General features: G+C 42.6%; 9 protein-coding genes across 9 annotated transcripts in view; all 9 read right to left on the bottom strand.

The window, feature by feature from the left end:
• The window catches only part of LOC310812550 (uncharacterized protein), a gene marked incomplete at both ends in the record, with an annotated part of 12,074 nt that extends 1,739 nt beyond the window's left edge, over window positions 1-10,335 (bottom strand). Inside the window, 10 exons of the mRNA XM_083681171.1 lie at window positions 1-88; window positions 810-1,619; window positions 3,443-3,731; window positions 5,124-5,386; window positions 6,467-7,359; window positions 7,892-8,015; window positions 8,252-8,476; window positions 8,720-9,544; window positions 9,803-10,091; window positions 10,247-10,335. The exon at window positions 1-88 is cut by the window's left edge and continues 187 nt beyond it. Coding sequence (XP_083537297.1) covers window positions 1-88; window positions 810-1,619; window positions 3,443-3,731; window positions 5,124-5,386; window positions 6,467-7,359; window positions 7,892-8,015; window positions 8,252-8,476; window positions 8,720-9,544; window positions 9,803-10,091; window positions 10,247-10,335 — 3,895 coding nt within the window. The remainder of the gene's footprint in view (window positions 89-809; window positions 1,620-3,442; window positions 3,732-5,123; window positions 5,387-6,466; window positions 7,360-7,891; window positions 8,016-8,251; window positions 8,477-8,719; window positions 9,545-9,802; window positions 10,092-10,246) is intronic.
• A 2,098-nt stretch (window positions 10,336-12,433) lies between these two features.
• LOC310812549 (extracellular calcium-sensing receptor-like) lies at window positions 12,434-21,625 on the bottom strand (the record flags this gene model as incomplete). The annotated part of the gene is made up of 8 exons (XM_083681170.1): window positions 12,434-13,347; window positions 13,714-13,837; window positions 14,172-14,402; window positions 14,610-15,422; window positions 15,622-15,901; window positions 20,187-20,344; window positions 20,448-20,664; window positions 21,594-21,625. The coding sequence occupies 8 exons, from the start codon at window positions 21,623-21,625 to the stop codon at window positions 12,434-12,436; spliced, it is 2,769 nt and encodes a 922-aa protein (XP_083537296.1).
• Window positions 21,626-25,089: 3,464 nt separating this feature from the next.
• On the bottom strand, window positions 25,090-28,701 carry LOC310812201 (extracellular calcium-sensing receptor-like; the record flags this gene model as incomplete). The annotated part of the gene is made up of 6 exons (XM_083680618.1): window positions 28,571-28,701; window positions 28,137-28,425; window positions 27,129-27,950; window positions 26,644-26,871; window positions 26,248-26,371; window positions 25,090-26,006 (listed from the first exon to the last, which is right to left on the bottom strand). The coding sequence occupies exons 1-6, from the start codon at window positions 28,573-28,575 to the stop codon at window positions 25,090-25,092; spliced, it is 2,385 nt and encodes a 794-aa protein (XP_083536744.1). The 5' UTR covers window positions 28,576-28,701.
• Window positions 28,702-30,142: 1,441 nt separating this feature from the next.
• LOC310812548 (uncharacterized protein) lies at window positions 30,143-38,076 on the bottom strand (the record flags this gene model as incomplete). The annotated part of the gene is made up of 13 exons (XM_083681169.1): window positions 30,143-31,059; window positions 31,258-31,381; window positions 31,531-31,725; window positions 31,863-32,684; window positions 32,941-33,229; window positions 33,372-33,699; window positions 34,136-35,038; window positions 35,301-35,424; window positions 35,567-35,794; window positions 35,978-36,600; window positions 36,765-36,936; window positions 37,159-37,456; window positions 37,841-38,076. The coding sequence occupies 13 exons, from the start codon at window positions 38,074-38,076 to the stop codon at window positions 30,143-30,145; spliced, it is 5,259 nt and encodes a 1,752-aa protein (XP_083537295.1).
• Window positions 38,077-39,178: 1,102 nt separating this feature from the next.
• On the bottom strand, window positions 39,179-42,671 carry LOC310812547 (extracellular calcium-sensing receptor-like; the record flags this gene model as incomplete). Its single annotated transcript, XM_083681168.1, has 6 exons — window positions 39,179-40,092; window positions 40,222-40,345; window positions 40,625-40,849; window positions 40,943-41,740; window positions 41,900-42,185; window positions 42,451-42,671. 6 exons carry the CDS (start codon window positions 42,669-42,671, stop codon window positions 39,179-39,181), a joined length of 2,568 nt encoding a protein of 855 aa, XP_083537294.1.
• Window positions 42,672-44,216: 1,545 nt separating this feature from the next.
• Window positions 44,217-47,995, bottom strand: LOC310812546 (extracellular calcium-sensing receptor-like; the record flags this gene model as incomplete). Its single annotated transcript, XM_083681167.1, is given in 8 exon segments — window positions 44,217-45,112; window positions 45,375-45,498; window positions 45,869-46,491; window positions 46,656-46,827; window positions 47,050-47,347; window positions 47,732-47,871; window positions 47,875-47,877; window positions 47,879-47,995. Coding segments are annotated over 8 exon segments (2,373 nt in total).
• Window positions 47,996-49,073: 1,078 nt separating this feature from the next.
• Window positions 49,074-52,554, bottom strand: LOC310812545 (extracellular calcium-sensing receptor-like; the record flags this gene model as incomplete). The annotated part of the gene is made up of 6 exons (XM_083681166.1): window positions 49,074-49,987; window positions 50,117-50,240; window positions 50,522-50,746; window positions 50,840-51,637; window positions 51,783-52,068; window positions 52,334-52,554. 6 exons carry the CDS (start codon window positions 52,552-52,554, stop codon window positions 49,074-49,076), a joined length of 2,568 nt encoding a protein of 855 aa, XP_083537292.1.
• Window positions 52,555-54,100: 1,546 nt separating this feature from the next.
• On the bottom strand, window positions 54,101-62,913 carry LOC310812544 (uncharacterized protein; the record flags this gene model as incomplete). The annotated part of the gene is made up of 11 exons (XM_083681165.1): window positions 54,101-55,252; window positions 55,571-55,801; window positions 55,886-56,698; window positions 57,044-57,329; window positions 57,516-57,678; window positions 59,407-60,306; window positions 60,460-60,583; window positions 60,819-61,046; window positions 61,222-62,040; window positions 62,303-62,591; window positions 62,777-62,913. 11 exons carry the CDS (start codon window positions 62,911-62,913, stop codon window positions 54,101-54,103), a joined length of 5,142 nt encoding a protein of 1,713 aa, XP_083537291.1.
• Window positions 62,914-65,577: 2,664 nt separating this feature from the next.
• LOC310812196 (extracellular calcium-sensing receptor-like) lies at window positions 65,578-68,958 on the bottom strand (the record flags this gene model as incomplete). Its single annotated transcript, XM_083680613.1, has 6 exons — window positions 65,578-66,479; window positions 66,653-66,776; window positions 67,020-67,247; window positions 67,323-68,078; window positions 68,295-68,583; window positions 68,750-68,958. 6 exons carry the CDS (start codon window positions 68,956-68,958, stop codon window positions 65,578-65,580), a joined length of 2,508 nt encoding a protein of 835 aa, XP_083536739.1.
• Between the last annotated feature and the right edge of the window lie 2,397 nt (window positions 68,959-71,355).

The following is a 71,355-nucleotide window of genomic DNA, read 5'->3' as shown; positions in this document are numbered from 1 at the left end:
CATACGACGGGATGGCGTCTCCTTTCTGGTCAAAATTCACCTCTTCTCCAGATACAGTAAAGGACACATCCTGAAGGTACTGCTGGACCTATTTTCACATGAAATGTATGCTAGTTAGGGTTTTAAATGGCGGTGGATATGCAATATGAAAATTACTTATTTTAAATGTCATTTAAGCTGGATCTCTCTCTCTCTCTCTTTATATATATATATATATATATATATATATATATACACTCACTGATCACTTTATTAGGAACGCTATACTAATACTGGATAGAGCCTCCCAATTCCACAATATGTTGGAAACATACCTTTGAGATTCTGGTCTATGATGGCTAGATTGCATCACACAATTCCTGCAGATTTTTCAGGTGCACTTTCAAGCTGTGAATCTCCCGTTCTACCACATCCCAAAGGTGTTCTATTGGATTCAGATCTGGTGACTGGGAAGGCCACTGAAGAACACTGAACTCATTGTCATGTTCATGAAACCAGTTTGAGACGACTTTTGCTTTGTGACATGGTGCATTATCATGTTGGAAGTAGCCATTAGAAGATGGGTAAATTGTGGCCATTAAGGGATGCACATGGTCAGCAACAATACTCAAATAGGCTGTGGCATTCAAGCGATGATTGATTGATATTAATGGAAAACATTCCCCACACCATTACACCACCTCCACCATGAGAAGGTGTACAGATTTTCCTAATAAAGTGCTTGTTGAGTGTATATCATATTCAGTGTATCAGACTGGAAAGTACTGTACAAAATGTTGTCATTCTCATGATTTACTCTCATGATTTACCTGCCAGGGGTGAATGTTGGTGCTGTGAGCACAGGAGTTGTTGTGGAAGGGCCCTCTCCCTGGCTGGCATTGGAGGAGGTTGTGTAGGGAGTGTGCTATGGCGTATACAGCCTTATATGCATTGTAACTAATTCTGGGGCTGGAGGTGTTCATATAGGATGAGTGCTGCTCCAGTAGAGTCTCCTGTCCTGAACAGGGGGGCAGTGAAGGGTTGGAGGGGGACGAGGAGGGAGAACAGCCATACAGGGCCCCCCACAGCTCCTGCACCAGGGGGTTAGAGGGGTACCTACCGGGGTCCACCGTTCGCAGGTAGCCCCCGAGCCCCGGAACCTTCCCTTTACGGATGGCAAACCCAATAGTCCCGTCCAGGAATGGGTAGCTCTCTGCCAGTACTGCCGCAGTCACCCAAGCCTCGCTGGCCACCCACTGGATGCCAGTGATGTTCTGCTTGCCAAACTCCTTGAGGAAGGGAAATAACTCTCCATCTCCAGAGAATACCACCACTATATGGGCTTTGGATGTCCGCATCACATCCAGGATCTGCAGCACTCGCTGGCGGCTGTAGTCTTTGGGGATCATTTCGTCGTAGGCCAGGCACACATCTGTGTTCTGGATCTCCCTCTTCAGGCCCTGCAGGGCGAAGTGCCCATAGTCGTGGTCCTCCCTTACCACGCCGATCCACTTCCAGCCGTAATGCTGCAGGAGCCGGGCGATGGCCTTGACCTGGTAGTCGTCATTTGGTACCACACGGAAAAATGTGGGAAATTCCCTCCGGTTGCTCAGGCATGAGCAGGTGGAGAAATAGCTGATCTGTAAGAAAAATGTTGCCTATTGAAATGTATTTCTTGCAAACATCTTTATTTGAATCAGTGTGTATCAATTCACGTAAGTATGACAAAGGGATGTTTGAAAAAGTTGAGCAAAAATTTAAATTGAAAATAGAATGACGTAAATTCAATAAATATAAATGTAAATGTCATCATGCTGTAAACAAGATAATAAAATAGAATTAGAAAAGGACTTTTTTTTTTATTGGTAGTGGATGAAGTTTAGTGACAGTTCTATCTTTGAGATATCTTCCAGTAAGAAAAATAGGATTTGGTGACCATTGAAACCCAGGTTAAGTTGTACAATATGAACAGTATCAAAATGATTTATTCAGCTTTCTTAATTGAGAGTTTTGTGAACATCATGCATTTGGTTTGGTGTTCCTAGCTTCAACAGTGTGGTTCTAAGAATTGCAAAGAGCCTGCGGGTAGTTCAGTGGAGTGAGACACTCGAGTCTTCAAACTATAAGTAACTACTAAGTAACAATAACTCAGCATTTAGTCACTCTTCTTCCTGTACCAGTCTAAATAGTGTTGGTGATTCATTTCAGTTGAAGTAACAAGTTTTATGACTCATGGTTCTTATTATAAAACAGCCAATTTTGCAACATACAGTGCCTTCGGAAAGTATTCAGACCCCTTCACTTTTTCCACATTTTGTTGTGTTATAGACTCAATTTAAAATGGATTAAATTAAAAGAATTTGCCATCAATCCACACACAATACCCCAGAATGACAAAGTGAAAACAGGTTTTTAGAAATTTCAGTAAATTTATTAAAATTGAAATACACAAATACCTCATGTACATACAGTAAGTAGTCAGACCCTTTGCTATGACACTCTTAAAATTAGCTAAAATGCAAAAATGTCATCAACAAATCACTCAATAAGTTGAATTGAGTCCATCTTAATGCAAGGATAATAGTTCATGTAATTTTGGAAGTAATATATTTGTTTTTATAGGTTCTCTGATTTGCATAGGAATGATTTACACAGTGTGTGGATCAGGTTGTCATTCCAAACTGAGCAAATGGAGAGGAACAAAACTGCTCAGGAATGCGACCCTGAGTCCTGGGGAGACTTACAAAAATCTAGAAAGTTGAATGGTGTAGAGGAAAAAGCACAGTCGATGGGACAATCGATCATCAATCATCTCAGTCACTCTACAAAATTGGTTTATAACCAAGTGGCCAAAAAAATTCCTTAATGGAAAATAATCTCATATCCATAATTGTGTTTGCAGCAATGAATTCAGGTGATACAGCAAAGAAAGTGGCTAGAAATGTGTTTATTTGGTTTTACTACAAAGCATTAAGTTTAGTGCAAATCCAGCACATGCAATGCAGTTTCCACACCATCTCTCGTGTGAAGAATAGTGGTAACTGCATCAAGTTATGGTTATGTTTGTCACTGGCAGGGACTGGGTAATTTGTCAGGATCAAGAGAAAATTATGAAATTTGGTAGTGACATCCTAATCTACACAGTGTGTAATTGATTCCTATGCAAATCAGAGACCCTATAAAAACAAAGATATTAATTCCAAAATTACATGAACTATTATCTTTGCATTAAGATGGACTCAATTCAACTTATTGAATGATTTGTTGATGACATTTTTGCATTTGTTAATTTACTGAAAAACCTGTTTTTGCTTTTTTCTGGGGTATTGTGTATGGATTGATGGCAAATTATTTTAATTTAATCCATAATATCATAAATTGAGTCTATAACACAACAAAATGTGGAAAAAGTGAAGAATACTTTCTGAAGGCACTGTACACAGCTCCACTTACAATCACTCACCATGGGGATTCTGAAGGGCTGCAGAGTTCTGGATACAACAATTGACTGGGATGACCCAGACTCCCCTACCACCGCGAGCAACGGGCCGGCACCAGAACACATAGGCCTTTGCTCCTCAGCCTGCCCATTCAGCATGGCCAGAACCGCTCTTTGGGCTGTGATGGGCGTGGCACACGAGTCGTAGATCTTGTAGCCCAGGGTGTGGTTGGGCAGCAGATGATGACTGTGGTTGATCTCCTCCACCGCCAGCCTCAACGTCTGAGCCCAACGGAAAGCCCGGGGGTCGAACCTATACACACACACACACACACACACACACACACACACACACACACACACACACACACACACACACACACACAGTTAGAGAACATATACAGTGCCCTGTGTAAGTAATGGGACAGTGAAGCATGTTTCTATTGCTATGGTATAGGTTTTTATTTAAGTGTTTAAGGGTACATATATTTTTGTACATCGAAATTACAACACTTTTTCACTTTTTATACATAGTCCCCCTATTTCAGGGCACCAAAAGTAATGGGACAGATTCATATAATGTCCAAATTAAGCACTGATCCTTTGCATGCAATTACTGCCTGAAGACTGTGACCCACTGACCCCACCAGACGCTGGGTATCTTCTCTGATGATGCTCTGCCAGGCCTTTTTTTTAGGTCATGAGGAAATTAAATGCATGTTCAATTAGATTTTCAATTACACAATCTGAAGATTGACTTGCAAACACTCTGATACATATTCATATTAATAATATTATAATATATAATATTTGTCTTATCTGTCCACAATACTTTTTTCCAGACCTCTGCAGGCTTTTTTTCTTTTCAGTGATGTTCCAAACTGTTGATTTTCGCAAGTATAAGATGTTTCATCCTAATAATGGCTTCCTTGACTTTAGTTGACACCTCTTTGGCCCTCATGTTGACAGACATCAATAGCACACTCCAAAAGCAAATGAAAAGCCTAAAATCAATACTTGACATTGACAGCTATGTTGTGCCTGCACCAATGATGTACAGAAACACATCTGACTAACCAGAAACTGTCCAATTACTTTTGATGCCCTGAAATATCTCTACTTTAACCTCATAGAGAGAGAGGAAAGGAGAGGGGAGATGGGAGGATAACATAGAGTAGACGAAAAAAAGAACAAAGAAGAAGAAGTAGTTGAGGAGAGTATAACAATAAGACCTGTCTACACCTGGTGGCAAAAATATAATAATAATACAAATAATCAAAATATTCATCCGATCATGAATTTTGCATCCACATGCCCATTTTGTTCAGCGATACATCCTGTCATCATCATATTTCCTAACATTATTAGCGGTCAATGTTTGGACACTTGGCCCCAGTACAGGTACAACGTGTCCTCATCCACCCAAGGAGGTGTGAAAGCATCTACAGCGAGTTTACACTGTAGAGAGTCTACACTTGTCACCTTCGGTCACCCAATGTGACCCCAATCTGATCCCGATCACACCATGCATTTGAATACAAGCCAAAGACAGATTTAAAAAAATAAAACACAGGGGGGAGAAAAAAAGGAGAAAACCAGACTTGATATAAAGTCTGTGCCCACAAGTGGTATTTATCCAGTAAGACGCACTGAATGTAATGCTGTGGCTCCAGACACACACTACAGCAATACAAGCTGAGCTCACCCACGACACAGTGCTGCCAGGGGCTGGGTAGTGTAGTCTGTGGCAGGCAGCAGCACCCTGTAGTGAAGGGGAAAAATCCCCCCGATCATAAAGTCACCGTCTGCGGTAAACCCAGGCAGCTCAAACCCCCCCTGAGGAGAGCAGGTGGTCTGGACTGAAGAAGTCGGGGTTGAAGAGGCGTCTGTCCGAGGGTAGGCAGAGACAAGGTAGAGCAGGGAGCACCACAGCATCTTCAGAGGCATCTTGGACACAGACTGGTCCAACTAGGAGACAGACTAGGAGCAGGTCGGAGAGCACTGTTTTATACCCTCCACTATCGTCATTACCTCTCATTACGTTTGGTATCTCCCAGGATTTTGCATCAATAATAGGCATCACATGACCTCATCCCTCCCTTCCCCGACCTCCCCCAAACATGCTGCGTTTGATTTGGAGTACAGCAAGTGTGTTTAATTAAAAATGATATTGTCATTATTATTTTATTCACTGTAGTGTTAACATGGTGTCGTAGGAGGGTTATTCCATAAATTAGGGGGCCAATGACAGTGGAGTTTTGTGGATGGAAAACTTGTGAGAGCTGTTCCAATGACATTTATATTTAACATGCAATTTATTTTTTCTTTGTGATTGCATCGAAATATAGTGCGACATAGATGCATATGTGACATAGATGTTACATACATATGCTATAAAAGGCTGACACACCACTTCTGAAGGTGTTATGAAGTGTTAATGTAAGATGTTATGAATGCCCCTTTCATACAAAGAGTTTTGTAAACAGTATGTTTTGGGTAATTGTCTTCCTGTCTTCATGTAAATTGGAGGCATTTGCTTGTACTCGAGCAAACAAGATGTTTCTGTATACTACATGTGTACATTATTCCTCTGCCATCAGCAGTTACACCATCAATTAAGGCAAGTTAACCAATTCTAGGACACAGTTCTCTTGGACACATAAACCCTCATCATTAAATACATTCCAGCAAAGTTGAAAATTCATCGATGTTCATGTATGTTTCTTATTCTGAAATCAAATTAAACAATGATAATGGATTAAATGTTGATTTATTATCATGCACTCCAAGAACACATTTGAGTAAAGCAAATAGGAGGCGAATAAGAATGCTTTCAATGTATGAGCATGCAGCACAACTTTTCATGTGTATGTTTTGCGCTGTTAGTCAAGTTCATGCAATTTGAAGATATTTTGTGAGAAATAACACTGTCACATGAAATCAAACTCTAAAACAGATACAATATTTAATGCAGAGGTTCAGATATGACATATTCATACCATAAATTACTTTGACTTGCTGTATAAATCACTGTCGTTTGTTCATAGCTTTCAGCATGACATGTTTCTTGGTGTTTTTCTCTGGTTTGATAAATATTATATAACATTTTGGGGCAAAAATGCAAATCAATAACCCAAAGGCGGAAGACAAAATGGCAAATATCTCCACAGCTACAGTGAGCTTCCCAGGAGAGCTGACATAAGCTGGGATAAAGGTGATCCAGACTGCACAGAATATGAGCATGCTGAAGGTGATGAATTTGGCTTCATTGAAGTTATCTGGCAGTTTCCGAGCCAGGAACGCCAGAACCAAGCATATCCCTGCCAGAATCCCAATGTACCCTAACACAGCATAGAACGCAGCCTCAGATCCTGCATTACACTCTAGAACAATCTTCCTATTGCTGTACTTGAACACCCTCTCAGGGAAAGGTGGGCTCAGATTAAGCCAGAGCACGCAGATGAAGATCTGAACCACCGTGCACGAGCACACTATGATCCTCTGCTGGGCAGGCCCGAACCTCCCCGCCATTTTGTTACCGGGCAAGGTGGCCGTGAAAGCTGTCACCACCACTATCGTCTTGCCCAGGACACAGGATATGCAAAGGGCAAAGGTCACGCCGAAGGTAGTGTGGCGCAGCATGCAGGTCCAGACAGTGGGCCTCCCGATGAAGGTGAGGGGGCAGAGAAAACAAAGGAAGAGAGAGATCAACAACAGGGAGCTGAGCTCGGAATTACTGGCCTTAATCACGGGCGTTTCCCTGTGGTGGATGAAGACTGACATGGTGGCCAGTGATAGACAGGCTCCCAGCAGGGACACCACAGTAAGAGCAATTCCCATTGGTTCGTGATAAGACAGAAACTCAACTGTTTTCAGAATGCAACTGTCTCTCCTCTCATTTGACCAGTACTCCTGTGGACACGGGGTGCAGTCTGCTGCTCCTGGGTGACACACAAATGAAACATCAGATCTTACTACTCTTGTGATATTTACAGCAGAGTTACATACATGAGAATGGAGTATGTATTTGTTCATGATGCATGTGTGCATGTCTGATAATGTTTTCAGTACTATACAGTGCCCTGTGTAAGTAAGGGGACAGTGAAGCATGTTTTCTTCTTTTGGTTCTACACTCCAAATCAAACAATTACTGTGAGGCTAAAGTGGAGATTCTCAGCTTTGATTTGATTGCATTTGCATACCACATTGGTCTCACCATTCAGATGGTATTTGCATACACATAGGTTTCACCATTCACTTTTTAATGCATTGTTCCCCTATTTCAGGCCTGTCAAGTCTATTGTCCCATCACTTTCAGATACCTGGACTATGCATAAAAAAGTCATTTCTGAATGGTGAAACTAATATGTACACAAATACCATCAAAGCTGAGAATTACCCTTACCCTAACCCTAATCAGTATTAGGTTACTATACATTTTCTACCCAACCCTGGATATGTGTCATACTGCACCTGTTGAGTTGGCGATTGCCCCATCAGCACAGGGGATGCAATCAAAGCAGCAGATAGGTTTTCCTTTGATTTGGGCTTTTCTAGTTCCGGCTGGGCAGACGTTAGAACACACTGCTTTTGGAATCTGACAAGAAAAACTAAACATGACATATAACCATTCCAAAACCAAGATTATGTATGTTATTATGGAGTATAAAATTGACTAAATGTTTTGTGGTGGTATTAAGTGGTATTTTGTGGTGGTATTAAGTGGTATTTTGTGGTGGTATTGAGATGTTATAACTATGAAAATCATATTTCTGTGTATGAAACTAACTAGGTTATAAGATAATTTGCTCTGAAAGAGACTGACTGCTGTACCATTTTCCCTGTCCTCCAGACAATGTCCTCTTCCTGGATGCTGAGCTCATAGTCCTCATTAGCAGATCCAGAGCCAAAGTGTCCCACAGTAACATGCTGCACCTGCCCATCCCTCATCTGCCAGTTGATGATGTCATAGGAGGCAGGGGGGTCCCCCTTCTCATCGAAGAATACAGCCTCCCCAAACTGGTTTATGAATCGCACCGTCTGTAGGTGATCACTGACCTGAACAATGAGAGGAGAGATTTAAGGTAGAATGGATAAGAGTGGGACATGGGAAAAGATAGCTGTGTTGTACTGTTAGTCAATATCTAGAGCATATTCATTTAGGAGACATATATTTAACTTAATCCATGTCAAAGTGAACTCAAAACATAGGCTAATAAGAAATTACATTACATGTCCCCTCTCAATTCACCTAAAAATACAGCACCAGTATATTTGTTTATCAATGATTTTATTATTCACCTCTTTGGGCTGAATCTGTGATATATTCACACATGGTCTCACTGGGGTTCCCCCCTCTCTTTGGCAAAATATTAAACTATGCAGGGCGTGTGCAATAGCATAAACTGCCTTATAGACATTATAGGACACCCTCAGCTGTGTGACATTGAAGAAGACATCCTGTGAATCCACGAGTGACTCTGCTCCGGTGCACATTTTACCGCCCTCCTGAGTGCCTGGGGGGTCACCAGGCAAATGCGTCTGACAGCCTACCATCTTCTCCCAGAAATCCCTTACAAAGGCAGCCTCTGGGTCAGTGAAAGGACTGATGCTCAGTAGGAAGGGTCGTAGTTTTGGGATGGCCATCTTGCGCACCACAAATCCAATGGCACCACCAAAGGAGCGGTATATCTCAGGTGTGGAGGGTCGGGCAGCAGTGATCCAGGCTTCACTTGCGATCCACTGAATGCCTGTGATGTTTTGTCTCACAACCTCCTTCATCAGAGGGTAAAGATCCCCCTCCGGCACAAACGCCAGGATGACTTTCACTGTTGATTGCTTGATCATATCCACAACATCCAATATTTTATCCCTGGAGTACGTCCGCAAAACTGTCCCTACGAACGCGATGCAAACCCCCAGCTTCTTAACCTCCTCAGTGAAGGCTAGGACCCCATTTCGACCGTAATCGTTATCTGACTGTATTGCCCCAATCCAGCTCCAGTCAAAACGTTTGACCAGGGCTGCTAAAGCCTTGGCCTGGTAGTAGTCACTGGGGATAGTGCGGAAAAATGTGGGGTATTTAGTCCTGTCACTCAGGCACGCACATGTGGAGAAGTAACTGACCTGATGAATGGAAATGCAAAATGCAGAGAAATGAATGGGTAATAATGTAAACAAAATATCATGAAACAAAACTTAAAACTCAAAACTTAAAACAAAAATTGTATTGAGAACTCATTGTAAATCTTTGTATCATTTTGAGCACTTCACTTTGTAATTATACTGTGAGAACAAACTCAGCAAATAAACATTTGATTTAATATCATATTGCTTTTTCTCTTTTTCTTGTGAGACTCACATTACAAATCGAGGAGACCTTACCATTGGCACTCTGAATGGTCCGAGGGTTCCAGCCACAGCTAAGGATTGAGATGACCCGGATTCTGCTATGAGGGCAGATATAGGAGGGGGACATGGGGAAGCAGTAGCCTCTATCTCCTCTGGACTGCTAACCAGCGTTAATGCAGCACGTAAAGTATTGGTGGGAGATGCACATGAGTTAAGGATCCTGTAGCCCAGGGATATATTGGGCAGTAGATTATCATCGTTGTTGATCTCTTCAATCGCAAACATCATTACTTGTGTCCAGCGAAAAGCGCGCAGGTCAAATCTGAAACAAGGTTTTGAAGAGTAGAAAAGGCTATGGCAATACAAGAAAAGGAGTTAAACAACAGAATGAACAGGGGATGAGAGAGAGAGAGAGAGAGAGAGAGAGAGACATACACAACCTTTATCTTATGATCCGGACATGTTTGGCACACTTACCCAGCACACTTCACCTCAGGTGGCTCGTTCACAAAAGACGTCTTGCTGTGCACCTGTTTGTGGAAAACTGGAAAAATGCCCCCTATCATGATATCTCCCGACCTAAACAAACTAGGCATGTCAAACCTGCCCAACAATTCACAGGCAAGGGCTGTGTGAAGGCAGAGCAATGGCAGGTAGTAGAGTATGCCCCTCTCTAGTCCACACATGATCGCTCAGCATTTTTTGAGGAGGATCAGGGCAACGTCTTGGTCTTATATACAACCCTACTCCTTTTGGTGATATGCCTCTAGACTGCGGAGGGAGGAGTACATGCTGGAAACCCGGCTTGGCACAGCTCCCTTAGGGCACAACAATCTTAGATTGACACTACTTGGAAAAGACCAAGGGTACTGATATTATTCCACACACACACTTTATCAATGCATGTTTGTGTCAACATCTTTACCTTGCTTTTGCATGTTTCACTGAATATTCAGTAGGCCCACACAATAGTCTCTGCTTTCAGACATTAACACTGTATCAGTTCGGTTTTGACATTTTGGATTATTTAAGTTGTTTTCTTTCTTTCTTGTATGCCTTTTTTGTTGTTGAGCAGCAGAGAGCAGCTGTAGTTCACATAACTGCATGCCAGATGATTTATTTAGTCATGCCACCATGTGGTTAGAAGTGGAGTACTGTATGTCAGTAATTTCTTTAAAAATTAAGGAGAAGAGAGAGAGAGAGAGAGAGAGAGAGAGAGAGAGAGAGAGAGAGAGAAAGAGAGAGCAAGCTATATTTCATTGTATTTTCTTTCTTTCTTTCTTTTTTACATTTTTTACATTTACTTATCACTTGTAACGTTTTGTCCGGTTTCTTAGTTTATGTTTGTCTTTGTTTCATGTGATTCATTTTTTTCATTGTTTCATGTGATTGACTTTTTGCCTACCCCTTTTCGGATTATTTGCTTAACAAATAACTTACTTAGCTAATGCAGCAAATGTAGCCTACTGGACAACCTGACTCAAACAGAGAGGAGTCAAATGTCCAGATTATGCACTCATGTTTAGTATTTGGTTGACAATCCTTTGCATGCAATAACTGCCTGAAGTCTGTGACCCATTGATCCCAAGAGACACTGGGTATGTTCTCTGATTATGCTCTGTCAGGCCTGTACTGCAGCCATCTTCAGTTGTTTGTTTTGAGGTCTTTTTGCCTAAAATCCTATCAGGAAATGAAATGCATGTTCAACTCAATTTAAATCTGAAGACTGACTTGGCCAGTCATGACTGTAACCCCGAAAAACTCCCTAGTTGCTATGGCAGTATGTTTGGGGTGATTGTCTTACTTTTTGATTTGGAGGCATTTGCTTGCATCGAGCAGACAATATGTTTCTGTACACTTCAGAATACATTCTGCTGCTGCTGTCAGCAGTTACAATCATCAATTAAGAAAAGTTAGCAAGTTCTAGTGGCAGCTAGTGGCAGCTACGTGCCCAAACATAACACCCCCTGTTTCACAGATGAGGTGGTACACTATAAATCTTGGACAGATCCTTTTTTCTCCAAACATTTCCTCTTGCAATCTGTGTGAAGTGAATGTGTAAGTGAAGGGCAATATATTTGATTAATATTGCTCTGTTTTCATGGTGTGACGTCATATTCCATAGTCTACCTTTAAGTCACAAAACATCACAAAACATATAGCCATTGCATAGCTAAAATTAAAATTCTCTCAGTGTCAAATAACTATTATAATATATTTTTTCAATTGTAGAGGTTCAACGAAATCTTGTATGTTTGCTGCACTGCTGGCTAGAAGTCAATGTGGTATGCTAAGTAAGGTTTTCTTGCTGAAGAGAGCATATGCCAAGTAAAGTAACAGGAGCAACAAAAAGGACAACTGTTGCTAGCTTCTGATTTAGCAGACAAATTAAAGGTTTCAGAAGTATAGTTTTTTTCAAGAGTAAACATATAAATCAATGGAGTGAAGATGAAGAGAAACAAAGCAGCCAAGTAGATGATTAACATACATATTTATTCAACATTGAGCACATAACAGCACAATTGTTTAGTATATTCATATTACAGATGTTCAATGAATGATTAATGGAAGAAATTAATGCCAGCTGTTTGCTAGATGCTGCATATGAATAACAAAACAATTAGCTACCTTGAAGATATTAAAGTAAACTATCGGTTAGGCTTACTAAAGGGATTTGGATTGCATCTTCCCCATCATATGCTTCTTAGAATTCAATTCAGGCTTGAAAATGATGATATAACACTTTGGTACAAATATACATGCCAACAAACCAAAACTGGATGCTAGAATGGCAAATATCTCCACAGCTACAGTGAACTTCCCAGGAGAGCTGACATAAGCTGGGATAAAGGTGATCCAGACTGCACAGAATATGAGCATGCTGAAGGTGATGAATTTGGCTTCATTGAAGTTATCAGGCAGCTTCCGAGCCAGAAAAGCCAGCACAAAACACAAGAGAGCCAGGAGTCCTATATACCCCAACACAGCCCAGAACCCTACAGCTGAGCCCACATCACATTCTAGAATTATCCTCTCCCTATAGTGATTCATATTCTTGTAGGGGAAAGGAGGGGAGATTGTTAACCAAAGCACACAAATCAGGACCTGTATGAGAGTGAAAGCCAGAACACTGAGTCTCTGCTGTAGAGGCCCAAACCATTTCATGACATTACTGCCTGGAAGTGTAGCCCTGAAGGCCATTAACACCACTATTGTTTTCCCCAGAACACAAGAGATGCAGAGGACGAAGATGATCCCAAATGCTGTGTGGCGCAACATACAGGACCACTCAGAGGGCCGGCCAATGAAGGTAAGAGAACACAGAAAACAGAGTTTCAAGGAGAAGAGCAGCAGAAAGCTCAGCTCTGAGTTGTTGGCCCTGACAATGGGGGTCTCTTTGTAAACCAAGAAGATGATTGATATAAGCAGTGACAAAAATACACCAAGACAAGAAAACACTGTTAACAGAGTCCCCATTATTTCTTTAAAAGAGAGGAATTCCACGGGTTTTAAAATACACATGTCTTTATTTTCATTCGACCAGAACTCGGAAGGACACCTCAAACAGTCTGGTGAGTCTGTCAAAGAAAGAAACACACACACATGCACACACACACACGCACACACACACACACACACACACACACACACACACACACACACACACATACACACACACACACACACACACACACACACACACACACACACACACACACACACACACACACACACATACACACACACACACACACACACACACACACACACACACACACACACACACACACACACACACACACACACATACATACATGAGTGCAAGGCACATTCAAAGGCTGTCAAGAATTGATGTTGTCTTTCAATTAACTCGCATAATTACATTGATAAACCAATTAGTGTAGGTATATTGTCTCTAATGAAAGGATATAATTCACAGCCACCTGTTTGGTTGCTTATTTTTCCATCTGCACATTCAATGCAGTCAAAGCAGCAAATCAGCCTCCGTTTGTTGATGGCCCTGCGACTCCCTGGTGGGCAGGACTCTGTGCATACAGACCTCGGCACCTTTCAGAGACAACATTTACAGTCTGAGACCACTGTATAATTTGGAGCTGCAGATGACACACACACGCGCACACACACACACACACACACACACACACACACACACACACACACACACACACACACACACACACACACATACTCTCTCTCAGGCACTCACTCACACACATTGGCCTATCCTCTTTTCGTTCAGTGTCCAAAATGTTAACTTCAAACTTCTACAGAAGTAGGACTATAGACAAAGGGATTAGCATTAGCTTGTATCTCATTAGGCTTATACTTAACATTTCTGTTTGCATCAGTCAAAAGTCTTGTTCATGCATATTTTTATTACCTCACTGTGGTTTCCACCCCAAACTATTTTGATATTCTCCTTTATCTTAAATCTTTGTCCGTCTGGATAGGATGCATCATATCGACCGATATTGACAATTCTGACAGAGCCATCTTCTCTCATCTGCCAGTTCACTAAGTCATACTCAGCCACTGAGTCTCCATTTTCATCAAAGGAAATCTTGTCCCCAGATGACATAGTGAAGTTCACTAACCTCAGGTGTTCTAGCACCTGCAGAAATACAGTTTGCATTATTACAACACATACTAAAACAACGACCAATTATCATTATCATAGCCAAAACATTAACACATGAACCATTTACTGTATATTTCCATGTCATCAATAACAGCGTGTGACTTCTTAGAATAGTATCATGCAAAATCTAAAGTAAGAAATAAAGATGGGCCTAGATTAAAGAATTCCCCCAAATCTCACCTGCCTCGGCTGAACATCAGTCTTGTCAATGCAGCCCTTTCCCGTCGTGGGATTTGAGCCATTTTCACACTGAAGAAGAGCATGAAGGGCATGTGCTACTGAATACGTAGACTTGTACACAGTGTTAACTGTCCTGGACTCTGTCATGTCCGTGTAATCATTGGACACAGTCTTCAGATCCTCTGTGCCATCACACAGTTTAGAGTGGCTAGATGTATTTGACGGAGAGAGGCTGCAGTCAAAGACATCCTCCCAGAACTTCTTAATGTGGACACTCTCTGGTATGTCTGAGGGCCTCAGCCTCAGTAAGAACTCAGCCAGTCCTGGGATAGGCGACCCTGGGATGGCAAACCCCATCGCCCCTTGTAAGATACTCTGTCTCTGAGTAGTTGCCAAGTCAGCTGTCGTGATCCAGGACTCGCTGCCAATCCAATGCTTGCCAGTTATATTCCTCTGCTCCATTGCCTCTAGAAATGCTCTGGCATAGGATGCGGACAAGAACATCAGTACTACTTTAGAGGTGGAGCTTTTTATAGTCTCAGCTATTGTATCTAGCTCAGTAGTATATTTCTTGAGGAAACAGGCATCATATTCAACACAGATTCCAACTTTCTTGCCTTGTTTGATGAAATCCCTGGTTGCCTGTCTTGAGTATGAACCTATACTATGAACAACGCCCACCCAGCGCCAGTCGTAGTGTTCCATGAGCTGAACCAGTGCAATGACCTGGAAGTAGTCACTGGGAACTGTTCTAAAGAACGTGGGATATCGTGTTGTGTCACTCAAACATGCACAAGTGGAAAGGTGGCTGATCTGTAAAAAAAAACAACACAGAAATTACAGGTTTGAAATATTCTTCTTGTAATGCCAAAAATCATAACATTTTTTAAAGTGATACAGTAAGGCATGGACACAGTGCTAACAAGCAGGTGTCTAGGCTACAATCAATTCCCAGGGAGATCTCAATAAATCGGGCAGATTTTATAGAGCTACTATCCACTATCTATTTTACCTGCGCAATGTGTAAGGGACTCAGGACTTTGTTTATGCTTTTGCTGACTCCAGAGGCGGAGTGTCCCAGCAATGCTTGTACTCTGGTGCTGCTGCAGCCCCGCTCTGTCTGCTCCCTTCCATTCACAGCCTCCAAGGCTGCTCTCATGATGTTGTTGCTCCCACAACCCTTGTAGATCCTGTAGCCCAGAGTCACACCTGGAAGAAGCTCAGGGTTTCTGTTGATCTCCTCCACAGTGAAAATCATAGTCCGGGCAAACTTTAACTCCCTGTCATTTCTCCTGAAGCAGAGGCAAAGGCAGTCAGGACAGATGTGGAATTATAGGATTCAATTAATGTTTGTGAATTCAGTTGAGATATAAAATATAAATTGTTAAGCCGGTTGTCAATTGTTGTCAAAAGATTGTTTCACTTACCTCACAAAGTACAAGTGTGTACTGTACAGTTAATCAGACAATCATACATGTAGTATTCATTTACATGCAATCAAAGTACAATTGTTGTGACTTACTTTATGCAGTATTCATATGGCTTTGCCTTGTAGCCAAAATCGTCCCTCTGACATGTTTTTATAAGTGAGAAAACAGCTCCTATGATAAGGTCACCATCTTTAGAAAACTCAGTGAACCCTGTGTCACCTATCAGTTTGCATTCTAGGCTGTCTGATTGTGACTTTGCCAAAAGAGCAAAGAGGATAACTGCAATGAAACTCATGTCAGAATCGGCTCCCTCCTAAGTCACAATTCTGAAAAGGGAGCTGACATTTATAGTTTTTTTTGCAGAGGACACAGTATTGATTATGTTACCAGCCAATGAGAATCAATTACCTGTTCTCCAAGGCATGTGATTTGTTGTTTATGCTTGGTAGTGCTTAGCCAGGAACCTGTCTACAGGTGAAAGCTTTGACTAGCTCAGGTAAGTTGATAATTGTTTTCTTCTTGAAATATTGCTAGATCAAGTGTTAATGCTTCAATTAACTATATCAGTTCTATATTTGGCACAAACCATTTAAACAAATATCAGGTATAAAAACAAGCAAGAATTGGTTTTGTCATATGACAGTGTTTTTGTATGGTATGGGGGCTTGGAAGTGCCTTGGGTGAGGCATGGACATTAGGGATCTAAGACCTTTTGCGCTCTCAGGCCCGACCTGGGCCAAAATGCTAACCCTAACCCTAACCCTAACCCCTAACCCTAACCCTAACCCCTAACCCTAACCCAAGACTTTATTAGTAGCACTACGTATACATGCTTTATGTAGGCAGGGATGAATACATGGGTGCGATGGGGGAAGGGGAGTGGGGGGCTGTGTGTGATCATCACATCTGTGTTGGGAGTACAGTGCCAAAACGTGGCCTGCATTAATCCTGTCTATTGCACATAGGGCCACATTTTGATCACGCAATTTCCATCATTGAGTTTATTACTGATATAAAAGCTATCCATAAGTATCTGTAAAATCATAGTTTACTTTCTATAAACTAATTGTAAATGCTTTGCAAACCCTTTGTAAAGTACACGTGGTATAGTGTTACAGAAATTACTTTACTACCGGAAATACAGTGCAGCGCCCTACCTTTTACAGTACGTGATCTCAAAATATAGTTTTTAATAAGATATGTTTGTGAATGCAATATACAAAATAAAATAGCAATATAACCATTAGTCACATAGGGCCTTGGCCATGTCAGTGGTAAAGATTCTCCAGTATGGGGCGACAAAAGAGCAGTGGAGGATATTTTCAGGCAGGGAGAGATGAGCAGCCAGGAACATAATGAGATCTCTAGGGTAATACCTGTTTTCTATACTCTGTAATGGGTATTGGTCACCCTGTTAAACAAGGATACGTTTGCTTGTTGCTTTAAGGACACATTCCATATCCCTCATGGATTTCTGTCACGTCTGTCCGGTCACATTTAAAGTCAAAATCATAGATTTACATTGGTCACTTGTGGATATGTTTCTCCTGCGTGACATTTTCTAACCATCCCTACCTTTTTGCAGGTGTATTTAGTGTATTTCTGTTATTATTTCAAATGTACCACACCCAAAATATGTCATTTATTGTCCCAATTTCTCTTGGTTGTGCCTATCACACCTCTGTTTCAGTTCAGATTTCCGAATCAACTTCCAAGATTTCAGACCTGACTAGAAAATATTCTTTGTTTATTATTCTTTCAAATTCTTTACAGTGGTGTGCTTGATGGAGATTGCCTGGAGAATGCTGGGTAGGTGGCATTTGTATACAGGATAAAAGTTACTCTTCTATTGTTTCCATTATGATGGACAAGCTAAATGAAGCACACCAGAACAATTTGAAAGAGAGCAAATGTTGTTTTGGCCCAGACATACAAGGTTATGAGATTACCTCATCCATTCAGTGTGTTGCAAAAATGTGTAGGCCTACCAGTGTGTGGTGATTGGGTGTATGAGTCCACGATGGAGTGTATTATCATGTCACATGCCCTCCACAATCATGGACTCGGCTCAAAACAAATGGGAATCAGCGCTATTAGAAATCAGTGCTATTATGAATCACTGCTACTAGGTTGTATGAGGCTTATAACAGTTTAACTGTGTTAATACATTTAATTTCGATATCAATGCCTCATTCATGTTTGTAAGTAAGTGTGTTACTGTATGTTTCATAGCAAATATATTAGGATAGTGTGGATGGTGTACTGAAATGAGTAAGACAGTCACATAGAGAATAGTTTATTATTGCACTCTGATATGTTTACATTTGTTGTCGTTCACAAAAAGAAATGATAGTATTATGTTGAATGTATCTCAATAATCAGAGTATACTTTGTTGGTGCTCTGGAGGTCCAGATCCATGCCACTAATTGCACATGTATGAGAACACTAAACAAAAGGAGCTTACCCTGAATATTAGGTAGCTTATTGGCCAGAGAGACCAGCACAAAGCACAAGAGAGCCAGGAGTCCTATATACCCCAACACAGCCCAGAAGCCTACAGCTACCGAGCCCAGACTACACTCGAGAATCACATTGTCATTGAAGTGCTTCATATTCTTGTAGGGAAAAGGGGGCGAGATTGTTAACCAAAGCACACAAATCAGGACCTGTATGAGAGTGAAAGCCAGAACACTGAGTCTCTGCTGTAGAGGCCCAAACCATTTCATGACATTACTGCCTGGAAGTGTAGCCCTGAAGGCCATTAACACCACTATTGTTTTCCCCAGAACACAAGAGATACAGAGGACGAAGGTGATCCCAAACGCTGTGTGGCGCAGCATACAGGACCACTCAGAGGGCCGGCCAATGACGGATAGAGGTAAGAGAGAACACGATGTCAATGTGAAAAGCACCAGAAAGCTCATTTTGTTGTTCACTCTGGCGACAGGAGTGTCTCTATGAGGTATTGTCACTGTTCTAGTCAAACAGATTCCAAGTAATAACAGAGCTGTTAGCAGCAATCCCTCAACCCAGCCGTAGGAAACCCACTGATGGCTTCTGTCCTCGATCCGACTGTTTTGGATAGGTGGGATATATTTGCTGCCATCTGAAAAAAACAAGATTTACAAGTATAAGGACTGTACAGTACTGTTCATGACCAATACATGGTTATGCTATGATAGTTCATACATTGGAGGCTGATGTTTTAGCAATAATTGCCATATGTAGGTTGTTTCTTTTTTTGTGATGCATCAAACCAAAAACGTTCAAAATGTAAGTTACTTTTTGAAAATAAAATACAAACATGGAATACGTTGGTAATAGAAGTGGGATAGGAGTGTTTGCAAGGTGCTTTAGACATATTTTCAGGATAAAAGGGGCCCTAGGACTAAATGAACAGAACAGGGTTAAACAGACAAAACACTATAGCACTGCCAAGCACTTCATAAATTAGCAAAATATGTTCTGTTAAGTCAGTTAATCCAAGATAAGGTAAAATCATGAGTTTCAGTGGAATATCCATTTAGGTGTATTTTTCCTTACCATTTATATTGAGACGTTCTCTATCAGTCCTCAGCAAAAGGTGAAAACAACATGATACTTTTATTGTTGTTCCCACTGGGCATATTGTTAGACATACCGTCTTCTGTACCTGCCAGTGAAATATTCCAATTACCACATTGAGTTGGAGACACACACACACACACACACACACACACACACACACACACACACACACACACACACACACACACACACACACACACTGTGTAGACACAGACATAGATATTAGATATGCTAGATAAGATAATCTTATTTATATAACAATATATATATTGACAATTTTATTTCAGATAAGCTTAAACACAGCTTTAACATGCACTGTACATAGCAGGTTTAAGATTGCAATCACTAGATTACAAGCAAGCAAGTACCTGGCATGGTTGAAATTCTGCTTTTTTCAGACATGTTTTAGCACCGCTGTGTCTGTGTGCTCTCCGATGTGATAATCTGCACATTTTCTCATAGGGATTGAAACGGGTTTGGCACTCAGGTAAAGGGTAGCAGACCCAATGCAGAACAGCACATGTGCAGGCACTATGGAGACTCCCTGGTGTGTCTGAGGGCCTCAGCCGCAAAAAGTACACAGCCAGGTCAGGGATAGGCGATTCTTGGATAGCAAACTCTCTTGCCCCTTGTAAGATACTCTGCCTTTTAGCTTTGCCCTCCCGTCTGCATGTCTCATCGTGGTAAAGGATATCAACCCTGCTCCAGTGGTCCAGGATCAGAACCACGGCTATGGCCTGGGGGTACAACACATTTCTGGGGTTAGAAGGCTAAATTCTACTAATGATCTATTTCTATAGCTTGACATACCACTGGCTGAGTGCTATTTCTGTCTCTCACCTGCAGTTTGGGTACAGGGCTGCTCACTCCAGAGCCTGGCTCTGTCTCCTCTCCCAGCTCCCTTCCATTCCCAGCCTCCATGGCTGCTCTCATGATGTTGTTGCTCCCACAACCCTTGTAGCCCAGAGTCACATCTTGAAGAAGCCCTGGGTTTCTGTTGATGTCATCCACAGTGAAAATCAGTAGCCAGGCGTATTTTGAGTCCTCGTAGAATGTGCTGAGAAACACACAGACAAACATTCTTCAGTTAAACCCTTGCCCTGCATTCTAATAAAAAAAATTAAAAAACAGCATAGATCTTCCCACATATCATTTGAGAAGGCTAATTAAAAATGTATTCAAACCATAACAAAAACCACATCAGATCAACTGCTCAATATCTTTTTGGTCTGGGTAAATTTATAAAGTTAGCACAGTGAATAAGATATCAAACTATATGTATCACATCATTCCAGTAATATAATGGATAGGATTAGAAAACCTCAGGATTAGACAACCTCAGGATTTTCTCTTGAGGTTGTGTAATTGCCTTTTTAGATGTCCCATGATATGTCACTAGACTCCAATAATGTAATTTCCGTTCCCACTGAGAGAATTAAACAATTAAAACAATTATAAAATCAATGGTAACAAAACAAACAAGTATCATATTTCACTTTGGTTCTTCCAAATCCTGTGTAAAAAAGATAGAAAGAAAGGGATGAAAGAAAGGGATAAAAGAAATGGAAAAAAAAAAGTATAGCACAGTGGCAGCATAAAGACTCCAAGGAAATGTCCCTGAAAGCAAGAAACTATTTTCAGTTTATGCAGAGAAGAAAAGTAATAACAATCTTTGCAAGTAACCAACATTAGACTCAGTTGGCTACTCACCTCTTACATTCCTGTATCAGCCTCATCCTGTACTGACTGAGAGCTCCCCTAAAGGAGCAGTTTAATGACAAACCTCTTCCCTCTCCCCGGTCCAGACAGAGCCATCTGCAGCTGGGTGTCACTGCCCCGGTGAAGAGAGCTAACAAGACGACTGCCACTGGTCTCATCTCAGAGCCTCACCCTAGGCACAGTCACGATCCTGCAGAGGATCCTGGGTTTTATAGCCTCTTGTTTGAGACCCAGGTGGAGGGGGCATTTGATGTGGGACAGACTGACCCACTCTCAAAGGTGCACGTAAACACAATCATTGCGTAAGGCTTTCAGAACAACAACGTGACATCTGCTCGTGTAACAACCATTTGTATGTATTGACTTCAGCAGTTGTTATTCTCAAATGTCATTTAACTGTCCCCTTTCTTACATTATATGCCATCATCTTATGCCAGCTTTAGGATGCAAAGTCAGAGTAAATAAATATAATTAGCTATTTGCTGAAAATTTGATTGATTGAAACAAGTGCTTAAGAATAATTATATTGTGTTCAGTTATAAAGCGTTCTGTTTTTTTTCAGTAATGAGGCCTATATGGTCCTCTGTGGCTCAGTTGGTAGAGCATGGTGCTAACGATGCTTAAATTGTGGGTTTGATTCCTGCTGGGACCATATATACTGAAATGTATGCACTCACTGCAATGTAAGTCGCTTTGGATGAAAGCGTCAGCTAAATGGCAGATATTATATGGTATTCAGTTATACTACACAAGTAGTATTCACAAAGCTAACTGTGTCAGAGTACAACAGGCCATCTACCATAGTAGCCTGCAACATGTGCATCTCATGTTCACTCCTGCCTGTGAAGCCTAGCCCTAGTCCTAGGACCTAGTCCAGCTTGGTCCAGCGTCATGGTTCTTCGTTGATTGTGGGGTATAAGGCCTAGGCCTTTATCATTTAACATCAATGCCCCTAATGGCAAGTTCTATTTAGCATTACATTTTATGAAAGGTAATTAATTTTTAAGTAGAATTGGGATCTCTTTTTTTCTCCTCCATGATTTCACATGTCGGTTTATTATTTTATTATTAGAGTGTTTGTTTCAAGGACTAACATCTTGACTATCTTGGTAGGGTTTACAGTAGGTTGTGCTTTTGTTTATGTCCACAAGATGGTGTATTGTCGTCTCTCCCTTACCTTGAAGAGTACAGTACTTGCGTGCCCAAGGTTCATTGCATTCACTTTGACATTTGGGATACTTTATAGAAAATGTTCTCATTAAAAAAATGATTTGAAAGATATTAGTTTTATTTTACACTGTACTTTAAGGTTGCCTTTAAGTTGGCATGCTCATTATAAGCATTTGTGCAAATGTGTTGAGCAAATGTGTTGATAACAGTGCAGCCACATTCAATTTCACTTTTTTGTCGACAAACGACAGTCACATAATCTCAACCAATTAATTATCCATTATTGAATAATTAGCAGTTAATGAACCAATTTAATAACCCTTTATAAAGACAACCATAGTTTAAAGTGTTATCCAGATTTCACTTCAACAAGGGAAATACTGTATGGGATAGACTGTATAATCTAAAAATAAAACATATAAAAAAAGAAAATGAGCACCGATCATACAGTCAATAGTTACTTCACTTTTTGGCCGTTGTTCCAAATAATTTACATGTTTGAATAGAATAAAACACGATTGGCCTTTTTGATGTGACGTTTGATGTGACGTTTTTCCCTTACCAAGATGGCGTCTTCGCCAAAGCTTTGTGGGTACATCACAGTATCACTAGCCCTACAGAGACATTATGTCCTAGCCAAGTCGGACAACACATCCACAGTGGCGTATGTCAATCGTCAAGGAGGGACGCACTCTATGCAGCTCCTGACCGTAGCACGGGAATTACTGCTTAGGAGCAGCGACCATTTGCTGTCTCTCAGAGCAACACTTGTACCAGGCAGACTGAATTTGGGAGCGGATTTACTGCCACGGGGAGGCCCCCCAAGCGGGGGAATGGAGACTCCATCCGGATGTCATCCAGGAGATTAGGAAACGTTACAGCAGGCCCGCTGTAGATCTTTATGCATCTCAGGACAACATGCATTGTCTGTTCTTTGTGATAACACGTGGCCACGCTCCTTTGGGAATGGACGCATTGGCCCACCAGTGACCAGATCAGCAGCTCCTTTACGCATTCCCTCCTGTCAGCCTAATTTCTCCCACTCTGGACACAGTGAGAACGTGCGGTCTATGGCTTCTCCTGATAGCTCCACGTTGGCCCGGGAGACCTTGGCTAGTGGAGATAGCACAGCTTCATTACGCACGACTCACTTACTTAAACAAATGTATTTGTTGTAAGTCGCTTTGGATAAAGGCGTCTGCTAAATGCCATAAATGTAAATGTAAATGGTGCCTTCCGTTATGCAGGGATTTGTTAGCCCAAGCGCAAGGCCAAATAGTCCACCCGCACCCAGAGTAGAATCTATTGGAATCTATGGGTTTGGCCTGTGGGCGGTTCAATCTAAACTTGTCCAGGTGCGCTGTCGACTGGGAGGAAGACGCTCCAGTGATGACCGCCGCGGCCTTGAGGTGGTGCCAGAGGGTTGGTTAGGAGGGGGATTCGTAACAGAAAAGCACCTTTCCCACTAGATAGCGGTAGATGAGGGAGAATCTCACCAGATTGTCCCTCTTTTAAGGACTGCAGCTAGTTCGCCTTGCATTGAAAGCCTAATGTTGCTAGCTCAATGGCTAGCTATGCTCCTAGCTAGCGAACTGTTGTATTCTAGTTTCATGCCTTTGATAATCTTTTTATTTATTGTATGATAGCTAATAACATTTTAAAATTTCTTTAAAATTGTTCAAAGAATAAAAAGCAATTGTCATTTCTTCTGTGGTTATGTGGGTTCATGACAATTAGCATCAAAGATCTTATATAAATGACTTATAAACCTTTATAAATGTTTAGAAACACTGAATAGTTGCAACTTTACAAATCTGCAAATGATTAATACATGATTTATGAATGCATTTACAAACTATGTGTCACACATGTTTAGAATGGGTAAACATTTCGATTGTATTTGTAAATATTTATTAGCAAAAAAATAAATAATCCATGAACATGTGTTAATGTGTCGAGTTAGAAAATCATTATAAAATGTTTATAAAACAATATGTAAATAATTTGTAATTGTTTATTCATATAGTTAGACATAATTTACTAAGCATTTAATAATATTAATAACTGTAATTATATGTTAATAGTGAGTTCATTGTTTATTGATGATTCATAAATGGCTTATGATTGAACAATATTATAAAGCATAAAAGGTAATGGTGCAAGTGCAATACAAAACAAAAATCAACATTATGTCTGAACATAATTAGATATTAACAATATTTAATAAAGAATATCATTAGATCATTCCCATCATATGGCTTTTTAATGTATCTTTAGTGTGTGATAGTTTAATTACAGGTCTTCATATTAAGAACCAAAATGAAACATACTATATTTGCTTGATGCATCATGATATGTGATGCATGTATTAAGCTTTGAATCCCTATCCTATTGCAAAATTAAATTATGACTAGACCTGTTTAACTGGATGTATGTATTATGCAGACAACAGTAGAAGTATTCCAGTTTCTTACAGTAAGTTTTGATTTATTGGGACTCAAATGTACAGCAGCTGATTTCATACATAAGGAAATAACATAGTATACTGTATATATTTTCTGAATACAACACAAGTTGTGCCAACATCTGTCTTTTAATAACGAATATCATTAGATGTCTTTCCCATCATATGCTTTTTAGTGTTCTGCTCTGGCCTCAGTAAGATAATGAAACATTTTGGAATAAATATACAGAAAAGTAATCCAAAACTGGAGGCCAGAATAGCAAAGATCTCCACAGCTACAGTGAACTTCCCAGGAGAGCTGACATAAGCTGGGATAAAGGTGATCCAGACTGCACAGAATATGAGCATGCTGAAGGTGATGAATTTGGCTTCATTGAAGTTATCAGGCAGCTTCCTAGCCAGAAAAGCCAAAATGAAGCACAACAGAGCCAGGAGTCCTATGTACCCCAACACAGCCCAGAAGCCTACAGCTGAGCCCAGACTACACTCTAGAATGATCTTTTCTTTATAGTGATTCATATTTGTGTAGGGGAAAGGAGGGGATATTGTTAACCAAAGCACACAAATCAGGACCTGAATGAGAGTGAAAGCCAGAACACTGAGTCTCTGCTGTAGAGGCCCAAACCATCTCATGACATTACTGCCTGGAAGTGTAGCCCTGAAGGCCATTAACACCACTATTGTTTTCCCCAGAACACAAGAGATACAGAGGACGAAGGTGATCCCAAACGCTGTGTGGCGCAACATACAGGACCACTCAGAGGGCCGGCCAATGAAGGTAAGAGAACACAGAAAACACAGCGTCAACGAGAAGAGCAGAAGGAAGCTCAGCTCTGAGTTGTTGGCCCTGATTATGGGGGTCTCTCTAAATTGGAAAAAAATTGCTGCTACAATAAATGTCAAAACAACTCCCATCAAGCAGAACAGTGTTAAAATAATCCCCATGATTTCTGTGTAGGACAAGAATTCTATTTCTTTTATGACACATTTATCTCCCCCGGCATTGGACCAGTATTCGATCGTGCACTTGATACACACGGTTGAGTCTGTGTTTGAACAACATAAAGAAAGAACTGTTAGTGATCACACAGAATTTTTTCCAGAACATTTGACATGATAGTTTTTTTCAACAAATACATAAGTACAGTGATGAGTATCAATTACAAGTATTGACAGAAATTAGTCAGTATTGACAAACATTCATGACCTTTTTTTGCTGCACTGATTTTTACAATAGTAGAATTATTACTGATTCTAAGGGGCATGTGATGGCCAAATGGAATATACCTGTGATGTTGCTGATCTCCCCCTCTGCACATGGTATACAGTCATAACAGCAGACAGGCTTTCCTTTCTGCACGGCTTTACGAGTACCAGGGGGACAGCTCTCACTGCACACAGACACAGGCACCTGATACATGCAGGCATGCACACATGCAAACACACAAGGAGATTCCATGTTCATGTTTCACTCCCATGTCAATTCTATCTACCATTACTCAGTAATGCTTGTGTATTGTATTTTATGATACACCTATATATCTATACAATGGTGTTTACTGCGTACACTAGAAACAAGCAGAACTCATTCCTGTTGAGTTGTTCCTGTTATGGAGTCGCATGCAGGATAGCGTTCTGACTCACCACCCAGAAATTTGAAAACAAAGCAACGTGAATATGTACCACATCACTCCCTCCTCCCCACATGGTGCTGACACCATTCATAGTAAACTGATGGGCTTCAGGCATTGATGCGTCGTAGAAACCAATAGTGGCCACTTCCATGGTTCCTGACGCAGCACTTTGTAGGTTTATGAGTTCATATCTGGCTGGTGAATCTCCATTACTGTCAAAAAACACTTGTTCACCTTCACTTGTTTTGAAATTGACAGTCTGGAGATAGTACAACACCTGTCGAGAGAAAAAGACAAAATATTTTACGAAGCCTCTCCATTTATCCTTGTACTGTATGTTTTGGGGTCATCCTTCCTCAATATCCGCTCAAGTAACTTGCATCAACACCCACATTTCCCTTAGACATTAATGCAGGTTTACTCAAATGTCGAAACACACAGACTTTGAGTTAGGATTCCATCTTGTATGAATATTTTAAATGGACTGCATACACATAAGATGACTATCTACAGCAGAGGGCTGATGCTTCTCACCTGCCATGGCTGAATGTGTTTGTGTTGAGCACAGCTCCCATTAGAGAAGGGGCCCTGGTTGTCCTCGCATGTAAACAGGTTGTGAAGGGCATGAGCCACTGCATACACAGACTTGTAAACGTTATTAGTGAATCTCAGCTCAGACACATCTGTGAACTTGTTTTGCACATCTCTTAAACTCTCAGACCCATTGCACGGCTTTCTATCGGTTTCTGTAGTCATATTCCGGTTAGTTAGGGAACAGTCAAACACAGTCTCCCAGAAATCTCTGAGAAACATGCTGTTGGGGAACTGAGAGGGGTGGACGTCCCTTAGGTGCTTTTCAAACCCAGGGATCTGAGCCCTGCTCACAGTGAAGCCTATGGAGCCCTCCAGGATGCTGTGTCCCTCACTGGCAGTGAGAGAGGGGTCTGCGATCCAGGCATCACTGCCTATCCACTGCAGCCCTGTGATGTTTTGTCTGTAGAGCTCCTTCACCAGAACCTTGATCTCCCTGTGGGTCATAAAGGCCATGATGACCTTGGAACTGGACTGTTTTATGATCTCTACAATCCTGAGCATTTTATGAAGTGGACCTGTTTGCTCAAATGCTTCTGAGTACTCTATACATACTCCCTCCTCCTGCGCTGCTTGTATAAAGGTGGCCAGGCCATTGTTGCCATAATCGTTGTCACTGCTTATAGCGCCCACCCAGGTCCATCCAAAGTGTTTGACCAGCTTTGCCAGCGCTCTGCTCTGGTAGAAGTCACTGGGGATGGTTCTGAAGAAGGAGGGGTACTCCTTTCTGTCACTGAGACACGCACAGGTGGCAAAGTGGCTGACCTGTGTACAGAATATTTACATTGAAAACGTAATTTCTCGTGGAGTACATACTAATCATATAGTGCAACAAAGGCTGTGTATTTCATTAGTCTGAAATACACAGCTTTGTATATTGGCTGTATATTGGCTCTATAAAACTCTCTCTTTCACTTAAATATGTATACAGATTTATTCATGACATCTTACCACTGGTATCTGAAACCTCCCAATGATCCGTGCGAAGCCCATGGTTGGTGTTGAGGCAGAGTGTCCTAGGACTGCCTGGGCAGTGTCAGACTTAGTACAGTTCTTCTCATCTATTAACTCCTCCTGTCCATTCGCTAAAGCAATAGCAGACTTCAGGATGTTTGCAAACCCACAGGCATTGTAGATCTTGTAGCCCAGATTATGGTTAGGGAGAATAGCAGGATTTTGATTGATTTCTTCAATTGCAAAGATCATCGTTTGGGCAAATTTGAATTCCCTGAAATTCATACTAAAGAGAGAACATGCACATATGTTGATACATTTTCAGCTTAAAAACAAATGGGTCAATTTGTTCAACATATATCTTATCAGTCTTAAAACACGAAACCTTACTTAATTATCTTGTTCTCCTTTAACTCTGAGAGAATACTCACTTCATGCACTTAGGGGCAGGCGGTAAGCTCTGAAAGCTGTGCAGGCTCCCTCTGTATCCTGTTCGGAAGGTGAAGATGCCTCCGATGACAAGGTCCCCGTCCTTGTCCAGCTCTGGCAGTTCTGCCCTACCCAGCAGCCTGCACACAGGGTCTCCCTCCCCGATCAGCAGGGCCAAGAGGACCAGCTCCAGCAGTGGCATGACTCCGCTCTGCAGCCTGGCTCTGTGGCTATGGCCCTCTATGGCTCCCCTCTTTATACATAGAGAGAGACCCACCATGACTGCACTCCCACTCCCATCCACCCATCCTTGCCCATGTTGACCTGAAGGGGGTGCTCTGAGGTGTAAAACGTATGATTCCAATTCCATTTTTTTTTTTACCGAATTTTGTCCATAGTGGTATGCCTATGATTTCCCATCATCAAATGAAAACAACTTTTATTTTTGGAAAAATGTAATCACAATATATTGTGGTATCAAATCTCATTACATTGAGAAATGCCATGCAGCCTATCTATGGTGATAATATCGCATAGTGAGAGATTCCTAACCCTACTTACACCACTGGGCCCCATACTGTGTAGAAACGTAATGTATCACCAATTATCTTGTAGTCCCTTCATATTAGAGTGTGTGTGATACTGACAGGCTGATTTTGAGGTAGGTTATTAATAAGCATGTGCAGTGCTGTGGTATCACAGTGTGAGGCTCAGCTGGGGCCTAAGAGAAGGGAATGTATTGAATTACTGCTGACCATGTCACAAACGTGACGTAGAGTAGGGCCAGCTATAAATAGGCCTACTGGCATTATAGCTCACTTTTGTACATGATGAAGCTGTTGATATCTAGCATTTATCTACCTGATATCTATCTATGTTTTGCAACAAGTACAGTTTTGCTAAATAGAACATTATCATATCTTTCTCACGTCCTGGTGCAGAAGCTGTTAATGATGTTTGAAAGGATGAGACAATATGTTGTGGTGGGTAATCCCATGACACTGTGTTGTGTGGCTCTGTGGAAGCAGCATCTACGTCCCTGGAGAAAAACTACATGACATACCCGTTTGCAGCAGATGGTGACTTATTTATCAGTCTGTTTGTGTGTTTGTTTGTGTGTGTGTGTGTGTGTGTGTGTGTGTGTGTGTGTGTGTGTGTGTGTGTGTGTGTGTGTCTGTGTCTGTGTGTGTGTGTGTGTGTGTGTGTGTGTGTGTGTGTGTGTGTGTTTGTGTGTGCTTGAGAGATTTTCTCAGTGAGTACATAGTATTTCTGTCAAGCTACATGTAGCCTACAATGTATGGCTTTTTAATGTATCTTTAGTCTGTGATAGTTTAATTACAGGTGTTCATGTTAAGAACCAAAATGAAACACACTCCACAATTAAATTATGACTAGACCTGTTTAATTGGATGGATGTATTATGCAGACAACAGTAGAAGTATTCCAGTTTCTTACAGTATGTTTTGATTTATTGGGACTCAAATGTACAGCAGCTGATTTCATACATAAGGAAATAACATAGTATACTGTATATATCTTCTGAATACAACACAAGTTGTGCCAACATCTGTCTTTTAATAACGAATATCATTAGATGTCTTTCCCATCATATGCTTTTTAGTGTTCTGCTCTGGCCTCAGTAAGATAATGAAACATTTTGGAATAAAGATACAGAAAAGTAATCCAAAACTGGATGCTAGAATGGCAAATATCTCCACAGCTACAGTGAACTTCCCAGGAGAGCTGACATAAGCTGGGATAAAGGTGATCCAGACTGCACAGAATATGAGCATGCTGAAGGTGATGAATTTGGCTTCATTGAAGTTATCAGGCAGCTTCCGAGCCAGAAAAGCCAGCATGAAGCACAAGAGAGCCAGGAGTCCTATGTACCCCAACACAGCCCAGAAGCCTACAACTGAGCCCAGACTACACTCTAAAATTATATTTTCCTTATCATGCTTCATATTCTTGTAGGGGAAAGGAGGGGAGATTGTTAACCAAAGCACACATATCAGGACCTGTATGAGAGTGAAAGCCAGAACACTGAGTCTCTGCTGTGGAGGCCCAAACCATTTCATGACATTACTGCCTGGAAGTGTAGCCCTGAAGGCCATTAACACCACTATTGTTTTCCCCAGAACACAAGAGATACAGAGGACGAAGGTGATCCCAAACGCTGTGTGGCGCAGCATACAGGACCACTCAGAGGGCCGGCCAATGAAGGTAAGAGAACACAGAAAACACAGCGTCAACGAGAAGAGCAGAAGGAAGCTAAGCTCTGTGTTGTTAGCCCTGACAATGGGGGTCTCTTTGTGACAATAGAAAATTAGTGTTGTTAAGAGGGTCAAAAAAATCCCCAGCAAAGAAAACACAGCTAAAAGTGACCCCATTATTTCATTGTAAGCCAAGAATTGAATTTCTTTTGGAATGCAGGTGTCTCTGTACTTGTTGGACCAGTACTCAAGAGGGCACTTCAGACAGTCAATGGCATCTGCAGTTTGATACAAAAAACAACAACAAGAATGCACAGTTATTGTGGGATTAAGACTGAGATGAAAGGAGAAGTAATATTGAACAGCCTTCCTAGCATTTACTATATTCATTTCCATTGTGTTTTTGATAAGCTATTATTTGGTTTTATGTTGATTACTGGGGAGCTGTTTAGATAGATTTGCACTTTATAAATCACCTGTAGTGTTGCTGATCTCCCCCTCTGGACATGGTATACAGTCATAACAGCAGACAGGCCTTCCTTTCTGCACGGCCTTACGAGTTCCTGGGGGACAGCTCTCACTGCACACAGACTCAGGGACCTTACACACACACACACACAAAGAAAAAATCATCCACAGTCTGTATGTAATCATGTAAACAGATATCTGTTTGTCAAAATGCCTGATTTTGGCAGAAGTAAAATGACTGGCTTTACCGTGGATACCCCTCCACCCCAGCCAATCCTGACGTTATTCATCTTAAACTGATGGTTTTCAGGCAGTGATGCATCATAGATGCCAACTGTCACCCCATCCATTGTCCCTATTTTACTACTTTGTAAGTTGACAAGTTCGTATCTTGCTGGTGAGTCTCCATTGCTATCGAAAAAGACACGTTCTCCTTCATTGGTGGTGAAATTCACTGTTTGCAGGTAATGTAAAACCTGAGAAGAAAATGAAAAAAAACATTGAAAAATAACCACATCTGATTATAAATTGTGTCAACATCAGACAACATCCTGTGTCTGTTATAAGATTACACTGATAAATCTGAAACAACCTTTCAGTTGTCCTTGCTTACCTGCCATGGCTGAATGTGTTTGTGTTGAGCACAGCTCCCATTAGAGAAGGGGCCCTGGTTGTCCTCGCATGTAAACAGGTTGTGAAGGGCATGAGCCACTGCATACACAGACTTGTAAACGTTATTAGTGAATCTCAGCTCAGACACATCTGTGAACTTGTTTTGCACATCTCTTAAACTCTCAGACCCATTGCACGGCTTTCTAAGGGTTTCTGTAGTCATATTCCGGTTAGTCAGGGAACAGTCGAACACAGTCTCCCAGAAATCTCTGAGAAACATGCTGTTGGGGAACTGAGAGGGGTGGACGTCCCTTAGGTGCTTTTCAAACCCAGGGATCTGAGCCCTGCTCACAGTGAAGCCTATGGAGCCCTCCAGGATGCTGTGTCCCTCACTGGCAGTGAGAGAGGGGTCTGTGATCCAGGCATCACTGCCTATCCACTGCAGCCCTGTGATGTTTTGTCTGTAGAGCTCCTTCACCAGAACCTTGATCTCCCTGTGGGTCATAAAGGCCATGATGACCTTGGAACTGGACTGTTTTATTATCTCTACTATCCTGAGCAGTTTATGAAGTGGACCTGTTTGCTCAAATGCTTCTGAGTACTCTATACATACTCCCTCCTCCTGCGCTGCTTGTATAAAGGTGGCCAGGCCATTGTTGCCATAATCGTTGTCACTGCTTATAGCGCCCACCCAGGTCCATCCAAAGTGTTTGACCAGCTTTGCCAGCGCTCTGCTCTGGTAGAAGTCATTGGGGATGGTTCTGAAGAAGGAGGGGTACTTCTCTCTGTTGCTTAAACATGCACAGGTGGCAAAGTGGCTGATCTATTTTGTTAAGGTAAAAAAGAGACTATTTAAGTCAGTGACAATATTCTATGAACATTTTAAACATACCAAAAAAGTAGATCGATAATCTTCTTAAAGCATTTCCTCCCAACTGTACTTTGAGAGTTTGCAAGATATCAAAGATTCAGGATTTTAATTTCAATGGGTAGGTTTTGCAGCTAGTAAAACTTGATTCACATTCAGTTTGTTTACTCAGTTTGAAGAAAAAGCAAAAAAAGGTCAATCTTTTTCTTACCACAGGTATTTTAAAACTCCCAACAACATGTGCAAATCCAATCGTTGGTGTTGATCCTGAATGTCCAAGGATAGCCTGGACTGTGTCAAGTTTGGTGCAGTTGTTCTCATCGATTATCGTCTTTTCTCCACTCACCAAGTTCATTGCAGCTCTCAGTATATCCAAAGTACCACAGTCATTATAGATTTTATACCCAAGCTTAACACCTGGCAGAATGTCATTGTTTCTATTGATCTCCTCAATCGCAAAGATCATTATTTGAGCAAACTTGAATTCTCTGAAATTAGAGCTAGAAATGTAAACAGTAGTAGTATGTAAACAACACAATCTAAAACCTGAAAACACATATACACATGTCCATATCATGAAAGTTTAACAAAGCATGCATGTTCAACAACTTGATTTAATTTTTCTGATACGAATATACATACTTTTGGCATTTCCGTTTTTTGGGGATCGTCCGATAGCTGTCCATGATGACTCCATCGTGCCCGGTTCGAAATGAGAAGATGCCTCCAATGACGAGGTCCCCGTCCTTGTCTAGCTCGGGTAGCTCTGCCCTACCCTGCAGCCTGCACACAGGGTCTCCCTCCCCGATCAGCAGGGCCAAGAGGACCAGCTCCAGCAGTGGCATGACTCCGCTCGACAGGCCAGGATCTGGCTTCCCAGCCACTGCCTCATCTCTTTTATAGCCAAGGCTGGAGGATGGGGACAGCTGATATGGCTCTAGCACTAGAATGCGACCTCGAGGAGGAAGGCCTCAGGAGAATGGGAACCTCACACAGGAACAAGAGGCTCCTAGTTATGTTCAAGATGTTGTTTTTTTAATGCTTTTTATTGTTTTGACTTTGGGAAAGAAGCTAACTCCTTGGTGTAAATCATTTAAAAGAATAACAACAATATTACATCAGACTCTTTGAGATATACTGTATGATCTCTTATATTATATTACATTTTGGTGAGTAACAATCAATAAACTTCATGAAAGCAGAGTTAAACTTAATGAAAGCAGGGGGGAATTTGAACTGAATTTCACTGTGGTGGTCAGAGGTGGTAGATTTCCAACAAACGTACACCCTGCTCCTTTAAGGATAGATTTATTCATGCTAATAAATAAGATATACATTTTAAGTCAATATAAAAGTTTAATCACCAAACTGTACTTTGCATTTTTGATTGAGCATTCATAAGGATTTTGATGGCATTTTGCCCATCATGCTCTTTTTGGTATTTTTTTCTGGTTTCAGTAAGATGATATAACATTTTGGAATAAAGATACAGAAAAGTAATCCAAAACTGGATGCCAGAATGGCAAATATCTCCACAGCTACAGTGAACTTCCCAGGAGAGCTGACATAAGCTGGGATAAAGGTGATCCAGACTGCACAGAATATGAGCATGCTGAAGGTGATGAATTTGGCTTCATTGAAGTTATCAGGCAGCTTCCGAGCCAGAAAAGCCAAAACGAAGCACAAGAGAGCCAGGAGTCCTATATACCCCAACACAGCCCAGAAGCCGACAGCTGAGCCCAGACTACACTCTAGAATGATCTTTTCTTTAAAGTGCTTCATATTCTTGTAGGGAAAAGGAGGGGATATTGTTAACCAAAGCACACATATCAGGACCTGTATGAGAGTGAAAGCCAGAACACTGAGTCTCTGCTGCGGAGGTCCAAACAATTTCATGACATTACTGCCTGGAAGTGTAGCCCTGAAGGCCATTAACACCACTATTGTTTTCCCCAGAACACAAGAGATGCAGAGGACGAAGATGATCCCAAATGCTGTGTGGCGCAACATACAGGACCACTCAGAGGGCCGGCCAATGAAGGTAAGAGAACACAGAAAACACAGCATCAACGAGAAGAGCAGCAAAAAGCTAAGCTCTGAGTTGTTGGCCCGGACAATGGGAGTGTTCTTGTATCTGAAGAAAATGAACGCCACAATGCTCGTCAGGCAGGTTCCTAGCAAGGAGACAGCTGTAAGCAGGGCCCCCATGATTTCTGCATAGGATAGAAATTCTGTTTCCTTCTTCTTGCACTCATCCCTCTTCTTATTGGACCAGAATTCAGGATGACATCGCACACAGGTGAGAGAATCTACCAATTCAATGTGAAAACAATATATTAGATTTATGTACTATAATGCAGTGGCACATTGCTGCTACTATAAATAGAACAAATATTATTTAGTTATAACAATCATTATGGCATAATTTATATGTTGTTATTATGAAATAGCAAAATCGCATTATACTCTAGATCAGATAATTAATTTGTATCCTGTTATGATGATGAAGTGGCACAATTTCAATTGTGTCTTCTTAAGTCTTCTTAAGTTTACTGTTTCAATTGATTCTACCTGTGATGTTGTTGATCGCTCCCTCTGCACATGGTATACAGTCATAACAGCAGACAGGCCTTCCTTTCTGCACGGCCTTACGAGTGCCTGGGGGACAGCTCTCACTGCACACAGACACAGGCACCTGCAATGGTGCACAGATCATTGGAATATTAGAGCAGTGCAACTCATCCAGAATGTACTATTTGATATTTATATTAAATGTTATTTAGAAACAAATTCAGCCAACATTCCTTAGCTCTAAGCTGGCAACTAATCAATCTCACCTGTTTTTTATTCCTTGCCCAAACTAAGGAGCCATTTTCCACAATTAACTGTCTGTCTGTAGGTAAAGACGCATCATAAAGACCCACATTGACAAGCTCCACACTACCGTCGTCTTTTGGCTGCCAGTTTATGATCTCATACTTTGCAGCAGGGTCTCCATTCTTGTTGAAATACACCTCCTCCCCCTCCTTTGTTTTGAACCGCACTTTTTTTATAAGATCCAAAATCTAAAAAGACAAACGATTGGTTTATTACATACGTAAGTACATTTGAATCTGTGAAGGGATTAATGACTCTACATGATACGATTTGAAACCATCTATTGTGAATCGCTCAAATGTTCACACACATTTGCTATTGTAGTTACAAGCACGCCTTTCATGTTGCTCTTACTTCAGTGCTCAACTCACCATCCGTGGCTCTGGAAGGGGCTTGTTGCCACATGTCTTCCCACAGCTGAGCACTTTATGGACCGCATAGGCCACAGCATGCACTCCTTTATAGACATTATTAAAGATGGCCATAAAAGACAGGTCAGTGAAGGTGTTTTGCAGTCCGGACAAATCCTCATTGCCTGTGCACTTTCTCTGAGCACCGTCATGGCCCTCCCTCAGCCTGAACCTGCACTGAAACAGTGCCTCCCAGAACTTAGTGAATAGGATGCTGCCTGAGGACTTCAGAGGCTTCACATCCAAGATGAACTCCCTCATCCCGGTCACTTGGGCTTTGGGGATGGACAAACCTATGGCACCGTACAACACCTGGTAACCCTCCACCCGTGCAATGAAGGGGTCTGAGATCCAGCCCTCGGTGCCCACCCACTGGTAACCCGTCAGGTTGTGGCGGGCCAGCTCAGGCAGCAACACTTGCAGGTCCAGGGGAGAGAGGAAGGTGACGATGACCTGTGACATGGAGGTCTTGATGATCTCCATCAACCTCCGCAGCTTCTCTGGAGGGTCATTCCTGAAGAAGGCCTCAGAGTATTCCAGGCAGATGCCCAGCTCCTGGGCTATCTCGGTGAAGGTGGCCATACCTATATATTAATATATACCATTTACCTGACACTTTTATCCAAAGAGTCTTACATTGCAATCAGTGCATACATTTTTCAGTATATATGGTCCCAGCGGGAATCTAGCCCCCAACCTAAGCGTTGTTAGCGCCATGCTCTACAAACTGAGCCACAGAGGACCATACCGTTGTTCCCGTAGTCATCGTTGGTTCTGATGGCACCCACCCAGGTCCAGCCGAAGTGCTTGACCAGCTGTGCCAGGGCCCTGCTCTGGTGGTAGTCACTGGGAATGGTTCTGAGGAAGGACGGGTACCGGACTTTGTCACTGAGACATGCACAGGTGGCAAAGTGGCTGATCTAGGGAAAAGGTTTACACAGGGTTAACTTATGTTAGGCAAGATCACAGATTAGGATTTACGATTCACTGTCTATAAACATGTATAAAACATCCGTAATACTGGATTAAAGAATGGTAGAAAAATGTGTTTGCAATTCAACACAACCCATGGACATGGTTCGGATAATATTGATAAACCTGATTATTGACAGATGCCTCCCTGAGTGACCAGACCTACCCACCAGTGGGATGTAAAAGGGTCCAACAACAGTAGCTATGGCGCTGCTTAGAGATGAGGAGGACTCTCCCAGGATGGCCTGGACGTGGGCTGGTTTAGAGCAGTGCTTCCCTGAAGCAGAGGCTGTCTCATTGTAATCATTAGCCAGGGCCAGTGCCACCCTCATTGCTCCGGCTATGGAGCCACAGGAGTCGTACAGCTTGTAGCCTAGTGAGACGCCAGGCAGCAGGGCTGTGCTGTTGTTGATCTCCTCGATGGCAAAAAGCATAGCCTGGGCGTAGTGAAACGCCCTGAAATTTAGACTGGTCCAAAATGAGAGATGTTAACGTCTATTATTATTGTAATAATAGTAATAAAGTAAACTCCTATATATTGTACACCAATACCATCAATTTGTTTGATCTAAAATCCACACTTTTGGAGTATAGAGCCAAAAATAGAAAAAAAATTGCTTCACTGTCCCCTTACTTATGGAGGGCACTTTATACTTAAAGTATATTAAGTACATCGGAAAAATATTTTTTAGATATTTTGTTACGATTAATCAAAAAGTCATGATTCTATGACCCCAGGAAATCTGATGTTTTTAATGCCTGTACCTTACACTTTAAATGAACCGGTAGCCTTTTTTCAGAATAAATGTTATGTTATGTCAATCCCAACTGTGCTTACAAGAAGATGCTTACCTGGTGCACTGCAGAGGCTTTGGGTTGTGTGTGTAGGCGTGGTATCTGTTCTCATAGCTGCTGTGGAAGGAAAATATTCCCCCCAGCATGATGTCTCCGTCCTTGGACAGCTGGGGGTACTCCGGTCCCCCCCTCCGCCTGCACGCTGGCTCCTCAGCCATGGATAGATCAACTGTCACCAGCACCAGCTGCAGTATGGCCCAGCCCTGCTCTGGCCATCTCTGTGTGGACAACATGGCTCAGTGAGTGCAGCTACATGGCTGGCATCACAGGTGCCTGAACAGAGGCAGGGCAGAGCTGACACCCATATTTATACAGTGTGACACAATGTGATAAACAGAAACAGTACAGTAATACCCCACTGGGAGGTAGAGTACCGCTGGGTCTCAGAGGAGGAAGGTGTCAACTTTGGTCATTGTCAGGGTAATTGAGTAAAACTTTTACTCTAAAACTTGAGTAAAACTTTGATTACTTGAATGTCATTTCTGGTCCTAGAATATGACTGTTGATGCTAATGTGGTTACACAAACAGCTAGCCCTTGAGACCATGTGATTTACAGTCGATTGTTCTTTTAAAATGGCTTCAAACTTTTCTCTTTTATCAACACACTTTTCTGCATTTGATTGAACATTGTCAGTGAGGTGTGCACTAGTTCAGACTACACATATGAGTGAGGATAATGTAGGCCTATTAGCTTGACTTAAAGGAGACAGGAGAGGCTCAAAAATCAGACTGGAGATTTTATGTCATCAATCTTTTAACAGGTTTTATTTGATCTATTGTTGCAATACAGCATGCACTGTAGCCATTTCAAGATAAACATACTGTACTTAAAGAGCGATATCCCTGTTTAGAAATACCTTATTTTGGATTGAACATGTGCTGTAGGTTCACACGAGTTAGACAGCTATTGTGCTATCAATACCATGTACATATGCCCATGTATGTACAGGCACAAACATGCTGTGGACATACATACATACATACATACATACATACATACATACATACATACATACATACATACATACATGCACAGTTCTATGTGGTCAGGTGTAAGTAGTCAACATGGTTTTGGATGAGATAGCAGACCATGCTAGTCCAGAGCAGGCCAGTGAGGGAGAGGGACAGTGAGATGCTGGTGTGGGAGGTCCTGATCTGGCCCAGATAGCAGCAGTCGCAGGGGGGAAGCCAGCCTGTGGAAGCAGAACCAGGCTGTCACTGGCCACTAGGGGGAGCAATGCTGCTGAAACACTGCTGTGTGTGTTTGTTTGGCCATGGCTGTGCTCTGAGTGAGGAATTTGAGGGATTGATGGAGTTATTTTTGTATGTTTATCTTAAAGGGCCTTTGACTCTGTCTTTCCCATCATGTGTTTCTTTGTGTTTTGCTCTGGTCTCAGTAAAATAATGAAACATTTTGGAGCAAATATACAGAAAAGCAAACCAAAACTGGATGCTAGAATGGCAAATATTTCCACAGCTACAGTGAGCTTCCCAGGAGAGCTGACATAAGCTGGGATAAAGGTGATCCAGACTGCACAGAATATGAGCATGCTGAAGGTGATGAATTTGGCTTCATTGAAGTTATCAGGCAGCTTCCTAGCCAGAAAAGCCAGCACAAAACACAAGAGAGCCAGGAGTCCTATATACCCCAACACAGCCCAGAAGCCTACAGCTGAGCCCAGACTACATTCTAGAATGATCTTGTCATTATAGTGCTTCATATTCTTGTAGGGGAAAGGAGGGGAGATTGTTAACCAAAGCACACAAATCAGGACCTGTATGAGAGTGAAAGCCAGAACACTGAGTCTCTGCTGTAGAGGCCCAAACCATTTCATGACATTACTGCCTGGAAGTGTAGCCCTGAACGCCATTAACACCACTATTGTTTTCCCCAGAACACAAGAGATGCAGAGGACGAAGGTGATCCCAAACGCTGTGTGGCGCAGCATACAGGACCACTCAGAGGGCCGGCCAATGAAGGTAAGAGAACACAGAAAACACAGCGTCAACGAGAAGAGCAGAAGGAAGCTCAGCTCTGAGTTGTTGGCCCGGACAATTGGGGTGTATTTATGAATAAAAAACACAATTGCTACCAGTGCCGTAACACAGGCTCCAACCAAGGAAAAAATAACAAGAACTATGCCCATGATTTCTTCGTAGGTAAGGAATTCAACTGTTTTAAGTACACAGCTGTCCCTGTTCTCATTCGACCAGTACTCCAAGTCACAAGGAGAGCAATCATTAGAATCTGTAAGGAAATTAGAAAATAATAATCCCATTATTTTATGTGTGTTATTTTTTCTTATTGATATCTCTTTGTCTAATCTAATTACAGTATCAGAAGATGCAAACTGTTATCTGTGTTTATTTACTATACCTGTGATGTTGCTGATCTCCCCCTCTGCACATGGTATACAGTCATAACAGCAGACAGGCTTTCCTTTCTGCACGGCTTTACGAGTGCCTGGGGGACAGCTCTCACTGCACACAGACACAGGCACCTGAATTGGACAGGAAAAATAGATTTTAAATTTAATGTATTTATAGAAACAGTAGGGTGGTGTTAACAATTTAACATTTGGTCATCACATTTTACTGGGGTGTAGGTGAGGTGACCAAACCTGATAAAAATGAGTTACAGCTGTGAAGTAATTTCATTTTTTCCAGTATTACCAATTGTACCACAGTGCAGAAAGCATTTTTTTTTTTTTGTAAGGGATAGTTTGTACAGTATGTGTTTTTTGAAACACAGTGATATCCTACCTCAGTCTGGCCCCTACCTCAGTCTGGCCCTCAGCCCACATCAGTGCCTGGTTGATGGTGAAGCGCTGGTCTGTGGGCAGTGAGGCGTCATACAGACCCACTGTGTTAAACTGCATGGACCCGTCCTCCGCCTGCTGCCAGTTCACCAGCTCATAACGCGCCACCGGATCTCCATTAGCGTCAAACGAGACCTGCTCGCCCGTCTTTACCCTAAACCTCACCTCCCTCAGGTACTCAAGCACCTGGTGGCACAACATGGAGAAAGGGTGCAATGATTGATTGATATCTAGAATACTGTTGCTGTGGCCCACCTGTTATTATTATTACAAGCTCACCTGCTGTGGTTTGAAGCTTGGTCTGTTGCTGCGCTGAGTGTCATTATTTAAGTCTTGTATAAGGTTATGTAGGGCATGTGCGACAGCATTCACTGCTTTATAAACTTTATTAGTTATTCTCAGCTCTGACACATCAGTGTATTGGTTCTCCAGTTCTGCCAAGCTTTCTTCTCCTGTGCACAGAGTGCCACCACCGTTACCGTCCTCCGCAAAGGAGCACTCAAACGCCATCTCCCAGAACTCCCTCAGAAGGCTGTTGTTCGGGGATTGGGAGGGGTGCACCCTGTCTAAGAACCCCTCCAGACCATCCAGGCTGGCTTTCCCGATGGCAAAGCCCACCGAGCCCCTGAGGAAGCCAAAGCCCTCTGTCCCTGCCAGGCCTCTGGCAGTGATCCAGGACTCACTGCCCACCCACTGCAGCCCCGGGACCATATCTAGGGCCAGCTCATCTAACAAGGGGATGATATCCCCAAATGCCATGAAAGCCACCACCACTCTGGCAGACCCTCTCCTCAAGACCTGGATGACCTCCAGGATCCTCTCTCTGGGGTCGGTGCGGTGGATGGCCTCTGTGTACTCGATGCAGATGCCCTCCTGATGCGCCGCCTTAACAAAGGTTGCCATGCCATTGTTGCCATAGTCATTGTTGCTGTTCACCACGCCCACCCAGGTCCAGCCAAAGTGTTTGACCAGCTTTGCCAGCGCTCTGCACTGGTAGAAGTCACTGGGGATGGTTCGGAAGAAGGAGGGGTACTTCTCTCTGTTGCTTAAACACGCACAGGTGGCAAAGTGGCTGATCTGAGTGGTTTTCATAGAAAAAAAGATGAAATTGACACAAACTTAGTTATAAGTTTATATATACAACAGAATATCAATACATGTGATAATACTCAACAATGCATATTTACCATCCATTATCTCCTATTGAAAAGCAATAACCATGTGTAGATTTCTCACCACAGGGATGTTGAAGGGTCCGGCCACGGAGGATATCCCAATGGTGGGCGAGGAACTAGACTCCCCTATGATGGCCAGTACGGTGGGGATTCGGGAGCAGGAGGTGTCCCCATCACTGTGCCTGTTCATCAGGGCCAGTGCTGAGCGGATGGCCATGGGGACATAGCCACAGGCATCGTAGATCTGGTAGCCCAGAGACAGGCCTGGCAACAGCTCACTGCTATTGTTGATCTCCTCCAGGGCGAAGATCAGGCTCTGAGCAAACTGGAACTCACGCAGGTTCAAACTGGACACAGGTGGAGAAACAACTGATATGTGAAGCGTTTAAGCAAAAATGTGAAATACACAATATAGACAGTTAAAAATAATTCAAAGTTCAATATTTCCGAACCATTGAATATTGATTGATTTGCATCTAATAGCACAATATGTCTAGCACAGTAAATACAGTTATATGAAATATTATTCAGCTATATGCAAGATATGTGGATCCACACTAGCTTCAAGCTTTCAAAGCAGATGAAAAATACCTAATTGTTCTGTATACCAACCTGACGCAGGACATTAGCTCTGGTTTGGAGGTGTATGAGTGAACCTTCACCAGGGGCTTTCTGTGGATGGAGAACACTGCTCCGATGTTGATATCCCCCTCGGCAGACAGCAGTGGCAGAAACGGCTGGCCCAGGAGAGAGCAGGCATGGGCTGCTGTCAGTGTCACCATACCCTTCAGCGCCACCAGCAACAGCAGCAGTAACTCTGTCCCCAATGCCATGGCAGTCGTATCTGGGAAGGGCATGCAAAGGCGCTTAGCTTTTTATAGAGGTTTCAGTGACCTCAAAGAAACTGGAATTGCCCAGACCCTCCCTCCAAGTTACCTAGGAGGTTCTATTGATGCTTGCATGATAGGCTATTGTTATTATTATTCCCACTGCTCCGACTCCCACAACTTTTGAGATAGGAACACCAAATGCTCTATAGTGCAGATTAAGTTTAAACAAACTTTAATCTACCTATTTATACTTTTATATGATCACTTAAAAATCCAAATTAACCTAGAGGTCAATAGGCATCAATAGTTGCAGTCTTTAGAACCCCACTGCTCCGTTGAGGCTAGAAACACCAAACCAAGTGTATAATGTTCAGAAAACCCGAAATTAAGACCCCTGAAAATCCCTGCGTGAATTAACATGGGATTTAATGTAGACAATCCAGTTGTAATTCTAGTTTCTGATTTATGCATTGTTACTTTGACCATGGACAAGGACCATGTGATAACAATATCATCATTGTTGTTGTTTATTCTGAAGTTTAATATTAAAAATGGTAGGTAGATTTAAGGGCTTACAGGTGTGATTTCAACATTAGTTGTTGAAATGTGCTCCTCTCTTCTTATTCAGAATCAATTTAATTCCTCTGAATTAATTCCCTTAATTCAATTCCATCTTTAGACCAAGACCTTGGTTTACTTAATTCCAATTACACTTTCATCCCTAGTGATTTAAGCCACCTAACTCCATTAACCTCCTTAATTCGATATCTGAACTACAGCATATAGTATATGTACATTTATAGGCAGCTCAGCTATACTGCTATAGGATTTATTTCAATACAAAACAGTACAGATAACTTGCAACAAACGTGTTACTATAACTTCCTTAGTGTATTACAAGGCACTGTTGCCTGAATAGTTTAAAGTCGGATTGAAATGGAAATCACTTAATGACGCTCATAGTAATGCCCTAATTGTAATTCTTGACTTCAAATGGTAAGTTTCATAATAATAAATAATAACACTCAAAGATGTTGATGCTTCGATGTGCGCCACCTCCTTTCATATTTTATAACGCTGTTAATAGCTATCACTTATGACCTCATGTCAGAGTTCAACAGCTAGCTAAACGAATAGCTGTTGAATGTTAGCATAAATGTAATCTTCCTGCAGCTAGATGTCGGCTGATTTTAACCCAGGAGATTTTCTCTGAATATGAATACCAGCCAATATCAGGTATGCTACAGCATCACTCAGTATGTTGGAATATGAATCGGAGGCCTTTGATAGGCAGAAACCATAAGCGGCTACAATTTATTGAATATTGCACAAATCAGGTAATAGACAGTCATGTTACAGTATTTTAACCAAACAACACACATGTTTACTATATCCATAACACAAAGGTAGAGTTCGAAGATAGAGAACAGAAAGGCAATGGCCTACAGCTCCAAAATAATCTGAAAACAAATTCAATTCAGTCATGTAAATTATATTCAAATAGCCAAAGAAACATGCCAGTAAGCTAGATTCACAGTGCTTTTGAGGTCATTTACCCATCATATGTTTTTTTGTGTTTTTCTCTGGTTTCAGTAGAATAATATAGCATTTTGGGACAAATATACAAAATAGCATTCCATAGGTAGAAGCCAGAATGGCGAATATCTCCACAGCTACAGTGAACTTCCCAGGAGAGCTGACATAAGCTGGGATGAAGGTGATCCAGACTGCACAGAATATGAGCATGCTGAAGGTGATGAATTTGGCTTCATTGAAGTTATCAGGCAGCTTCCGAGCCAGAAAAGCCAAAACGAAGCACAAGAGAGCCAGGAGTCCTATATACCCCAACACAGCCCAGAAGCCTACAGCTGAGCCCAGACTACACTCTAGAATGATCTTTTCTTTATAGTGATTCATATTCTTGTAGGGGAAAGGAGGGGAGATTGTTAACCAAAGCACACAAATCAGGACCTGTATGAGAGTGAAAGCCAGAACACTGAGTCTCTGCTGTAGAGGCCCAAACCATTTCATGACATTACTGCCTGGAAGTGTAGCCCTGAAGGCCATTAACACCACTATTGTTTTCCCCAGAACACAAGAGATGCAGAGGACGAAGGTGATCCCAAACGCTGTGTGGCGCAACATACAGGACCACTCAGAGGGCCGGCCAATGAAGGTAAGAGAACACAGAAAACACAGCATCAACGAGAAGAGCAGAAGGAAGCTCAGCTCTGAGTTGTTGGCCCGGACAATGGGAGTGTTCTTGTATCTGAAGAAAATGAACGCCACAATGCTCGTCAGGCAGGTTCCTAGCAAGGAGACAGCTGTAAGCAGGGCCCCCATGATTTCTGCATAGGATAGAAATTCTGTTTCCTTCTTCTTGCACTCATCCCTCTTCTTATTGGACCAGAATTCAGGATGACATCGCACACAGGTGAGAGAATCTACCAATTCAATGTGAAAACAATATATTAGATTTATGTACTATAATGCAGTGGCACATTGCTGCTACTATAAATAGAACAAATATTATTTTGTTATAACAATCATTATGGCATAATTTATATGTTGTTATTATGAAATAGCAAAATCGCATTATACTCTAGATCAGATAATTAATTTGTATCCTGTTATGATGATGAAGTGGCACAATTTCAATTGTGTCTTCTTAAGTCTTCTTAAGTTTACTGTTTCAATTGATTCTACCTGTGATGTTGTTGATCGCTCCCTCTGCACATGGTATACAGTCATAACAGCAGACAGGCCTTCCTTTCTGCACGGCCTTACGAGTGCCTGGGGGACAGCTCTCACTGCACACAGACACAGGCACCTGCAATGGTGCACAGATCATTGGAATATTAGAGCAGTGCAACTCATCCAGAATGTACTATTTGATATTTATATTAAATGCTATTTAGAAACAAATTCAGCCAACATTCCTTAGCTCTAAACTGGCAACTAATCAATCTCACCTGTTTTTTATTCCTTGCCCGCACTTTTTTTATAAGATCCAAAATCTAAAAAGACAAACGATTGGTTTATTACATACGTAAGTACATTTGAATCTGTGAAGGGATTAATGACTCTACATGATACGATTTGAAACCATCTATTGTGAATCGCTCAAATGTTCACACACATTTGCTATTGTAGTTACAAGCACGCCTTTCATGTTGCTCTTACTTCAGTGCTCAACTCACCATCCGTGGCTCTGGAAGGGGCTTGTTGCCACATGTCTTCCCACAGCTGAGCACTTTATGGACCGCATAGGCCACAGCATGCACTCCTTTATAGACATTATTAAAGATGGCCATAAAAGACAGGTCAGTGAAGGTGTTTTGCAGTCCGGACAAATCCTCATTGCCTGTGCACTTTCTCTGAGCACCGTCATGGCCCTCCCTCAGCCTGAACCTGCACTGAAACAGTGCCTCCCAGAACTTAGTGAATAGGATGCTGCCTGAGGACTTCAGAGGCTTCACATCCAAGATGAACTCCCTCATCCCGGTCACTTGGGCTTTGGGGATGGACAAACCTATGGCACCGTACAACACCTGGTAACCCTCCACCCGTGCAATGAAGGGGTCTGAGATCCAGCCCTCGGTGCCCACCCACTGGTAACCCGTCAGGTTGTGGCGGGCCAGCTCAGGCAGCAACACTTGCAGGTCCAGGGGAGAGAGGAAGGTGACGATGACCTGTGACATGGAGGTCTTGATGATCTCCATCAACCTCCGCAGCTTCTCTGGAGGGTCATTCCTGAAGAAGGCCTCAGAGTATTCCAGGCAGATGCCCAGCTCCTGGGCTATCTCGGTGAAGGTGGCCATACCTATATATTAATATATACCATTTACCTGACACTTTTATCCAAAGAGTCTTACATTGCAATCAGTGCATACATTTTTCAGTATATATGGTCCCAGCGGGAATCTAGCCCCCAACCTAAGCGTTGTTAGCGCCATGCTCTACAAACTGAGCCACAGAGGACCATACCGTTGTTCCCGTAGTCATCGTTGGTTCTGATGGCACCCACCCAGGTCCAGCCGAAGTGCTTGACCAGCTGTGCCAGGGCCCTGCTCTGGTGGTAGTCACTGGGAATGGTTCTGAGGAAGGACGGGTACCGGACTTTGTCACTGAGACATGCACAGGTGGCAAAGTGGCTGATCTAGGGAAAAGGTTTACACAGGGTTAACTTATGTTAGGCAAGATCACAGATTAGGATTTACGATTCACTGTCTATAAACATGTATAAAACATCCGTAATACTGGATTAAAGAATGGTAGAAAAATGTGTTTGCAATTCAACACAACCCATGGACATGGTTCGGATAATATTGATAAACCTGATTATTGACAGATGCCTCCCTGAGTGACCAGACCTACCCACCAGTGGGATGTAAAAGGGTCCAACAACAGTAGCTATGGCGCTGCTTAGAGATGAGGAGGACTCTCCCAGGATGGCCTGGACGTGGGCTGGTTTAGAGCAGTGCTTCCCTGAAGCAGAGGCTGTCTCATTGTAATCATTAGCCAGGGCCAGTGCCACCCTCATTGCTCCGGCTATGGAGCCACAGGAGTCGTACAGCTTGTAGCCTAGTGAGACGCCAGGCAGCAGGGCTGTGCTGTTGTTGATCTCCTCGATGGCAAAAAGCATAGCCTGGGCGTAGTGAAACGCCCTGAAATTTAGACTGGTCCAAAATGAGAGATGTTAACGTCTATTATTATTGTAATAATAGTAATAAAGTAAACTCCTATATATTGTACACCAATACCATCAATTTGTTTGATCTAAAATCCACACTTTTGGAGTATAGAGCCAAAAATAGAAAAAAAATTGCTTCACTGTCCCCTTACTTATGGAGGGCACTTTATACTTAAAGTATATTAAGTACATCGGAAAAATATTTTTTAGATATTTTGTTACGATTAATCAAAAAGTCATGATTCTATGACCCCAGGAAATCTGATGTTTTTAATGCCTGTACCTTACACTTGAAATGAACCGGTAGCCTTTTTTCAGAATAAATGTTATGTTATGTCAATCCCAACTGTGCTTACAAGAAGATGCTTACCTGGTGCACTGCAGAGGCTTTGGGTTGTGTGTGTAGGCGTGGTATCTGTTCTCATAGCTGCTGTGGAAGGAAAATATTCCCCCCAGCATGATGTCTCCGTCCTTGGACAGCTCCGGTCCCCCCCTCCGGTCCCCCCCCCCTCAGGTACTCCGGTCCCCCCCTCTGCCTGCACGCTGGCTCCTCAGCCATGGATAGATCAACTGTCACCAGCACCAGCTGCAGTATGGCCCAGCCCTGCTCTGGCCATCTCTGTGTGGACAACATGGCTCAGTGAGTGCAGCTACATGGCTGGCATCACAGGTGCCTGAACAGAGGCAGGGCAGAGCTGACACCCATATTCATACAGTGTGACACAATGTGATAAACAGAAACAGTACAGTAATACCCCACTGGGAGGTAGAGTACCGCTGGGTCTCAGAGGAGGAAGGTGTCAACTTTGGTCATTGTCAGGGTAATTGAGTAAAACTTTTACTCTAAAACTTGAGTAAAACTTTGATTACTTGAATGTCATTTCTGGTCCTAGAATATGACTGTTGATGCTAATGTGGTTACACAAACAGCTAGCCCTTGAGACCATGTGATTTACAGTCGATTGTTCTTTCAAAATGGCTTCAAACTTTTCTCTTTTATCAACACACTTTTCTGCATTTGATTGAACATCTTCAGTGAGGTGTGCACTAGTTCAGACTACACATATGAGTGAGGATAATGTAGGCCTATTAGCTTGACTTAAAGGAGACAGGAGAGGCTCAAAAATCAGACTGGAGATTTCATGTCATCAATCTTTTAACAGGTTTTATTTGATCTATTGTTGCAATACAGCATGCACTGTAGCCATTTCAAGATAAACATACTGTACTTAAAGAGCGATATCCCTGTTTAGAAATACCTTATGTTGGATTGAACATGTGCTGTAGGTTCACACGAGATAGACAGCTATTGCGCTATCAATACCATGTACATATGCCCATGTATGTACAGGCACAAACATGCTGTGGACATACATACATACATACATACATACATACATACATACATGCACAGTTCTATGTGGTCAGGTGTAAGTAGTCAACATGGTTTTGGATGAGATAGCAGACCATGCTGGTCCAGAGCAGGCCAGTGAGGGAGAGGGACAGTGAGATGCTGGTGTGGGAGGTCCTGATCTGGCCCAGATAGCAGCAGTCGCAGGGGGGAAGCCAGCCTGTGGAAGCAGAACCAGGCTGTCACTGGCCACTAGGGGGAGCAATGCTGCTGAAACACTGCTGTGTGTGTTTGTTTGGCCATGGCTGTGCTCTGAGTGAGGAATTTGAGGGATTGATGGAGTTATTTTTGTATGTTTATCTTAAAGGGCCTTTGACTCTGTCTTTCCCATCATGTGTTTCTTTGTGTTTTGCTCTGGTCTCAGTAAAATAATGAAACATTTTGGAGCAAATATACAGAAAAGCAAACCAAAACTGGATGCTAGAATGGCAAATATTTCCACAGCTACAGTGAACTTCCCAGGAGAGCTGACATAAGCTGGGATAAAGGTGATCCAGACTGCACAGAATATGAGCATGCTGAAGGTGATGAATTTGGCTTCATTGAAGTTATCAGGCAGCTTCCTAGCCAGAAAAGCCAGCACAAAACACAAGAGAGCCAGGAGTCCTATATACCCCAACACAGCCCAGAAGCCTACAGCTGAGCCCAGACTACATTCTAGAATGATCTTGTCATTATAGTGCTTCATATTCTTGTAGGGGAAAGGAGGGGAGATTGTTAACCAAAGCACACAAATCAGGACCTGTATGAGAGTGAAAGCCAGAACACTGAGTCTCTGCTGTAGAGGCCCAAACCATTTCATGACATTACTGCCTGGAAGTGTAGCTTTGAACGCCATTAACACCACTATTGTTTTCCCCAGAACACAAGAGATGCAGAGGACGAAGGTGATCCCAAACGCTGTGTGGCGCAACATACAGGACCACTCAGAGGGCCGGCCAATGAAGGTAAGAGAACACAGAAAACACAGCATCAACGAGAAGAGCAGAAGGAAGCTCAGCTCTGAGTTGTTGGCCCGGACAATTGGGGTGTATTTATGAATAAAAAACACAATTGCTACCAGTGCCGTAACACAGGCTCCAACCAAGGAAAAAATAACAAGAACTATGCCCATGATTTCTTCGTAGGTAAGGAATTCAACTGTTTTAAGTACACAGCTGTCCCTGTTCTCATTCGACCAGTACTCCAAGTCACAAGGAGAGCAATCATTAGAATCTGTAAGGAAATTAGAAAATAATAATCCCATTATTTTATGTGTGTTATTTTTCCTTATTGATATCTCTTTGTCTAATCTAATTACAGTATCAGAAGATGCAAACTGTTATCTGTGTTTATTTACTATACCTGTGATGTTGCTGATCGCTCCCTCTGCACATGGTATACAGTCATAACAGCAGACCGGCTTTCCTTTCTGCACGGCTTTACGAGTGCCTGGGGGACAGCTCTCACTGCACACAGACACAGGCACCTGAATTGGACAGGAAAAATAGATGTTAAATTTAATGTATTTATAGAAACAGTAGGGTGGTGTTAACAATTTAACATTTGGTCATAACATTTTACAGGGGTGTAGGTGAGGTGATCAAACCTGATGAAAATGAGTTACAGCTGCGAAGTAATTTCATTTTTTTCCAGTATTACCAATTGTACCACAGTGCAGAAAGCATTATTTTTTTTTTTGTAAGAGATAGTTTGTACAGTATGTGTTTTTTGAAACACAGTGATATCCTATCTCAGTCTGGCCCCTACCTCAGTCTGGCCCTCAGCCCACATCAGTGCCTGGTTGATAGTGAAGCGCTGGTCTGTGGGCAGTGAGGCGTCATACAGACCCACTGTGTTAAACTGCATGGACCCGTCCTCCGCCTGCTGCCAGTTCACCAGCTCATAACGCGCCACCGGATCTCCATTAGCGTCAAACGAGACCTGCTCGCCCGTCTTTACCCTAAACCTCACCTCCCTCAGGTACTCAAGCACCTGGTGGCACAACATGGAGAAAGGGTGCAATGATTGATTGATATCTAGAATACTGCTGCTGTGGCCCACCTGTTATTATTATTACAAGCTCACCTGCTGTGGTTTGAAGCTTGGTCTGTTGCTGCGCTGAGTGTCATTATTTAAGTCTTGTATAAGGTTATGTAGGGCATGTGCGACAGCATTCACTGCTTTATAAACTTTATTAGTTATTCTCAGCTCTGACACATCAGTGTATTGGTTCTCCAGTTCTGCCAAGCTTTCTTCTCCTGTGCACAGAGTGCCACCACCGTTACCGTCCTCCGCAAAGGAGCACTCAAACGCCATCTCCCAGAACTCCCTCAGAAGGCTGTTGTTCGGGGATTGGGAGGGGTGCACCCTGTCTAAGAACCCCTCCAGACCATCCAGGCTGGCTTTCCCGATGGCGAAGCCCACTGAGCCCCTGAGGAAGCCAAAGCCCTCTGTCCCTGCCAGGCTTCTGGCAGTGATCCAGGACTCACTGCCCACCCACTGCAGCCCCGGGACCATATCTAGGGCCAGCTCATCTAACAAGGGGATGATATCCCCCAATGCCATGAAAGCCACCACCACTCTGGCAGACCCTCTCCTCAAGACCTGGATGACCTCCAGGATCCTCTCTCTGGGGTCGGTGCGGTAGATGGCCTCTGTGTACTCGATGCAGATGCCCTCCTGATGCGCCGCCTTAACAAAGGTTGCCATGCCATTGTTGCCATAGTCACTGTTGCTGTTCACCGCGCCCACCCAGGTCCAGCCAAAGTGTTTGACCAGCTTTGCCAGCGCTCTGCACTGGTAGAAGTCACTGGGGATGGTTCGGAAGAAGGAGGGGTACTTCTCTCTGTTGCTTAAACACGCACAGGTGGCAAAGTGGCTGATCTGAGTGGTTTTCATAGAAGAAAAGTTGAAATTGACACAAATTTAGTTACAACAGAATATCAATACATGTGATAATACTCAACAATGCATATTTACCATCTATTATCTCCTATTGAAAAGCAATAACCATGTGTAGATTTCTCACCACAGGGATGTTGAAGGGTCCGGCCACGGAGGATATCCCAATGGTAGGCGAGGAACCAGACTCCCCTATGATGGCCAGTACGGTGGGGGTTCGGGAGCAGGAGGTGTCCCCATCACTGTGCCTGTTCATCAGGGCCAGTGCTGAGCGGATGGCCATGGGGACATAGCCACAGGCATCGTAGATCTGGTAGCCCAAAGACAGGCCTGGCAACAGCTCACTGCTATTGTTGATCTCCTCCAGGGCGAAGATCAGGCTCTGAGCAAACTGGAACTCACGCAGGTTCAAACTGGACACAGGTGGAGAAACAACTGATATGTGAAGCGTTTAAGCAAAAATGTGAAATACACAATATAGACAGTTAAAAATAATTCAAAGTTCAATATTTCCGAACCATTGAATATTGATTGATTTGCATCTAATAGCACAATATGTCTAGCACAGTAAATACAGTTATATGAAATATTATTCAGCTATATGCAAGATATGTGGATCCACACTAGCTTCAAGCTTTCAAAGCAGAGGAAAAATACCTAATTGTTCTGTATACCAACCTGACGCAGGACATTAGCTCTGGTTTGGAGGTGTATGAGTGAACCTTCACCAGGGACTTTCTGTGGATGGAGAACACTGCTCCGATGTTGATATCCCCCTCGGCAGACAGCAGTGGCAGAAACGGCTGGCCCAGGAGAGAGCAGGCATGGGCTGCTGTCAGTGTCACCATACCCTTCAGCGCCACCAGCAACAGCAGCAGTAACTCTGTCCCCAATGCCATGGCAGTCGTATCTGGGAAGGGCATGCAAAGGCGCTTAGCTTTTTATAGAGGTTTCAGTGACCTCAAAGAAACTGGAATTGCCCAGACCCTCCCTCCAAGTTACCTAGGAGGTTCTATTGATGCTTGCATGATAGGCTATTGTTATTATTATTCCCACTGCTCCGACTCCCACAACTTTTGAGATAGGAACACCAAATGCTCTATAGTGCAGATTAAGTTTAAACAAACTTTAATCTACCTATTTATACTTTTATATGATCACTTAAAAATCCAAATTAACCTAGAGGTCAATAGGCATCAATAGTTGCAGTCTTTAGAACCCCACTGCTCCGTTGAGGCTAGAAACACCAAACCAAGTGTATAATGTTCAGAAAACCCGAAATTAAGACCCCTGAAAATCCCTGCGTGAATTAACATGGGATTTAATGTAGACAATCCAGTTGTAATTCTAGTTTCTGATTTATGCATTGTTACTTTGACCATGGACAAGGACCATGTGATAACAATATCATCATTGTTGTTGTTTATTCTGAAGTTTAATATTAAAAATGGTAGGTAGATTTGAGGGCTTACAGGTGTGATTTTAACATTAGTTGTTGAAATGTGCTCCTCTCTTCTTATTCAGAATCAATTTAATTTCCTCTAAATTCTTAATTCCCTTAATTCAATTCCATCTTTAGACCAACTTAGTTTACTTAATTCCAATTACACTTACATCCCTAGTGATTTAAGTCACCTAACTCCATTAACCTCCTTAATTCGATATCTGAACTACAGCATATAGTATATGTACGTTTATAGGCAGCTCAGCTATACTGCTATAGGATTTATTTCAATACAAAACAGTACAGATAACTTGCAACAAACGTGTTACCATAACTTCCTTAGTGTATTACAAGGCACTGTTGCCTGAATAGTTTAAAGTCGGATTGAAATGGAAATCACTTAATGACGCTCATAGTAATGCCCTAATTGTAATTCTTGACTTCAAATGGTAAGTTTCATAATAATAAATAATAACACTCAAAGATGTTGATGCTTCGATGTGCGCCACCTCCTTTCATATTTTATAACGCTGTTAATAGCTCTCACTTATGACCTCATGCCAGAGTTCAACAACTAGCCAAACGAATAGCTGTTGAATGTTAGCATAAATGTAATCTTCCTGCAGCTAGATGTCGGCTGATTTTAACCCAGGAGATTTTCTCTGAATATGAATACCAGCCAATATCAGGTATGCTACAGCATCACTCAGTATGTTGGAATATGAATCGGAGGCCTTTGATAGGCAGAAACCATAAGCGGCTACAGTTTATTGAATATTGCACAAATCAGGTAATAGACAGTCATGTTACAGTATTTAAGCCAAACAACACACATGTTTACTATATCCATAACACAAAGGTAGAGTTCGAAGACAGAGTACAGAAAGGCAATGGCCTACAGCTCCAAAATAATCTGTAAACATATTCAATTCAGTCATGTAAATTATATTCAAATAGCCAAAGAAACATGCCAGTAAGCTAGATTCACAGTGCTTTTGAGGTCATTTACCCATCATATGTTTTTTTGTGTTTTTCTCTGGTTTCAGTAGAATAATATAGCATTTTGGGACAAATATACAAAATAGCATTCCATAGGTAGAAGCCAGAATGGCGAATATCTCCACAGCTACAGTGAACTTCCCAGGAGAGCTGACATAAGCTGGGATAAAGGTGATCCAGACTGCACAGAATATGAGCATGCTGAATGTGATGAATTTGGCTTCATTGAAGTTATCAGGCAGCTTCCGAGCCAGAAAAGCCAAAACGAAGCACAAGAGAGCCAGGAGTCCTATGTACCCCAACACAGCCCAGAAGCCTACAGCTGAGCCCAGACTACACTCTAAAATTATTTTTTCTTTATAGTGCTTCATATTCTTGTAGGGGAAAGGAGGGGAGATTGTTAACCAAAGCACACATATCAGGACCTGTATGAGAGTGAAAGCCAGAACACTGAGTCTCTGCTGTGGAGGTCCAAACCATCTCATGACATTACTGCCTGGAAGTGTAGCCCTGAAGGCCATTAACACCACTATTGTTTTCCCCAGAACACAAGAGATACAGAGGACGAAGGTGATCCCAAACGCTGTGTGGCGCAGCATACAGGACCACTCAGAGGGCCGGCCAATGAAGGTAAGAGAACACAGAAAACACAGCATCAACGAGAAGAGCAGAAGGAAGCTCAGCTCTGAGTTGTTGGCCCGGACGATGGGAGTCTGTTTGTAGTGGAAAAATATTAGCGCTATTGTCATTGTTAGACACCCTCCAAACACAGAGAATGTAACCAACAGTATACCCATCAGTTCCCTGAAGGTGAGGAATTCAATGGCTTTCAGATCACAGTTATTCCTCTCTTCACTTGATTTGTACTCTGGAGGGCATGTGCCACATGTCACTGCATCTGAAAGCATAAACATTTTTAAGCTGTACAGCAAGTACATCTTTAGATAGACCAGTAAAGTGCTAGCTGTGATTTTGCCAAACAGAAACATGACGAAGGCTAGCGTAAAGGCTGCGAGTCCCGTGCTCTCACTTGTGGTGTTGCTGAACTCCCCATCTGCGCAGGTGATGCAGTCGAAGCAGCAAACAGGCTTGCCCTTAACGACTGCCCTGCGAGTCCCTGGCGGGCAGCTCTCACTGCAGATAGACCTTGGCACCTGGAACACAATGACACACATTTACTCATAATGGCTATCAACACATTTAAAAACTAGTTGAAAACTATCCCAAAGACATGGGAACCTAGAACACACACATTGGAGTGATCTGCAATCTTGAAAGCACAATTCTGAAAACATGACGAGGCAAAGTTATTCACTATCAGATACAATGATACTTACTTGATTTGATTAATGGTACAGGGTATAGAAACACTAGTTTTGCGCTATATTACTGAATACATTGTGCACCTCAACTCAGAGAACACCCAAGCTTAAACTAGCACAGATACAGACCTCCACAACACAGTGCCTTACCTCTGGACTCATGCCTGCCCAGACGGCCCTCACACCCTCTTTCATCTCAAACTGCTGCCCCTCTGGCTGGGAGGCGTCATAGTAGCCAATAGTCTCAAAGACTATATAGCCTGTGTCGTCCATCTGCCAGTTGACCAGGGCGTATCGCGCCGCAGGGTCCCCATGCTTGTCAAAGAACACCCTCTCACCATGCTTGGTGGTGAAATTCACCTGGGTCAGGTAATGCAACACCTGGAAGAAAACAAAGCTTGATTTGCATTTAATTTAATACAGCCTGCTGATCCCCCATATTACACAGATGACACAGTACTTTACCTGCCATGGTTGTATCTTATTCCTATCTGCGCACGTGTTGTTTTCAAAAGGCCCCTGTCCACTCTGACAGGTAATGAGCAGGTGCAGTGCGTGGGCCACGGCGTACACGGCCTTGTAGACGTTATTCAGCAGGCTGGCGTCTGACACGTCTGTGTAGCGGGTGTCTGTCTCCCCCAGCAACTCCTCCCCAGTGCAGGCTCTGACTGAGCCCTGTGTGCCGGGAGTCAGGCTGCAGCTGAACACACTCTCCCACAGCTCCACCAGCCCCCGGTCTCCAGGCCTGGTGGAGGGCCGGGTGTTGGCCATGAACTCCCCCAGGCCGGGGATGTGCGCGTTGGGCACAGCGAAGCCCACCGCCCCCTGAACCACCGCATAGTTCACCTCGGAGGCAATGTAGCGGTATGTGATCCAGCCCTCACTGCCCACCCACTGCAGTCCTCTCACGTTCTGTACATACAGCTCTTTGATGAGGATGTCCAGGTCTGTGCCATCGGCAAAGGCCACGATCACTTTGGAGGTGGACCTTTTGATGATGTCCACCACCTCAAGAAACCAAGCTCTGGGGTCAGTCCTGTAAATGGCCACTGAGTATTCAACGCAGACCCCCTCAGTTTTGGCTGCTTTCAGGAAGGTGGACATACCATTGTTGCCATAGTCACTGTTGGTTCTGATGGCGCCCACCCAGGTCCAGCCAAAGTGTTTGACCAGCTTTGCCAGCGCTCTGCTCTGGTAGAGGTCACTGGGTATAGTTCTGAAGAAGGAGGGGTACTCCCTTCTGTTACTCAGACATGCACAGGTTGCTGAATGACTGAGCTGAAACAAAAAGGAGAGGCAAGAGTGTGCAATTAGTCTTAACAAGTATGACACATGCACTGCTCTCATCGAGCCACTCTGGAAATGAAGCACATAGGCATGATTATATTCTCATCTTTTCCTTTCTCGCTCAATACACACACTTGCACGCACACACACACACACACACACACACACACACACACACACACACACACACACACACACACACAATGTGTACACTCTTACCTTTGTCACTGATTGAACACCTAATTGGATAAAGTTGATAGATTGCATATTTATTTCGGCAAACAGTTTAGTACATAACAGGGAAACAATCCTCTCTCTTGACTAAAACTCACTCACCACGGGTATCTGGAAAGGCCCCATTGTGCGTGCAATGCCTATGGTGGAGGTGGACGTGGTTTCCCCTATAACGGCATGCACAGTGGAGGGCTTGGTACAGCTCTCCATCCCCACCTCATACCCATTCATGAGTGCCAGCGATGCCCGCACAGACAGGGGGATGCTGGGACATGAGTCAAAGATCCTGTAGCCCAGGGACAACTCCGGAAGCAGCTCAGAGCTGTTGTTGATCTCCTCGATGGCAAATATCATTGTCTGGGCATACTGGAGCTCCCCTGGGTCCAGCCTGCAGAGAGGACATCAACTGGGCCTGTTATGTGACTTTTGTGGAAGTCATTTAATTTCAACAGACAAAAAAATACAATGTATGACCTTGCTGTGATACTGTAGAAATATATTGGCTAGCACTATACAGTCTTGTAGAACAATAAGTTTTATGGTTCATACTTACAGACTTTTAACCCTTTCTTACCCATTGCATTGGATGCTTCCTGGGTTGACCTGAAGAGTTGGATTCACACTGACTGGATTTTGGTGGAAGGAGAAAATGCCTCCTATGTTGATGTCGCCCTCCTTGGAGAACTGGGACAGTTCTTTGGTCTCATACGGTCTACACACAGGCTTCCCAGCTTTGGCTGTTAGCAGAGTGAGCATCAGTAGATCAGCTAGCAGCAGCATAGCTGTCCCTCTGTGTTCTCACAACTCAGGGCCCACTGGTGAAACCCCTCATCTCTGGCTTCCTTTATATGGTGGCATTGATGGTGGTTATGATGCTGTATGAGCTGGGCTCCAGGCTAGGAGTGTTTTTTTTTTTTTTATCTCTCTAGCCAATGATGAGGCTAGTCACTATGTGACAGGCCAATTGCTCTGTCAATCAGATAACATTTGCATAGTCCCATTTGTCCCTCACAGAACCAATGGCTTATTCTTATCAAACTACAATATATACTTTTAAAGGTGAGGTGTCATTTTCTTTTTTTTACCCTGAGTCACGTCTTTGGGGAAATCAGGACTTTTGTGATGAAAACACAATTTATTCAAAAGCACTGCAATATGTTGGTGCCTGATTATAAGTTCATTATTTGTACTCTAATCAACATTTATTTATTGGTTACACTTCACATCAAGTTGCCTCTATTGTGTAGTGAAGCAGCTCTGCAATAACTTTGGTAACAACATTGTATTAACATGCTTTTACATAGGATATTACAAATTGCTTTGTAATGGCGTTGAAAGATCCACTTGTGTAATAACACAAACCACTAAACTCCATATACCATGCTATTACAAAATGAACATACAATGTTGTCACCAGAGTGTTATAAGGACAACATTCTATTCTGCACTATTAACAGTGTCAACTATTTATCAATAATTATTTAGAGATTATATGACGGTATCATGACGGCATGAAGCCAGGACTTTTTTTTTTTTTTTTTTTTACTAGTCACAATATTTTTACTAGCTACGAATTTGAAACAATAGAGAAGGATCATGTTGCGTGGACTGTCTGTGCTCAGTGTGGGTCACTTGTCTCCTGTGTCCCACTCCTTACATTTTGATATAAGCCTAGTTCTTGATTTGATAGTCAAAGTAGGTCAGAGTTGAAAAGGTTCATGCTTGAGCAACGGTATTGCGGAGGTCAAGCATGTCAACTGGCCTTCGCCTTACTTTTTTTTTTTTTTTTTTTTTTTTTTACTTTTTACTATTTATTTATACTGCAAATTGTGTCATGTTTATTTTCTCATGTGTCTCCAACATGTCTCACTTGTCTTGTACTTATGTCACTTATTGTCTTGACCCTTGTCATTGTTGCTTATTTGTATTTTTTGTATGCTGCATTGTCATGGAACCAAGCCTAAGAATTTTACTCCCTGCACTTGTGTATGAGACAATAAACTTGAAACTTGAAACTTGAAACTCCACACATTTTATTTGAGGTGTTTCACCTCTGCTATGCAACCATCAGGGGGTATTGTTGAGCAATTCTAATGGGTGGGCCTGTGAAACAGTAGTTCATATCTCCATCTTCACTTGCCTAACTTTTGAGCTGATACTAATTGTATATTTTAATTTAATTTACTTTTTTTTCATTCTGAATTAACAATAACGGCAAAAAAGAAGAGCAGTTTTTAGGTGGTTGAAGGAGAAAGTGTAACAGATTGATTGTTTATAACAAACCCATTCCACAGTGTTAGATGAAGTTGCGTGGAAAAAGGACTGCAGGGTTGAAATTCACTTTTGTCATGGGTAAAACAATTCTAAAGAATTTGATTAGTAATGAGGGCCCAGGGCTTCTAGTGTTAAGAACTACTCAACAGGGATTTAGTTGTATGTGGTGTTGACTTAACTTTATTGTGATTTTACATGTGTTTTTCCCATCATGTGTTTTTTTGTGTTTTTCTCTGGTCTGAATAATATAATATAACATTTTGGAGCAAATATACAGAAGAGCAAACCAAAGGTGGATGCTAGAATGGCAAATATTTCAACAGCTACAGTGAGCTTCCCAGGAGAGCTGACATAAGCTGGGATAAAGGTGATCCAAACTGCACAGAATATGAGCATGCTGAATGTGATGAATTTGGCTTCATTGAAGTTATCAGGCAGCTTCCGAGCCAGAAATGCCAGCACAAAACACAAGAGAGCCAGGAGTCCTATGTACCCCAACACAGCCCAGAAGCCTACAGCTGAGCCCAGACTACACTCTAGAATGATCTTTTCATTGCCGTGGACTGTGTTTTTGTGTGGGACTGGAGGGGCAAGACTTAACCACAGCACACACACAATGACCTGTAGAAATGTGCAACTGAACACACTTGTTCTCTGGAGAGGGACGGAGCACTGGGGGAGTGTGTTGCCTGGCATTGTGCTTTTAAAAGCTGTCACCACTGCTATGGTCTTAGCCAGGACACAGGACATACACAGGGCAAAGGTGATCCCAAATGCTGTGTGGCGCAGCATACAGGACCACTCAGAGGGCCGGCCAATGAAGGTAAGAGAACACAGAAAACACAGCGTCAACGAGAAGAGCAGAAGGAAGCTCAGCTCAGAGTTGCTTGCTTTGACAAGGGGTGTGTTTTTGAAGCGAAAAAACACCAGTGACACTGCTGCGGTCAAACAGGCTCCGAACAATGAGAATGCAGTAAGGAGGATTCCCATGGTTTCCTCAAACGAGAGGAACTCCACTCTCTTTGGGACGCACCGGCTCTGATCTTCATTCGACCAGTATTCCAGGGGACACTGTGTGCATTCAGCTGAATCTAAAAGGAAAAAGCTCATGTTACAACACTTTCCTATATTCACCCCAAGTGAATGAGATGTTCAGATCATTAGACAAGTGTTTCATGTCGGTGAAATAAACATTTGTTCTTAACGTTGACATGTTTTGGCCAGTGTATTTGACAGTGTCTCACCGGTGTAATTGCTGATCTCCCCAGCAGCACAGGGGATACAGGAGTAACAGCAGACCGGTTTCCCTTTGATCACTGCCTGGCGGAAACCCGGGAGGCAGCTCTCGCTGCACGCAGACTGCGGCTTCTGAAACACAATACAACACCTGCTGCTCTCTCACTCTTTCATTCCCTCATGTAATCACTTCAAACACAAAAGCAATATTCTCAAATGTCCATGGCATACTCACTCATACGGTACAATAAGCCATCCAATCATTAAATTGCCACACTAACTTAATACTCTTTTTCAGTCCCTGGAATGGCTTGTTGAGTTATATCATGAGTTATTTGTTATTTTCTTATTATCTTGCATACAGTACCTTTAATGAATCCCCAGCCCATGCTATCTTTATTCCATTCATAGCAAACTGGTACGTCTTAGGGAGCGAGGCATCGTAGTTCCCCACTGTCACAAATACTGTGTCTCCTGCCGCATCTCTCTGCCAGTTTACCAGCTCATAGGTGGCCGTCGGATCTCCATTCTCATCAAAGAACATTCTCTCCCCTGACGGCATGGTGAAGTTTACACCCCGTAGGTGTTTCAGTACCTGCATGCATGGATGTTAAATTCATAGCGTTCATATCATGATGCAGCCCATGTATGTGAGAGTAGTCAGGTATGTTGTGATTGTAGTGAATGTACAGTATTGAGTAAGTAAAACATGTCAGTTAATCAGGAGTAAATAGCTCTCCATGTGAGCCAAATTAGACGCAACCCCTCACCTCTCCTGGCTCAATGTGGTCTTTCTCTGTCTGATTCACACTTCCTCTCCCATGTCTGCATTTCAGAACGTCATGTATGGCATGTGCCACAGTGTACACAGCCTTATATACATTACTAGAGATCCTGAGCTCAGACACATCAGTGAAAGTGTTACTGATGTCTTCCAGTCTCTCAGACCCAGAACACTGTCTGACTGTCTGACTGCCTCTCTCACCCTGTGGGGAGAACCAGAACCTGCAGCCGAAAGCCGTCTCCCAGAACTCCCTGACCAGGGCATTCCCTGGGCTCTGGGCTGGGCCAACCCGTAGCAGGAACTCTCTGAGCCCAGGGATCTTGTATTTGTTGATGGTGAAGCCCAGAGAGCCGCCAAGGACGGCAGAGTGCCTTCTGGTGGCCAGGTGGCTGGCAGTGATCCAGGACTCACTGCCCACCCACTGAAGCCCTGTCAGGTTTTGACGCAACACCTCTTCCAGCAGAAGCTCCATCTCCCCCTGGGCCAGGAACGCAACCAGAACCCTGGAGCTGGCCTTTCGGATCACCTCCACCACCCTTGCCATCTGTTCTCTGTGATCAGTCCTGGAGATGGCCTCAGAGTACTCGACACAGACCCCCTCCAGACCTGCAGCTTCTATGAAGGTGGCCATGCCGCTGTTGCCATAGTCGTTATCGCTTCTAACCGCACCCACCCAGGTCCAGCCAAAGTGTTTGACCAGCTTTGCCAGCGCTCTGCTCTGGTAGAAGTCACTGGGGATGGTTCTGAAGAAGGAGGGGTACTCATTTCTGTTGCTGAGACACGCACAGGTGGCAAAGTGGCTGATCTAAACATAACAACAAGAATAGGGAAATATATGCTATTTAAGCTGACGCTTTTATCCAAAGCAACTTACATTGCAGTAAGTGCATACATTTCAGTATATATGGTCCCAGCGGGAATCAAACCCACAACCTAAGCGTTCTTAGCGCCATGCTCTACCAACTGAGCCACAGAGGACCACATGTAGCAATTAAAAAAAAAAAAAAAAAGTCTAATTGGCCAAGCTGAATGTGTGTCAACTTGTATGAAGATGCGTACTGTATTACCACTGGTATGTGGAAAGCGCCCGTGGTTCGTGACATCACAATGGTCGAGGAGGACTCGGACGTTCCGATGATGGCGTGGACTGACGATTGGCCAGAGCAGGTCTCCCCCACTGTCCTCTCCTGACCATTCATCAGAGCCATGGCCGCACTCATAGACGACATTGTCGTACCACAGCTATCAAATATCCTGTAGCCAATGGAAATGTTGGGGAGCAGGATACTGCTATGGTTGATCTCCTCAATAGCAAACATCATGGTCTGAGCGAATCGGAACTCTCTGAGGTTTATGCTGACGAAGCAAAAGGGACAAAATAGCTTTTTTCATTACTGGATATAAAAATTACATCATAAAAGCTTCTTATGTTTGCAGAAGAGAGAGCCATAATCTTGATGTACTTAAATGAGAGACAGACATACTGCTGTTTTTTTTTTCTCCTTGTTTTAAAATTACAACCAGAGAGCAGAGACACAAACCTGGAGCAGGTGAGAGGAGATGGTGTTTCTGTGAAGAGGAGGGGATTTTGCTGTGGTTTTCTGTGGATTGAGAAAGCTCCTCCGATGGTCACGTCTCCTTCCTTAGACAGCAGAGGGAACTCTGGGTTACCCAGCATCTGACAGAGAGGCGGCTCTCTCTCGGCCCCAAAGGCTCCCAACACCACCAACACCCACCGAAGCAGCATCACACTATACACACTCTCTAACATATGCTCTTAGAAAGACCTGATAGTGCCCCTCCTAAAACTACAGGGGTTTATATCCATTATGGAGACTGTGACGAGTTTCTCTTAGCAAATCAGAAAGGGATAATATCACATGATCTCTGCAGTGTCTCAGTAAGACTTGGGACGGCTGCTGACAGATTTTACAGGGTGCACCCCACACCTAGGAAACACCTGTGTTATGTCATGTTATAACTAACTATAATACGTTGTTGCTTGCTACACTGAGGTGGTGAGAGGTGAGAGATGAAAAGCGTGTGCACAAAGTTTGATCAGAATTTCATAACAATTCCCGGCCCACTGCTAAATAAGTGTTGATCTTAACTAATGACACATTAATTTTTATAATTCAGTTCATTACATTAAGATATTATTCCAAACCATTCAGTGTGGTTCAGTTTGTGTAGGGTTCTCTTTAAGTTGACTCAATTCGACATCTCATTATGATTTGTCAGCTACTAAGGTGAGGTGGGTGGTTGTCAACAGGGCTATATCAATACGAGTTTGTAACTCTTTATTCTCATCCTCCGGGTCAATTGCGGCCCGGTAATCCGATCAGTGGCAGGGAAACTTGAAGGCATATTGCTGTCATAATTGCGTAGGCTCCATGGGATTTTAATCTTGCCTGTCCCACTTGCCTTGACGTTACATACAAAAGGACAGCTTCTCTACCCTTCATATGGTGAGCTTGGTCCCAGCAGTTAGTTCGAGAATCTGTGATGAGAGCCAGCTTTGCGAGGAGTGTTGAGCTGGTGCATAACCTGTGATCCTTTGAGTCTGTGAAGTCCAGTGAAATACAGTATTCTGTTGGTTCAGAATGTCAAGAGTGATATACCAAAATTATGTCTAATGTGTGTTATGTTCGAGGACATTTTCACGAGTGTAATCAAGTTTTATGTGATTAAACACTCACAATGTGATACAATCTACTTTGAATGGACTGTCTGATATCTAAATGTTATAGAAATACTGTCATAGATGATCCTATGTATTAAACAAAAATATGAGATACCATTTTCCATAGAATAACCAATAATTGGAATAGAGACATCTAGAATTTAATGTTTAATGTGACCCCCCCCCCCATTGATCTCTTTGTGTAAACTGTACTCTTGCTATTCAAATGATCAAATCTGCCTAGACCACATACACGTAGGTTGTGCATCTGAGTTCATACACTGAACTCAGTGCTATTGATTCATTGATACGATATTCCAGATATTGATTCATTGATAACGTGAGGTGTATCGTGTGCCATACCCATTTGTCATTTGCTGTAGCCTGTGCATCTTCTCAGTCATCAAGGCCTTTATTTCATTCATTCTACCTCATTGCTTTATGCTGTTTTTACATTCCTGTTTAGTTAGTTAATAAATATCCCTTTGTATTTTGATCCCTGTGTTTGAACCATTCATGTGTGAACGATTGCGTAGGTAGGGTGAACTGGGTATATTTCCATGTACTCACTCAGGTTTTCTGTACAGGCTTTGGTAATCGGGGCATTTTGCAAATGTCCCATAGCGAGATGTCAAACCGAGTCGACTGAAAGAGAACTTTGGGTTATGGTATGTGTTGTGATGAGGGAGAAATATCACCAGATTGCCCCTCTTTTACGGGCTTGTCAAGAGGTGGTTCACAGAATGAAATGGGTGTGCATTGCAGTAGCCTTTAAAGGCTCGGCTAGGCCAAGGTCAGCCATGCAAAGCATTCCCGACCTGTTCCAGGCTTGAATGAATAGGGTTTCAGCAAAAAGGGTATGCAGGGGTGCATATCATATAGGGAGATTCCTCCCTCATCTCCTTCAGAGAACCAGGGTCACATACCTTAACCCAAAGTTTTGTGAGCAAGTTGTCAAATTCAAGTTATTTGTATAGTTGTCCGTCCCTCTCATATACTGTATGCTAGTGTTGAAAGTCTCAGTACCTACCCTAATCACAGAGCACTCTCATCAGGTTAGGGTTAGGTTAGGGTTAGGGTTTGGGTTCTCATGCACATCAGAGGGAGAGGCGTGAAGTAGCCACAGGCTTCACTTTTATTGAATTCCTTTATAACTGTATGCTTGGTGATACTGTGGTGAAAGCATAATGCCTCCCTGTACAAACTACATTTGGGAAGTGTCTGTGATATGTGTCCCAGGGACCTTTTTGGGCTTTTTGCTCATGTGTTTCTCTCACTAATGAAAGGAAGCTCTTATTGTATGTTTACAGAGTACCCATTTAAGCATAATGGGGTAGTTCTACACTCAATGACTTACCTAGGGGGTTGTCACTTCATATATACATGTAGTTATGTATTTAGCAATGTAAAGCATCTCTAGGTTTGCATTTTTAGCAATGCTAGTGGAAACAGCTAGCATGCTAACTGCTGTACAGTACATTGCTAAAGAACTACACAATGAAACTGTCTAGATTCATTAACAACATCCTGGGTAAGTCGGAAATAAAGCTCAAGATTGACCAAACCAAAATAACACATTTTAAAGTACACATTTGAGTACATTAGCCAAAGGGATTGATAGACACATAATTGTATTTATTTCAATATTGAGAGACATTTTTATTGCATTTTTCCCATCATGTGTTTCTTTGTATTTAGCCCAGGTTTCAGTATGATAATGTAGCATTTTGGTGCAAATATACAGAGAAGTAAGCCAAAACTGGAGGCCAGAATAGCAAAGATCTCCACAGCTACAGTGAACTTCCCAGGGGAGCTGACATAAGCTGGGATAAAGGTGATCCAGACTGCACAGAATATGAGCATGCTGAAGGTGATGAATTTGGCTTCATTGAAGTTATCAGGCAGCTTCCTAGCCAGAAAAGCCAAAATGAAGCACAAGAGAGCCAGGAGTCCTATATACCCCAACACAGCCCAAAAGCCTACAGCTGAGCCCAGACTACACTCTAGAATTACCTTTTCTTTATAGTACTTCATATTCTTGTATGGGAAAGGAGGGGATATTGTTAACCAAAGCACACATATCAGGACCTGTATGAGAGTGAAAGCCAGAACACTGAGTCTCTGCTGTAGAGGCCCAAACCATTTCATAACATTACTGCTTGGAAGTGTAGCTTTGAAGGCCATTAACACCACTATTGTTTTCCCCAGAACACAAGAGATGCAGAGGACGAAGGTGATCCCAAACGCTGTGTGGCGCAACATACAGGACCACTCAGTGGGCCGGCCAATGAAGGTAAGAGAACACAGAAAACACAGTGCCAACGCAAAGAGCAGCAGAAAGCTCAGCTCTGAGTTGTTGGCCCGGACAATGGGGGTGTCCTTTTTGATAAAGAAGAGAATACCCACAAGTACAGTCAGAAACACTCCAAACAAAGAGAAAAACACAAGCACTATACCCATGAGCTCAGTGAATGACAGGAACTCTACAGCCTTTAGTATGCATGTGTCTCTGTCAGGATTTGACCAGTACTCCTCAGGACAATGTACGCAGCCATTAGAATCTGTAAGGAAACCATGGTTACTTACTGAAGAGTAAAGAACAGTACACATGCATTATGTGATCATCTCCAGAAGACATGGACCAGAGATTGAACACTGAGACACTTCAGTAGGACACACAGAGAGTAGGTAGTAAATAGTATATGGACATTAATATACATTTGGCCTGGGGTACCTGTGATGTTACTGATCTCCCCCTCTGCACATGGTATACAGTCATAGCAGCAGACAGGCTTTCCTTTCTGCACGGCCTTACGAGTACCAGGGGGACAGCTCTCACTGCACACAGACACAGGCATCTGCGAGAGGCAGAGAACAAAGTTGACTCTAAAGTTGTTTGTGATGCCGTTCACTTCTTAGTTTCAATAAAGATAAAGATCCTTACAGACTTTGTCACCACACCTAATCCATAATGTAATTTTATAAGTTATTTATAAGTCAGCTATATTTGATGATTCCAAATTTCAGAAAGACCAAAATCACCTCACTTCTCTCACCCAGATTGTAAGTGATTATCTTGGTCTTTCAGGAACGTTGTGTACCTGTGACTGACCCCCGGGCCAAATTATGGCTTCTGTCCTCAGGGCAAACTTCTTTCCTGGGGGAAGTGATGCATCGTAGTAGCCCACTGGTTTGAACTGCACCGCCCCGTCTGGACCACGCTGCCAGTTCACCACTTCGTACTGAGCCGCAGCTGCACCTGTACTGTCAAACCACACCTGGTCCCCCGTCTTTATGGTATAATTCACCTTCTTCAGTGACTCCACTACCTGAGAAAAAAACAAGCATTAGTTTGCTTTTGTTTGTATTCATGGTAAATGGAGAAGTTTAGGAGTTATTTTTACCTGCCAGGGTTCAGTTTTCACACTTTTATCACATCTGTGACCCGCTGTGCATTTCAGTAGGCTGTGCAAAGAATGGGCCACTGCGTAAATTGCTTTATAGATATTACCGGAGTATCTCAACTCTGCCACATCGTCATTATAATCTTTCAGTGCGATCAGATCCTGATTTTCACTACAAGGTATGTTTACTGTCACATTGTTTTCGTTCGTCTCTGTGCACTGAAACGCCGTCTCCCAGAACTGCTTTATCACAAAGTCGTCAAAGCCGCTTATGTTGGCCTTTCTGACGGCGAACCCCAGGGACCCCCCCAGCACACTGAAGCTGGTGGGGGTCACCAGGCTGTCTGCAGTGATCCAGGCTTCCACACCGATGAACTGGAGGCCTGTGATGTTCTGCAGACTCAGCTGTTCCAGGAGGTTGTTCATCTCCACATGGGCCAGGAAGCCCACGATCACCCGGGCCGTGCCACTGCGGATCACATCCACCACCTTCAGGAGCTTCTCCGGCTCCGTCCTGTGGAATTTCTCAGAGTATTCTACGCACACACCCTCCTCCTGGGCTGCAGCCAGGAAGATGGCCATGCCATTGTTACCGTAGTCGCTGTCGCTGTTGACCGCCCCCACCCAGCTCCAGCCGAAGTGCTTGACCAGTTGAGCCAGCGCTCGGCTCTGATAGAGGTCACTCGCGATGGTTCTGAAGAAAGAGGGGTACTCCTTCCTGCTGCTCAGACACTCGCATGTCGCAGAGTGGCTGATCTACGTGAAAGTGAAACAGGAGAGCATGGGAAAAAAAGCATGAAATCATTAGGTTCGGTTAAGTGTCAGAACGCATGTAATATGCACACATAAGTGAAGGGAGAGACAGAGTGAGACAATACTACTTTGACTGCTGTAGACAAACATTGAGTGAGTGTAGCAAGTCTCCCCCTCTCCACCCCTCCCCGCTCGCTGTAGTAGGATTAGGTCTCTTACGACAGGTATTTTGAATGGTCCTGTTGTATGTGCCAAGACTATGGTGGATGAGGACTCAGACTCTCCAATGATGGCATGCACTGCCGATTGACCAGAGCAGGTCTTTCCCACAATCCTCTCCTGACCGTTCATCAGAGCCATGGCCGCACGCATAGACGACAATGTCGAGCCACAGTTGTCATAAATACGGTATCCAATGGAGACATTCGGAAGCAGAGTTTCACTGTTGTTGATCTCTTCAATGGCGAAGATCATAGTCTGAGCGAATCGGAACTCTCTGAGGTTCACACTGAGGAGAATAACATCTCACATGTTAGTTCAGAATAGAGGAAATACCAGAAGATTTACAGTGCCTATATACTTCGGTCATTTAACTACTGGTTTGTGAGAAAGAAGAGGGTATTTAGGTAGACATATTACAACAACAAAAAACAGCAGATAAAAATTAAACATACCTGGAGCAGATGAGTGGAGGTGGTGTGTCTGTGAAGGAGAGGGGCGGCTCTGTGATTTTGCTGTGGATGGAGAAAGCTCCACCAATGGTCACGTCTCCCTCCTTGAAAAGCAGAGGGAACTCTGGGTTCCCCAGCATCTGACAGAGAGGCGCCTCTCCCTCTGCCCCAAAGGCTCCCAACACCATCACCAACACCCACCCTAGCTGCATCACACACACACACTCTCACACACACTGGGGGCATCTGCACCCTGACCCGAGTTAGAGCAGTGGGTTTTATGTACTTGTAGATAGCTTCAGGGCAAGCTGCCCTCGTGTTAGCCAATGAGCGACAAGCGTGATTGGACGGACTCGGCGGGGCGCTGTGGGTCTACCTGGGAATAAAGCGCCAGAAAGGGAGCTGGTTTGAAAACAGGATGTCCAAAGTCACATCACTGACCAGGCTCTCGGAGGTTAAAGGGGTAGTGATAGTAAAAATGTCTCCCAATTGAGCCCTTTTTTCTACTTACCCAGAGTCATGAACTCATAGATACCATTTTTATGTCTCTGCATGCAGTTTGAAGTTAATTGCGGAGCCAATGCTAAACACGCGAAAAGACCTGAATTCTCCAGGGATAACTAGCCAGCTCCTCTCAAAAGCAGGGAAATAGGCCTAACTTGGTTGGGTGGTTGGTCATTTATAGAGTTACAAAGCCATACAAAGTAATCAAAATGTTATTAATGTGTTAATTTTACTGATAATCATAAGAAACAAGATTCTATCAACTTGGGACTACTTTGGCTTTGGTCTGCGACCTCAGCTGTGTTGACTTGTTGTGCCCAGCCTATCCTTGCACCCACCATCGCACCATGTCCGTAGTTCGGGAAAAATATTTTAAAAAATAAAATAATAACTGCATCTAACTGGACTTTTTCCACATTCTGTTGTGTTAAAAACTTAACTTTAAAATTGGTCCTAATTATTTACAATCATGGTTAGAAACTTAATACACATAATTGAGAGATAGTAGGAATCAGAGTATACACAACTGAAGGGTAACACTGTTAAAATCTAATCCAATCTCAAAATGAGCATAGAATCTAATAAATAACCAAACTGTAAATTGTTAACAAAAAATTACATTTGAGACTATATATATATATATATATATATATATATATATATATATATATATATATATATATATATATATATATATATATAAATATATAAATATATACAAAAAATATATTAACATACTTAATTTAATATTTTTTGTTGAGATCTTTCAGGATATTCTGCAAATGTTTTTGTTTAAAGCTGTCTCTGAGATAGTTTACTCAAGACGACCACGATATTTACTTGCCAAAACTGAGTTTTTAATTGATCCCATTAGTGGTGCAACTGCATTGAAGTTGAAGGACCAGGTTATCTAATTCTCAGGGACATGCATTTACAGACATGACATTCAAGTATACTTTTTGTAAGTGTATATTAAAATACATATTCAATTACATGATAATTTAAAGTACATTCAGTTCTAGTATACTGTACTTTTTGCAAGTATACTAAAGAACAAATTTAAGGGTATGAAATTAAAGTATACCTGAGTAAGTACACAAAAGTACAAAGTCAGTGCAACTTTAGTGTGCTTTTAGTAAATATAGAAAAACATGAATATGTTTTAAATATATTAATTACTCCTTTAATACATTTTCAATCGACTTTAGTACTAACCCTAACCCTAACCCTTTTTTCTCGCTTGGGTAGGCTTTTGCCTTGTACTGTACATAGCCTGAATGGCATACCTTATCTTGGTCCTAATTATTTGCAGTTATGGTTAGAAACTTAATACACACAATTGAGGGATAGCAGGAATCGGAGTACTGAAGGGTAGCACTGTTAATACATAATCCAATCTCAAAATGAGAGATTGAGAGGTTACCTAACACTAAGGGACATTTGTTGAAATGAAAAATAATTGTATGGGACTACGAATCTTTGAAATAGAAGTACACTGTTTTAGTATGTTTAAGTATACTGAAGTACACATTGAAGGACAATAAAGTATCGTTTTTGTCAGTAGACTGAAGTATAATTTAAAGTACATTCAATTCTAGTAAAATGTTTTTAATTATTATAAAATGTACCCAGAGAGGCTTGGAGAACCTGCACTGTCCTATTGTCATGTTATTATTATTGAGTGAGTATCTGGATTATTCAGCTCTACTGTGGCATGTACAAGGTAAAAAAATGACATATTTGATGTAGGCCTCCCCTGAAAGGATACTGTATACTGTATATATAAAAAGGGTTATAAAAAGATTCTTCATTTGTCCCCATAGGGTAACCCTTTGAAGAAGAATCATTTTGGGTTCGATGTAGAACCCTTTTGGGTTCCATGTTGAACCCTTTTGGGTTCCAATCAGAACCTTCTGTGAAAAGGGTTCTACGTTGAACCCAAACGGGGTCTACATCTAACCCAAAAGGGTTCTACACGGAACCCAAAAGGGTTCTACATTGAACCCAAAAGGGTTCTTCAAATGGTTCCCCTATTGGGACAAATGAAGAACCCCTTTAGAACCATTAAACAGTGTCCAGTATACACTAAGAGTATCCTTTCAGTG

The sequence above is a fragment of the Argentina silus genome, assembly GCF_951799395.1.
Source record: "Argentina silus genome assembly, chromosome: 11".
In the NCBI taxonomy this organism is placed as follows: Eukaryota; Metazoa; Chordata; class Actinopteri; order Argentiniformes; family Argentinidae; genus Argentina; species Argentina silus.
Note: the sequence above shows the minus strand (reverse complement) of the source record. Positions and strands in the feature narration are given on the sequence as shown.